General features: G+C 42.2%; 1 protein-coding gene across 5 annotated transcripts; it reads right to left on the bottom strand.

Annotated features, from left to right (window-relative positions):
* Positions 1–1947: 1947 nt before the first annotated feature.
* On the bottom strand, positions 1948–31663 carry SIAH1 (siah E3 ubiquitin protein ligase 1). 5 transcript variants are annotated; one of them, XM_082711002.1, is made up of 2 exons: positions 31279–31663; positions 1948–3948 (listed from the first exon to the last, which is right to left on the bottom strand). In XM_082711002.1, exon 2 carries the CDS (start codon positions 3944–3946, stop codon positions 3098–3100), a length of 849 nt encoding a protein of 282 aa, XP_082567128.1. In that variant the 5' UTR covers positions 3947–3948; positions 31279–31663; the 3' UTR covers positions 1948–3097. The 5 variants fall into 5 exon arrangements, with proteins under 5 accessions (XP_082567128.1, XP_082567126.1, XP_082567129.1 ...); XM_082711000.1 differs by lacking the exon at positions 31279–31663 and adding an exon at positions 30926–31269; XM_082711003.1 differs by lacking the exon at positions 31279–31663 and adding an exon at positions 28855–28979.
* Between the last annotated feature and the right edge of the window lie 29285 nt (positions 31664–60948).

The following is a 60948-nucleotide window of genomic DNA, read 5'->3' as shown; positions in this document are numbered from 1 at the left end:
GGGAGCACTAGGATTTTTGGTGAACCAAAGTATCTATACCCTCTCCCATACATGTAGTTTGCAGAAATATATGCATTTTTTAAAATTAAGCAATATTACAGTAAAAATCACTTAGATCAAAACAAAAACCTGTTCTCCATCAACATATTCAACTGGCTGGTGATTCAACAGGACAAATTCAAGTTTAAGAAGATAAATGCGAAAGTCCAAATTTAAAGAGTATCACCTACCCAACCCCTACATAATTCCCTGAAGAAAATACCAAGACACCAAAAAACAAGATAGGGCATTAACAGAAGAAAGTAGAATATTGATTGTAACAAGGATGATTTAAGATCTCAAGTGAACCAAGAAATGTGGCTATAGATCTCATCATCCCTACAGACCAAGAATACAAAGAGGACTTAAAATATAGTTAACAAAGATGAACTTATTAGATGTCGAACACAAAATTTACTATCTTAATTTGCACAAATTAGCAAAACATGAGGTTACAATGTAAGGGAAAATCCTTCACACCACTACTCTAAGTGTCCACTGGAACCTCTCCAGAAAGCGGATAAAAGTATCAAGGCCTTAAAAGAATAAAAGAATCCCAAGAATATAATGAGAAATATTCGCAGGTTATAAATAGCCAGAAAAGATTTACATGGACAACCTGGACAAAGCGGTATCTAACATCAGGAAAACTGGCTAAAATTCTAGTCAATCCTCATCACTAAGTTTTCCCAAAACCGTGTCTCTCCAAGATTATTAAAGTTACATGTGAGGGCATGGGGTGGGGCATGGGGGCAGTTCACAAAATTACATGATTTCAAGATAAATGTGTAAGCAGAAGTAAATATTACAAAGGACTCGAAAAATAAAAATGTTCCCGTTCATCTCTGAGTAGATGAGTTCCAGAGATCTCATGTGTGCTCTTTTCTAACTTCCAGACCCTACACTGAGCATATACTACTATCATAATCCAAGAAACACTTTAAAATATTGTAAAAACAAAATGATGTACCTCTACAGAAGTATTCAATACATCAAATGCTTTTCTAAACACACATGCTAACAGGAAGAGACCAAAATATACATTTGTGGTTGAGGTATTCCCTTTCACCACAAAAATGGCTACACGAGCATGTGATAACCAATTCAAAAATAATGGTTAGCTAGGGAAAGAGACTACACAAATCTTCATTCTGAAAATGGTTAACGGAAGTAAATTCTGTTATCCAAAACTGCTGGTGGGTTAAGGGGGTAGTCCAAATTAATTTTAACTGACTTTCTAATAAGTTTAGTGTACCCATAAAAGACACAAAATAAAATGATCTTTGGTCATTCAGAAGGCAGTTTCAGAATCTTGTTAGGGCCTCAGTGTAATTAGCAACAGTTAACAGTCTGGTGCTAGTTAAAAGCTTAATAATAGCAGCTAACATTTGTTGGGTGCTTATTACTGCAAAGCAGCACTGTTCTAGGTAACTTACTGGTATCCCATCTAACCCCTTGGGGAGCTACCATAATTAACCCTATTTTACACATTAGGAAACAGGGGCCCAAGGTCCCATACCTGAGAAGTGGGCTAGAGCTACAACTGGCACATAGGTCCCTGGAAGGCTGCTTTAAGGCCCAGGCTATTAAATATTAGGCTATGAAATACTAACTCTTACTGTTGGTTTGGGGGTTTTTTGTGTTTTTTTTTTTTTAAATAGGAAGAAAAGAGGTCAGCATTTTAACTTACATTAGTCTCCTATCAGAATTGTGAGGATAAAAATGTCAGCAAGGGAGAAGAAATCAAGACTCCGTATACCCAGAGACCATATACTCATTCTTTGTTTAGAATAAATCTATCAACTTCAAAATACAGCATACTGTTTTTGGTTTATAAAATACAGAATTGAACAGGAAAATAACTTTGGACATTAAAAATCAAACAGAGCTAAAGCAGACACACAAAAGTTTTTAATTTGCCAGATATTCTTTTAATGAGAATTATAAAAGACCAAAAACATTTTTTGCAAACTGCTTTTAAACAAATGATTTGCTTTTGATTACAAATACTGTGTAAGACGATGCCTTCTTCTGCAAAACCAATAAATACAAGAACAAATTTTAAACATGTGATTTGTCCAAGATATTTGGAGGGGAAAAAAAAAAAGGCTGATTTTTTTTTTCAGTATTAAAAAAAAAAAATCAGTATTCCCTAACCTTTCAAAGAATAAGTTCAAAAGCATGACTCAGCTGGAAAAAAGAGAGAGACAGAGACCATCTTACAACTGCTTTAAATAGCTTCTGATAATTCTGCTGTTACCTTTCCTTTCTGGAACTCCTATCTTCTCAAAAGAGTTGAATGTAAAATACTTCTAATGAACTGATTAATGGGGGAAAAGAAAATACGTATTGAACACTTATGTATAAACTTTACCATAAACAATTATGCATATCAAAAAGACACTAACTTTAAAAAGATACAAAAAAAGTGAGGAAAAACCTGAATTACAGAAAAGAAAGTCAAATTTATTTAATGAAAAACTAGAATTAATAAAAATTAGCAAATACACACACAAAAAAAATATACACACACAGCAGCACTATGTATTGACTCACAAAGGGGAAAAGCAGTGGTCCAAGACCACTCAACATGGCTTGTCGGTTAAAGGAGAAAAAAAAAACAAAAACAACCCCCCCCACACACACACACACATACGGGCGCACGCACACACACACGCACGCACACACGCACGCACACACACACCCAGCTCGCAGCACACACACAAAACAAAAACCCAGTATTTTTCAACAGTACAGTCAATCTACAACACAAATTCAGAATTATTTTACAATGCTTCCTTTCTTAATACAAAAGATGCCCATCTTGGGTGTATATATATTTTTTTTTCAGTGGTTTACTGCTGACTTATTTTTAAATATATTAGTGTTACTACATGCAACTGTTTCCTGTATTTAACAGCCTTTCCTTTTATTTACCTTCATGTGTCTAGCTTCCACCTACCAAAAGTTTCAGGTTGACAGGCAGATGGTGCCTTATTCTCTGTGAAATTGAATGCAATGGTTTTAAACACTGGCCAGAAAATATTTGATTACCATTTCAACACATGGAAATAGTTACATTGATGCCTAAATTGCCATTTTCTGCAAAAAGCTGTGCAATGCTGGTGTCAAAGACTAGGCAGTCACTATTCATAATGGCTGTGGCAATTCCCTCATGAATAGAGCGTGGAGTCGCTTCCCAAGTCAATCGCCGCCTATGACCATTTAGCTCAAGTCGATAAGCAAAATTTTCAGCTTGCTTGCGTGTTCCTATCAGCTGTACAATTGCAAAGAACTGCTGGTGACCATCGTACTTTTCCTGTTTCTCCAAGACTAACATGAAGTGAAAGCCAAAACAGGACTGCATCATCACCCAGTCAACAGCACCAGGAAGATTAATGTCTGTAGCAAGGAAAACTATATCCTCTCCCTGTAGGGTCGTAATGGACTTATGCTGATGCATCAGATGGGGCATTACAGCATCCAGAGAGCCTTGCCATTTACAGGAAGCACCAGGGCACGGACACGAATAAGGCCTAAACTCACAGAGCTCTTCATGGTCTGCTTTTTCTGTGTGTGGCAAAGTTATTTCACATCCAGAAGAGGCATATTTACAAGGGAAAAGTACAGAATTGGCCACTTTCTCCATAGCCAAGTTGCGAATGGATCCCAGAGGGCCCCGGCAGGTTGGACAACATGTGAGCTTCGGGCGACAGTTGCTACAAACAAGATGGCCGCTCTGACACTGAAGAATGGGTGGTAACACATAGTCAAAGCAGACCGGACACTCAAAAAGACTCGCCAAGTCATTGTTGGATGCAGTTGTGCCAGTAAGGGCAGGCACCCTCTGGGACGGTGTACACTTTGAGGTTCCAGTAGGTAATGCTGTTGCAGTCTGGCGGCTCATTTCTGTAACCAAAACATAAATAAAAATAAAAGGAGGCAAGAGAAAAAGAATTACAACCATCACTTGTTTTATAAATAATGCTGACATGCCAGAAATACTTCAGTTTCATGCAAAATGTACTGTGAGCAAAAGACTAAAGAATTTAAAAAACCATAAATTACACAAATTATGCATTTTGATTATAAGGAGTTATACGCCAGATAAAATCTCTTTTATCAAAATGTCCCAGGACACATGTAGAACTCCCTTTCTTTTAAAAAAAAAAATATATATATAAAAAATCTGCTTGGATGAACTAGACAACATGGAATAAATGCTGAAACAGAAACCGGACCATCAACAACTGAAGAAACTGTGTGTTAAGTAGCTTAAGTTCAATGAAATCCATTTTTACTGAACTTTCCCTTCCCACTCTGTGTTCAATTCCCCTGCTCAATCTATTTCTATCCCATTCTGGGTCAGCTCCCAACAGTTACAGGGAGTCACAAGTAATCCAAAGGGTCAGCAAGACATTAGTTTGATTAACTCCATGTAATGGTAAACAGAAATCTGCTTTAGATGTAGATTTAGGGAATGGGAGAAGGGTCTGCTGCCATCCTATCATCCATTTTTATCTAGTAAGTCTTCCCTAGAATATTAACATCAGCGATGCATTAATCTTATTTCGTACTGATCAGTAACCCCCACCTCAAAAGTGTGACGAAGAGAAGAGAAATGGAAGGCCATCTTCAAAAGTTCTTAGTCTGGCACTTACAGAAAGTACATCTCTCTACTCTACTTCCATTCCACAATACAAATCAGATATACATTGCAATGGGAAAGAGCCAGAAAATAAGGTAAATAAAGATAAAAGCACCAGAGAGAGACACACAACACTGGGGACAGTATAGTGAACAGGTTAAGAATTCCTTGTACCCTAGGGTTCACCAGTGTTGAAGCATTCATCAGCACAGTAATAAATATTATTTAAGACATAAATGTCACCTAGAAGAAATGACAAGGTAACTAACCTGTCAGGCTAAATGAAGATAAAGCAAACATCTTCCCCAGGAAACTACCTTTGCTAGGATATGACAGGTCATATTTGTCTCAGAGATAAAGATCACTCTACTAATGTCCTAAGAGTGTATTCCCAATAACTATATAAGCCATATTTCTAATAATATTAAACAATATTAAAATTTAATGCTTCAAATTTAATGGTTTCTCAATTATAATTGTTATTCTGGTGCAAAGAATGTGACTTTGAAAAAACAATGTGCCTGAGTTCTAGATTACTTGAAGACATTCCTCAAGTGAGGGTTGAAGCTGCACCCCCCTCCAAAAAAACAGATTAATTCCACTGTCAACTAAAGTTAATATTCTACAATTGAGGAGTTTACAAAAGTACAGAATCCCATCATAATGTGGCTTACCACATGGATTTAGGGACAACAGGAATCAACTTTCATCATCTGAAATAATGTAAAACCCAGGTGTTAGATTCTTTGTGCTGATGATCCTCACTTTCCATCACCTGGAAACAAAGGGCATAGCACTGCCAAAATGCCCATGTCTATGCTGTATGCCTGTTTCATGGTCCATTTTATATCCTTCACTAAGAAGCAACATGAGAATTAGAAAGTGGTTCCCTGAGCAGGAAACAGTCTAAACCACCAATGCCTTTTCAAATCACTAAACCAAAACAAGCTAATCACATTAAGGGGCAGTAAACTCAGTTTGTATTTAACATACTAGAACCAGGAAAATGCAAGCAAGAAAAACATTGTCATTTCATTTCTTAACCTAACAAATAGCTGTACATTGATCATCAATCATGTTATGTTAAACACGTTTATGTTAACATGCTTATGTTAAAATGTATATTTTTTTCCAAAGACTGTAGAGAGCACAATTTAAATCCCTATCTAAAGACTGAAAACAAGTGAAATGAGGCCGGTATTTCTTGTGAAAGGAGGTACTAGAGGACAGCAGCTACTAAAACCTCCCAAAGCTCCAAAGGTAGAACCCAGCTCCATCTTCAACCAAAAAGAACCCGAACCACACAACAGCCCTGCAGTAGGAACCAAGGACTCAAGTGTCTTTAGACAACCCTGCAGGAGTGATGACAGAACCTGAAGCTTAGTTTAAACAGAAAAATACAGCAGATCAAAAAACAAAACAAAACACTGCCGCAAATTCGAGCTCAATTACATTGCAGCCACTCCCTGATCCAGATTTCACTGGCTTGCAACAACTTTCCCGTTTCATAGTTTAAGCAACCCAGTCTTTTAATGTCAATACCTTTTCTCTTCCTTGTCCCAGCTGCTGGTAAACATGTGAGCAAGACACCCCTCCAAGAGTACAGAAAAGGTAAGGGTGACTTCCCGGTCATGAAAAGTCAGGTAGCTCATAGCCTTTCCCCAGAAGCAAATACGGATTTTTAACAGAGTCTCCTCCTGGACACCTTCTGTTCCTAATCATGTCCGAGTTCAAGTTTTCAAGACGCGAAGTTTTAAGTGTCCTGCCCTATAACACACTCCATTCACTCCGAGGCACCGGCTACCGCAGCAGCAGAGAAAGGAAGGCTCTCCCGTCCCAACAGGAGTCGACCACACCTCCCTGCGAGCTCAAATTCGCCTGCGTTTCCAAAAATGGGCGCCATCACTGAGCTGTCCTCCGCTGGGCCCTACACCGTCTGTCTTGGAAGTTTGTCTTCCCCACATTCGTTAGCTAGCCAGGTTGGGTGAAGGACGGGGTGTAAGGTACGAGGAGGCTGGAGTAAGAGCTCCCTCGGAGCCAGCTTTGGAGCCACTACAGGGTCCGGCCCGCCAGGAGAGACGCGAGGAGCCCACGGCTGGGGCCTGGCCGCCGCTGGGAAAGCCTGCTCCAGCCCGCAGCGCCAGCCAGCCAGCCCCAGGCTCGCCAGCCAGCCAGCCCCAGGCTCGCTGCACCCAGCCGCAGCTAACGTGGGGCGGGGCTGGCTGGGCGGGGTCCACAGGGGAGGGGCTGACGCCGTGGGCACGCCCGCAAGCTCCGCCCTCCCAGCCCAGGCGGCTCCCAGGCACCGCACTGCGTGGCCGCAACTCCAACCTTACCCTCGACCCCCAGCGACACTGGGACCTCAGCATTAACACATGCTTATATTTAGGTCGAAACATTACTTTCCGTGGAACAAAACAGATACTGGCAATTTTGTATTATTTCAATCTAAGACCTACACAGAGTATATGGAACATATATGGCCAAACAAGTGCTCTTCTCCTGGTTAACCGTGTGAACAGAGTTCTCTGCACTTCATTTGCTATTTACCGGGAGTCGACTATCATATTTCCTCAATTCTAACTCACTCCTCCACTTCTACTCCCGTTGGCACCATACTTCAAACTCCTCTCCCTTCGAAGCAAAGACTGAAGGGAGAGAAGTAAACAGTAAATCATAACCATATCAAACTCCAACCTCCAAACCGAGATTACATTCTCCTCCCACTCTGGGAAAACCATCTTAAACAGCCTCATTAAACACAGAAGCTTGTTTTGTTTTTAAAGAAGCATTAACCGTGCCCCAATAAAGTCTCGGGCCTCAGATTTGCACTGCGTCAGGAAGTACTCTTGGGGGTTTAACCTGTCATTACATCATGCTTACAGGGCAGCTTTTAAACACAGCAGGAGCTGGTAGTGGGAATGAAACCCTGGGCATAAGTTATAGATTACCCACTTTCCCCATCAAATTTTAATTCTAATAACTTCCCAACCCTATTAATAGTGTGTTCAAACACTTCAGCCTCATTTTAGTATTAGGCTACACAAAACACCTTCAGGGATAGAAATATCACTGAAATTAGATAAAGTCTGTTCACTGACAAATATAAATTATTTTAAGTGTCATTTTTATTTTCTAATACATATTCATTCTACAGAGGTTTCAGGTTTCTAGGGCAGGAGACTTTAAATGGTTTAGGTAGGGAAACTCTTGCCAAACAGTTAAAACTGAACCCAAATGAGTAAAACAAGTCAAAGGGAAGGAATGATTCCAGGGGAAAAAAAAAAATCATTTTCCCCAAACTTCCAAAGGATCTGTTACAGAGCCTTAGAGCACCATCTGAAAACCATTAACCTACAGACAAACTTCTTAACAAGTGAGTCAGGACAATAAAAGTGGAAGCATTCTGGAGGCACCTACACACAGCTGGATTCAAACCCAGTCTTCACCACCTGTTCAGCCATAAAACTGGGACAGTATTTCCAGCCTCACGTAGCTTTTGTCTGGATTAAGGGAGTTGGGTAATTTATGTATATCATAGGTGGTACATACCCCAAAATATGTATTCACTTAACACCTCCAGAACTTTCTTGCCCTGCCTGCTTGAGGTCATCTATTAGTTAAAAGACCTAGAATGTGTAGGTTCCAAAAGATACTGAGTTTCTAAAGGTTATCAAACATGTCTGCCAAAGATCAACTGCCACTTAACTAATGTTTAGCATAATAAAGCCTAGCGAATTTCTCGACTAAGCAGAACATTTACAATGGATTTACAAAGAGCTTAAAATTTCATAAAAATTACCTTACACTTTGGATTTTTGTTAACTTCGTATTTTATGGGCTTGTCTTAGTGTAAATGACAAGCCCATAAAATACAAAGTTAACAAAAATCCAAAATTTATGAAGAGTGCCCTATTACCTAAGCTTTCTAAAGTCTGTATCTCAAGCCCAGTTTGGTATTTAGTTTCCTAAGTAGACTTTAATCTGCATCAAAACATTTTATAATCAGCCTTTAATGCTCTCAGTAATTTCAGAGCATTTAATTATTGTTTTGTCACATTAGCATACTTAAGTAAAAGTGGATGGACTTAAACTTTTATTCTTGATTTCACGTGGGAACCTTCGTTTCTTTTTATAAAGGGCTGATGAACAATTTCTCAGATTAGTCATACCTCATGCCTAGTAATATACAACAACTATTTTTTGAAGTTTACTATGGCAGGCAAATAATGCCCCCCCCAAGATGTCTGCATCCTTAAGGCCTGCCACTGAATCTATGACAATGTTATGTTACAGTGGCAACAGGAAGCTAATAGTTACTTACAAAATAAAGGTTTAAAATGGAGAAATGTAGTCACACATACAAAAAGGATCACAGTGTATTGCAAAGCAAGCTACAAACAACATACACAGAGTGTACACACTCACACATGATACATATGTGAAATTTTTAGCAATTTTTTTCTTCAAAGGGGACAATAAAAAAACTGCTTTATCAAGATTAGTCTGATTTAGTTGTGAAAACTATCAATAAGAAGTGAAATTTGCATTTTAATTTAGTAAAAAAAAATGCAAATATCACCAGCCCTCTTTTATTTTTCCAAAAATTATTCCTAAAAATGATAAAATATTCACTGTACAATAAAGTACAGGTTCAGATTATGAATTTGTTCTATTAGGAATCAAGGGGTTAAATAAAACTCCATTCAAAACATTTAAGGGCTTTCATCCTTTAACTCTTTTTTGCAAAAGAGGTACTTTCTACATTTGACATTGTGGAGGGTATTATGCAGAAAATGTTATCATTTCTATTTTTAAGATTCATTTCTATTTTAAGATTTACTTCTCACACACTGAAGAAATTAAAATTTAATGCAAGTCTTAAAAATTTAACAGCTTAGGGAGGCCTGGGTGGCTCAGTGGGTTAAAGCCTCTGCCTTCAGCTCAAGTCATGATCCCAGGGTCCTGCGATCGAGCCCCACATTGGGCTCTCTGCTCAGCAGGGAGCCTGCTTCCTCTCTCTCTAGAGGCCTGCTTCTCTGCCTATTTGTGATCTGTCTGTCAAATAAATAAATAAAATCTTTTAAAAAAATTTTAACAGCTTAAAATGCCTAAAGTTAAAAAAAAAAATCAAAGTTCATTATAAAACAATAATGCCAGGAAAAAAATTAGTTTCCAAAACTGTAGCAAAGTAACATGAGGAATTTAAATTGTACATATTTTCCTAAAAATAATTCTGAAAACTCCGCTGCTATAGAAGAGTGAGTGAGTGAGTGAGTTAGTTACTAGGAAGGCTGGTGATATGAAATGGGGAAAGCCCAGGACAATAATCTGGTAAAATATCTGCTATATAAAAAGTGTGAAAAAAGGTAACAGCCCAGTAAATGAAGAGGAAAGTGCAAACCCCAATTCAAATGTGTAAAGCAATATACATTTGCCTTTTTGCTGCAGAAATCACTCTACTTTGAGACTTCCACCCCAGTAAAAAAACAGCATATACTGACTCAGAACCCACTATGCACTATGGTAGATACTGCAGGGTAGTAGCAGATGAAATGCTAAGTGGGAGTGAGATGCCTGTGAGAGGTCTACGCAGAACAGCAGTAGATGTACAACAGTTCAGAGTGCAGATGAGGAGGCGTTAACACACAATACCATCTGAAATCACAGGGAAGAGGAACATGCCTAAAATAAGAAAAACCCCAACATTAAGACTGACGAGTTCACTGATGGGAGGCACTGGCCCTAGACTGCAACAGTTCTCAAACTTTACAGTGCCTACTAATCATCTAGGCATCTTATTAAAATGCAGGTTCTGTTTTAGAATCAGAATTATTCTGAACCTGGGCCTGAGATTCTGCATTTTTTGAAAGATATTTTTTATTTATTTGACAGAAAGAGAGAGAGGTCACACGTAGTCAGAGAGGCAGGCAGAGAGAGAGGAGGAAGCAGGCTCCCTGCTGAGCGGAGCCCGATGCCGGCTCGATCCCAGGTCCTGGAGATCATGACCTGAGCCGAAGGCAGAGGCTTTAACTCACTAAGCCACCCAGGTGCCTCTGAGATTCTGCATTTTTAACCCTGGGTTTGGCCAAATGCCATGGTGAGGCTCGTGTGAGTAGCAAAAACCTGAATAACCGAGAAGGAAAACAAAGATGAGAGAAAAGCAGGAGAGGGTGGTGTCTCAGAAGTCAAGGGAAGGTACAGACTTAAGATCTATAAACATTCACATGTATAAATATTAGAGTAAATTATGCTTTATTATATACTTATAGGGAACTTGTACTCTATCTGTAACCAGAAAAAAATTAAAAGGCAACAAGCAGAACTGCACGAACATGCAAGAATTCATGGAATATATAGCATCCATGAACCCTTCTTACTTAATTAAAAATAAGCAATGGATCAAAGTAAGTAATTCAGAAATGGTGATCTTGTAAAAGGTGCAAATAAATACAAAAATTACAAAAAATATATTATGGTAAGAAGCATTAAAAATAATGGCACAGTCAACCAGGTGGAATCTGCTGAGAGGTCAAGTATGATCATGGTTAACAGGTGTTCATGGGTTGGCATTATAGAAGTTACTGGTGACCTCTGCAAAAGCAACCTTGGGGATATGGTGTGCAAATCAGACCAAAGGAGACTGAACAAGATGCTGTGTTAACAAAAAGCATGGCTGTGGAGTGGAGAGGCAAGTTAGAGAATGGCTGAAAGCCCAGAGAAATTGTCCACACAGTTCCTCTTTTTCTTTTTTAAATGGGAGAGACCAGAATATAGTTAATACTGACAGAGTCCAGAAAAGAGGGTAGTAATCCCAAGAAATGGAGCAATGTGATAAAATAAAATTCTTGGTGATGGGGGATTCAAAACTCAAGACTCAAACTCAAGAGTGACTAGACTTTTTCAGAAGAGGTATTTTCTCCATAGTAAGCACAGAGAAGACAGAAGATGTCTAGCTCAGGAAGTTGGAGGTTAAGAAAATTTCAGTCTGAGAGTTTCCATTTTCTTAGCAAAGTCTCTACACCATCATCCTCTTTTGGTGGGGGGTTGGGGGGACGGATAAAGAAGATGGTATCAGCACCAAGCCACGGCAGAGTGTTCTTTATGAACTGGTTGGGTCTTGTTGGTAGGACATTGAGGATACAAACATGTATAAGTATGTGTTAAGTTATCACCTTAGGTCCCAAGAAATCTCAACTGCCTTTCTTGAACCAAAGGAGAAATAATTTGCCATTAACATTAAGATGTTCTCCAAATTTCTGGATCAGAACTCTAAAACTAGCTAGAATGGCCAAACTTAACACACAGTACCAAGCACTGATAAGCACAGAGGACTACAACTCTCAAACTTTGCTGGTGGGAATACAAAACAGTGTAACAATGTCTTCCTCACAGCAGAAAGCTTTGTTGGACAGCATGGTTCTATATACCAAATCTATTTTTACTATTACATGGTATTTTTATTTCACATCTAATCTAGAATTTATTAACATCAAGAATAAAAGTACTAACATCTCCCAAAACAAGGCAAGCCCAATTTTAACATGCTAATAGTAAAATTTTCCCTTTCTCACCTGCCAAGATAAAGATTCTATTAAATGTCAAAACTGTGTCAAAACAATCATTGAAACCTAACTGCAACCATTCTGATTTCATTTCTCACAATTATGTCACAAAAAAATACCCATGCTTGGGGATTAGGAGCACACATGTTACGATGAGCCCCAGGAACTGCTGAATCACTATATTGTACACCTGAAACAAAACACTGTATGTTAACTATACTGGAATTACAACAAAAACTTGGGAAAAAAAAAAGACGAATACCCTTTTTTCCCCTTGAATCCTTAATTATGGTTCATATTCTTGGCACAACCACCATACCTCAAGAAGTTTTCAGAAAGGACATATAAGAGTCTCAATCTTGGCAGTCCGAAGCTCTTACAGAAACTGCACAGGTTTGCAATTCCAGTCACACCCCTTTCCCCTGAGAACTATATAAATTCTGCCCATGATATTTGTAATGATATAGATGAAAAATCTAATGCTGTTTTTATTCTTATTCCTTTGCAGATAACATTCTCCCCCTGGCTTGTCAGACTCTTTCAAAGAAATTTTCACCAGGGCATCTGGCTGGCAGTTGGTGGAACAGGCAACTCCTGATCTCAGGGTTGTGAATTCAGGCCCTGCCTATTTTATTTAAAAATAAAATTTAAAAAAAAATGTTTCTTCACCAAAACATCTAAGTAAATGCCATCAGCACTTGCTGAACAAAACACTAGCTGAGTATTTTCAATCCAAAAATTCAAGTCTTTCACCTTTGTGGACTTCTCTCCTAATTATTCTTTGATCCTTCCCATCTACTCGTTTCTTTTCTGTACATAATTCTGATACTGACCCTGTTGTCACATATAATTTCCTCACAATTTCAATCTTTGTTTTGCATATGCATTCCAAAAGAAATCAAGTTTGTTTTTTTTTTTTTTTTTTGAAGATTTTATTTATTCGACAGACAAGGATCACAAGTAGGCAAAGAGGCAGGCAGAGACAGAGAGCGGGGAAGCAGGCTCCCTGTTGAGCAGAGAGCCTGATGCGGGGCTCAATCCCAGGACCCTGAGATCATGACCTGAGCCGAAGGCAGCGGCTTAACCCACTGAGCCACCCAGGCGCCCCAGAAATCAAGTTCTATCTCATGAATTTGGGTTGATAAAATTACCTCATGACTTCTTGATATAGTAAGGCATTTTTTATTTGTGTAGATACCCTCAATCTCCTACAAGAGAATCAAGATTTTCGTAGCAGGAATGACTGTTTCCCTGTCCTTTCCCTGAAACTGGAATGGCTACAACCGCTCTTGTACTTCCTTAACCCCTCATATGAGAACAGGAGTTTTCATATTTTAATTGCCACGCCTCTCACTGGACCTTGCCCGTTTGTCGTTGCTTTTGTTCTTGCTGCTATAGTCTTACCAGGTTGCAGGGTCAGCAAGCTAAATAAAAAGGCAAAATAGAGACCTTCCTCCAATTTCATTAAAACAGCTGCCCCAAATATTTACTAAACACCTAGTATATACCAAGTATTCGCCCTCAGAAGTTTACATATGCTGTGATTTCATTTCACCATTTCAGTGAGCTTCCAGGTCAGGCATCTATACCCTACCACATGGGTGAGAAAATAAATTTATAAAACTTATGTTTCAGATAATAGAACTAGTAAATAATGGAAGTTGGAGCTTATCTGATCAGGGAAGACTCAGAAGAAATGGGCAGAGGGGGGCAAATGGCATCCTAGGCAAAGCAAACAAATAGACCAAAAATTTTAAACTTGGAAGAAATCTTAACCAATTCTCATGTTCAGAAAAGAAAAATGATACAAATTACTTACTAAATGTCATGTAACTTAGGTCAATGTTCTAACCTAGGCTGTATAATTTCTTCTATCTATATATCTATCTATCTATTCATCTATCTAAATCCAACATGGGGCTTGACCTCACAACTCTTAAGAACAACATCTGAGCTGAGATCAAGAGTTGGACACTTAACTGTTGAGCCAGAGCCACTCAAGGGGCCCTTCCTCAATCCTTTTAAGCCAATATGCTTTGGATATTTTTTAATGCAACTTGAAAAATTAATCTTTTCTGAATTTAAATCTAATAACCTTCAAAGTAAAAATAAAAATTTAATTAAACTACCTTTTCCCTCCCAATGCAAGAGGGATCTCTAATGTAGCCAGGGAAGATCAAAACAGAAAGATGACACCTAGTTAAATCCTGAACATGTAACCAGTTAATGGAAGTCAGCTCCTTTAAGGTACTTCTCCTGATCACTTTATCTAAAGGCCAGATGACCCTTCTAATTATCCTTACAGTATCTGTCACCATTTACAATTCTGACTATTAATTGTCTATTTTCTCCCCTATTCTCTCCCGACTACAACACCAACTTTTTACTCATAACTCAAGTGCTCAGGCTTTTTTGGTACCAGGTACATTTTACATCAGCGGTTTGTAAACTACATCCACAGCCAGCTGCCAGTTTCTAGAAGTAGTTTTATTGGAACATAGTTATACCCTCTCATTTACAAATTGTCTACTGACTGCCTTCGAGTTGAACAGCTGATCCTTTGACTTCTAAACCCTTTAAACCTATCTGGCCATGGGTGGGGGAAACCAAACTTACTCTTTACTGCTTTGTACTTTTAAAAAATTACTGAGGAATCCAAAAGAGCTTTCTGTCCATGTGGCTTATATGTACTGATAGTTACTATATTAGAAATTCAATCTAATAAATTTTTAAAGTATTTCTTTATTTTAAAATTACCATCACAATCTCATTAATATGTGCAATTTGAGAAAGAAGGCAGAGGACCACAGGGGAAGAGAAGAAAAAAAGAAACAAGACGAAACCAGAGACGGAGACAAACAATAAGAGACTCTTAATCTCTGAGGGTTGCTGGAGGGGAGGTGGGAAGGAAGGATGGGGTGGCTGGGTAATGGACATTGGCAAGGGTATGTTCTACAGTGAGCACTGGGAATTGTGTAAGACTGATGGGATCACAGACCTGTATGCCTGAAACAAATAATACATATGTTAATTTTAAAAATATAAAAAGGATAAAAAATAAATAAAACTACTATTACATTTACATTACATGTAAAAAAAAATCCATGACATTTTAAATGTTTATGAAAAATAGCTTTTCCATAATAGGGAGAAAAATGTGTTTCACATTTTTGCACATCTTTTTAATGTCTGATGCAATACAATGCAATTGGACATTCATTACCTGCTTTTGCATTTAATCTATTAAGATGCCACATGCCATGTAGCCTCTGGGAAACTCCAGTGTACTCTCCTGTCTCATTACTGTGAAAAACAGTTTTGACCCTCAAAGGGTCTTGAGAAGTCCCAGGATCTCTGAACCATTAAACTTTTGGTCCTGAACTTCTGCACTGAGAAACTCTGAGACTAGACCCTGTTTGTTTTGCTCACTCTTGTGTCTCCAGCACCTAGGACAGTACCCAGCCCAGACCAGGTACTCAAGTTATTTCTGGAAGGAATGACTAAATAAAGTAAACAGCATGAAGGACTCCAAGGAGAAGGAACAGAGTATGTATTCAAGCAGAACTCACTTATCCCTGATGCCCCTGCAAGTAGAATGAATTTACTGTTGATAAACACCTTAAAGAGAATTCACAACTGAAATTTAGAATTCACTTTAAAATAACTATAATCAGTGCTGATCTTTGACAAAGGAACAAAAGCAAAAGAGAAAAGACAGACTTTTCAATGAATTATCCTGGAACAACTCGATATCCACATACAAAAAAGATTAGAGACAGATCTCACACCCTTCACGAAAAAATTAGCTCAAAAGGAATCACTGACCTCAGTGTAAAATCCCAGAAGATAATGGGAGAAAATCTAGATGACCCTGGGTTTAGCAAGGACTTTTCAAAAACACCACCAAACACCTGAACCAGGAAAGAAACAACTGATAAGTTGGACTTGATTAAAATTAAAAATGTCTGCCCTGCAAAAGATACAGTCATGAGAATGAGAAGGCAAACCACAGACTGGGAGAAAATATTTGCAAAAGACTTATCTGATAATGGACTGTTATCCAAAATATACAAAGAACTCTTGAAATTCAACAATAAAACTAACAACCCAACTTACACCTCAACAGACACCAGCCAAAGATATACAGACAACAAATGAGCATATGAAAAGGTGCTCCACAAATCTGTCATCAGGGAAATGCAAATTAAAACAAGATACCACTACACATCTTTTAGAATGACCAAAATCCAGAACACTGACACCACCAAATGCTGGTGGGCATGTGGAGCAACAGGAACGGTCACTCATTGCTGGTGGAAATGCAAAACGCTACAGTCACTATAAAAGACAGCCAGGCAGTTTCTTACAAAACCAAACATACTCTTACCATTAGATCTAGCAATCATGCTGCTCAGTATTTACCCAAAGGAGTTGAAAACATGTCCACACAAAAACCTAGATAGGTGTTTTTAAGCAGCTTCATTTGTAATTGCCAAAATTTGGAAGCAACTGAGATGCTGTCCTCTGGTAGGTAAGTGGATAAATAAATTGGTACAACCAGACAGTGAGTATTTAGTGCTAAAAAGAATTGAGCTACCAAGCCATGAAAAGACACGGAAGAACCTTCAATGAATATTACTAAGTGAAAGAAGCCAATCTGAAAGGGCTACATGCTATATGATTCCAATCATATGACATTCTGGAACAGGCAAAACTATGGAGACAGTAAAAAGATCAGAGCTTGCCCCCAGACGTTTGGGGAAGGGAGGAATGAATAGATGAAGTACAGAGGACTTCCGGGGCAATGAAGCTGTTCTTCTGTACACTGTAATGGTGGATACATAACGTTCATCTTTCATTTGTCAGAACTCCTAACCCTAACCCTAACCCTAACACCAAGACTGAACCATAATGTAAAGCGTGGACTCTGGGTGATAACGAAGTGCCAATGCAGGTACATCAAACTGTAACAAACAATGTGTCAATGCAGGTACAAACTGTAACAAACGTATGACTCTGATGGACAACTACTGACAATGGGGGAGCTATGCATGACCGGGTGGGGCCAGGGTGAATATGGGAAATCTCTGTACCTTCTGTTCAATTCTGCTACTGAATCTACAACTGCTCTAAAAAATAAATTCACCTAAGAAAAGAAGAAAACACTACATGGTGAAGTGAATCATTTGATTATCATAAACACAGTCTTGGGGAAGAAAAAAAAAAACAGATGTACTTCCTACCAATTCTCTAAGTTTTCAAAATGTTTACGTTTATAACATCAGAGTTCCATAACTCACCAATTCCTAAACAGTAATTCAATTTTTAGTGATGCACTATTGACAACATACCTGGAGAATGTGGCTATATACAGTGAAAAGAATTTGACTGGAATGAGAAGCTCAAACCTGAATTCCTACTTCAGCTCTTATTAAGTATTTTGATATTGAGCAAAATTACAATATCCTGGGCCTCAAATTTCTCATTTGTATGGGGCCCTAGGTGGCTCATTTGGTTAAGCAGCAATGATCTCAGTCTGCCTGTCCCTCTCCCTCTGCTCCTCTCCCTGCTGGTGCGCATAGGCCCTCTCTCTCAAGTAAGTAAATAAAATCCTTAAAAAAAAATTTCTAAAACTACCACAACACTGGACATCAATTAGCTGAGATCATATACATGGAAACATTTGATATATTAGTAACCACACAATCACCTGGTGATGTTTACAGAGTCATACTAGGAACCCCACAATTTATCACTAAATAAAAAAGACCTGGACTATACAGGATTTTACTGAAAACTGTTGTTTCAACCTACTGTGTTCATTTTCATGACCTCAATTTGGGATTCTGTCTGAAGTCTGACAAAGATCAGAGTTTGCTGTGACTGAAGCTCCATAAACTGGGCACCTACCGACCTATAAAGAACTGTGCCAGCAGCTTCATACACACCATTTATGTAAGCCTCAGAAATTAGGCTGTAGCTCCACACTACAGATGAGGAAACTAAAGATCAAAAAAATTAAGAATAAGCACAGAGCCTGATTCCAGATTGTCTGCTTTGTCCCGAAGTCTCATTTCTTTCCAATAACCCTCACAAACAGTATAATCTCCTATTGGCACTGAATATTTAACTTCTCATCCAGCATATCTTTTCAAATTATATACAAGTTGACCAAAAAGAAAATAAAACAAATAAAAAGAAAGAAAAGAAAAAAGAATTACCCTAAATTCTTTAAATTAAATCTTTGGCCCTAGCAAGTAGTTGCTTTTTGAATTTTTTTGTATCAAAGTGGCAGAATCTGATAGTCTGAGTTTGTCATTAAATCATCAGACATTAAATCAAAGCATCAAGCAGTGAAGAGCAGAGAAATACGAGTAAAAGAAGAGGATCAAGCAGGCTTTCTCAATCTTCTTATTTTACACCACACATTACTAAATAATGGAATTACTGGTAACACACTTGAACTTATCAAAACTTTATCACAATCATGATTACAACACAATCACTGCTGCAATATAACCAAATCTCAGTGTGTCCAATATTCACTTATTTGTATCCAAGTCTGAATACAATGGTTTATTACCAGGATTATGTTTTGTATTCTCTCAGGATGTAAAACTGTCACACAGTCCAGAAGATGTTTCCTCTTCTGCTCTATCTTGGCATTAAGCTATACTACCCAGTTCTATCTATGCTGTAACATACAATCCATTCAATTCCACATTCCATCTGAAAAATATAGCAGATACACACACACACACACACAGGCCATAAATTTTTAATCAGATCAAAACTGGCAGTAACCCATGAAGAGTTGGTGACATTGCTTAGGAGACAGAACAAATTAATGAGGTAAAAAGTCATAATGCATTATATGGTAGGTAGCTCTTTTACTAGTAAAAGAGTAGAAAAATAATGGAATTTATGAAAAAGAAATGCCATATTAAAAATTCATGGAGCCTTTTCAAATTAAGTATTTCATTGAAAATTATAATTTGTGTCTTCATAAGCATTATATTTGAAATTCCAGCCAAATCATTTCCAATATTTCAAATAAGGATGTAACACATGAACTAACTTAATACTCAAATTTTCCTCAAACTTAAAACAAAAAATAGAAGATTTTTCTCAAACTAAGATTCTGTTCTCCGGGGGGGGTAACCACATTTTTCTACAAAAATTGAATGTTTTATTTTCCTATGTTTAATAATCTAAAAACCAGTAGTGGCACTTTCTGAGTCATGTGACTCCATCTGGTAGCCAAATAATTGAATGCTCCCATTCGCATTTATGGTCACACTGTCTCCTCCCAAGTCAGTACTACAGTACTCTAATCATGAAGGACTAAGGACAAAAGCAGAAGGCCACCTCAAATGCAAATGATGCACTGGTATAAAGCAAAGCCCTAATGGCATCATGGTTTTCACTGAAGCATTTATACACTGGTAAGAAAATACAACATGTACGGTGACCATACCATACCGGCCAATTCTGGTATGTTTAACTCAAAAAGAAGAGCATAACAACAGACCACTGCATAACTCCATGTTGTTTCTCAAGACTTCAATTTAGCAGATAGTATCCAGTGCTTTAGTAAATCAGTATAATTCGAATTTCACCCTGATTCTGCAGTTTTGATTGTATTTAATGTGCAAGTTATGAACTGTCACCAACATCTAACAGAACTGACTCCTGTCTAATAAACTCCATTCGCTGTCCCCACACAGTTTTCCTAGCTCACCAGCTACTCCTCAGTTTCCTTTATGGATTGCTGCTCTTCTCCCCAACCTCTTGACACTGGGAGTTGTCCATGGTCCTCACTCCTTTGATCTCATTCAGTCTTAGTTTTTAAATTCCACCAACATCTCCAGCCCAGATTAAAAAAACAAACCAAAAAAAACCCTCCAGATTTCTCTTAAACCCAAGATTTGTACATCCAACTTCCCAGGTATCCCGGGGGTGCAGGGATGGGGTCGGGGGTAGAGGCGAGCTGCTGAACAAAGCTGAACTCCTGGTCTTCTCCCATACTACTCAACCCCACCACCTTCCCTTCTCTTGATGGCCACTCCATCCCTCCAGTTACTCCGTTCAAAAGCCTTCGAAGTCATCCTTCTTTTTTTCATCCTTCTTTTTTCATAACTAAAACCACCAGGAAATCTTACTCTATCACCTTTAAACATATATCTAGAATCCAGCCGCCGCTCACACCACCTCTCTAAAGACAATCAACATAGTTCAAGCCACCATTATCTCTCACCAACATTATTACAACAGCTTCTAAACAGCACCCCCTCCACTCCACTTCCATCCTTGTCTCCCAACCCCTACTCCAGTATGTTCTGAGCACAGCAGTCAAAAAATCCAGTTAAAATTTATATCAGGTCATGTCACTCCTCTGCTCAATACCCTTCCTAGGCAACCCATATACAAGTAACAGATACAATCTTGAATAACCTATATGGCCCTACACAAAATAATTACTCTCTGACTTCAGCTCCCACTTCTTTCCCTCTTACTCACTGCACTATCCTCCTGGTTCCCTAAGACTAAAATGTTCCTTTGGACCTCTGCTTTAACATACTTTCCTCCTGAATGTCCTAATAACTAATTCTCTCACCTTTTTCTAATCTTTGCATGTATGCTACCTTCTCCATGATGCCCACCCTGCTCCCTCTATTTAAAAGTGACCAGCACTTTGCCCACTGACGCCACCATCATGCACTGCTAATCCTTATCCATTCCACTACCCACTCTGTCTTCCCTTCTCCTCCCTCATTTCTGCTCTATTTTTTCCCCACAGAATGTATTACCTTCTATCAGGCTACACAATTTAATTATTATGCTTGCTGTTGTAGCAGCACTCCTCCTCCTCAACCTGGAAGGCAGGAATTTTTGTCAGGTTCAATGATGTATCCCAAATACTTAAAAATGCCTAGCACACACACAGGCTCAATAAATTATTTGTTGGGTGAACAAATAAATCAGAAAGGAAAAGAACTTTAGAGCAATAACATCCAAAGCTAGGTAAAACAGAGTGATGCTTTTTAAAATCCTCAAAGAGAAAGATTACTATTCTAGAATTCTAAGTGCAATCGAAATTACCTAAAAATATTGAGGGCAGAATAATGATGCAAAGTCTCAAAACATTACTTCCCCTGGATATGTTTCAGGAAGCTCCTGGAGGAAAACCCTTCAAACATAATGGAACAAACCAAGAAAAAAGGCAACATGGGCTACAATTAAGTAAGAGTTAACCCACAAGAAAGGTAAAAGGAACACTGACAATGACAATTTTACACTAGTGGCAGAAGGCGACATGAAGCATCAAAGCACGGTGAACACGCAGACAAGTGTTAAGGAATGTGGGGTGGAATTAGCGGTAAGCACAGGGAACACAAAGCAAGACAAGCATTAACGTCAAGGAAAATTATACAAATTCCAATTAAACAGTACAAGGAAAAAAGTAACAACAGCTTACTATATGGCTCAAATTGTGAATAACTTTTACAATTATAATAATGCAAATACAAAATCATGACGTTACTAAATTAAGAAAGTATATAAATGGGAAGGTTAGTATATGTGATGGAGACAGAAAGACAAGTTAAATCCACAAAAAGGAATTCAACAGATAAGGCCTAAAATTGAAATCTGTATTTAATAATAAGAGCATGTTAGAGACAAAGACGGTAAATACAAAAATAATCAACTCAGTAAAAACAGTTGCTGCTGGCAAAGGATACCTGGAGAGGACTAGAGGCTGGAGTTTTTCTTCAAAAACACCAACGTAATAGAGTATTTTATTTTGAATTAAATGTGCATGTAAAACTCTAGAGAAAAAGGAAAAAGCAGTTCAAAAACTTGGTATAAGAAATCACAAACTGCATGTATTGCTTAAGAAAGGACAGAAAATGGGGCGCCTGGGTGGCTCAGTGGGTTAAGCCGCTGCCTTCAGCTCAGGTCATGATCTGAGTCCTGGGAGGAGTCCTGCATTGGGCTCTCTGCTCAGCAGGGAGCCTGCTTCCTCCTCTCTGCCTGCTTGTGATCTCTCTCTGTCAAATAAATAAATAAAATCTTAAAAAAAAAAAAAAAGACAGAAAGAAAGAAAGAAAGGACAGAAATTTCTTTTCAAAGATTGGATTCGAAGTATTGGCAAAGATGTGGGGAAAGAGACTTTCCTACACTGTTGGAAATGTCCAATGTAGAAGCTTCTAAGATTTGGCAGTTTGTTTCAAATTTTAAAGTGTGTATACTCTATGACCCAGCAATTTCTTCCAAGTCCCGCTTCTAACTTACAGTTGGCAAAGGTTTATGTATCCGGATGCCTACAGCAATCCTGTTTATCACAGCAAATAAACTGAAAATTCAAGTCCTATCTTAAGAGAGTGACTAAAATATATGGTCCATACAACAGAACACTATTCTGTCTTTATTTAAAAATAAGATGGGCTCATATATACTAATATAAGAATCAACCTTTTTAAATGAGTGGGTTAAAAAATAAAACCACATGATATCATAACCCTACTTACTTTAAAAGAAAAAAAACTGTTAAGTAAATACACCCCCTGATATGGCTGTTGTATGTTTGTATGTACCGTATAATGACAGAAAAGAAACTGTAAAGGCATACAAACTGCTGAATACGGTTTTTAAGGACTTAAAGCAAGGGATCAAAGAAGGAGAGAGGCGACTCAAATTTGGAACCAAAAATCACAGAGATCAGAGATGGGACCACTGAACTATAAGCACACAACGTATCAAAACTGCAGGATACAGACTATAAGCACAAACGTCATCATTTAGAATTACACAGTTCAGGGGCTCCTGGGTAGCTCAGTCAGTTAAGCATCTGCCTTCAGCTCTGGTCATGATCCCAAGATCCTAGGATTGAGCTCCACATCAGGTTCTCTGCCTAGCAAGGAGCCTGCTTCTCCCTCTCTCCCACTGCTCGTGTTTTTCTTGCTTGCACTCTCAAAAAACAGAATCTTTTAAAAAAAAAGGAATTACACAGTTCAAATACGTAGTTAGTGGCAAGTGGTAATCATTTAACAGGCAAATACCTACAAGGATTTATATCAGATCAAAGAAATTTAAAGTCAGTCTTTAAAAAAAATAAACACACATACACATAGACTAGAAACTATGCCAAAATGTCCACAATGGTTACTCTCCAATCATCAGATTATGAACAATCATGGGGAAAATAAGGTTGCATTTCTGTATGCATTCCTCAAATGTTCCATAAAACATACATATTATTTTGGTAATAAAAAAGGATTAGATTTCAGGACGTATTTTGTGTCACCATACTCTCCTGCTAATGAGCTGCTGGAGACTTCATACAAAAATTGAAACACTGAGAAATCAAGAGCTGATTTTCTCTACCTGCCTTGATGCTTTTTCTCTCAGATTTTTTTTTTTTTTTTTTTTTTGCTTAAAATGCCTCAAATATATGGGTACTAATAGGGGAAAAAATTTGAGACCACCCATTCATGTACAAATATCCATATATCTCATATACATATTTTAGTTTATACTTTAAAAAATCATAAATTTAGCATTTTCAAAGTTAACTGTAAGACAAGATCACCTCGCCAAACAAAATCAAAAGAATACAGTCTACAGAGATCAATTCACAACTATCTGTTTTAAGACAACTGAAGATGTCCCTAACAAAGCTAAATCAGGGTTTTTCACATACACACACACACACACACACCTGAATTTTAACCAAACTCAAAGGGGCAGAAAGTAAAACACAAAGGAGAAAATAAAATATCAAGAATTTTGAGAAGTTAGATTATTCCATTTACTTAAATCAATTATTGAAGTAATCTTTCCAAGGTAGAGTCTTTGAAAGAAGCTAGTATACACTAAATTTCTTTTTTTAAGATTTTATTTATTTATTGAGAAAGTACAAGCAGGAGTGGCAGAGAGAGGGAGAAGCAGGCTCCCACTGAGCAGAGACCCTGGCATGGGACTCAAACCCAGGACCCTGGGATCATGACCTGAGCAGAAGGCAGATGCTTAACCTCTGCTTTACAGACTGAGCCACCCAGGCACCCCTACACTAAATTTTACTGCAGCTAAGTCTGTCAGAATGACAATAATAAATAACAGGACAGTGTAACACTTCCTATAAAATTCATGACTGCCACTAAAATTCTTCTAACTTTTTAAGAAAATACTTCTCTCTGGCAATATCTACTTTTAAAATAAAGATTATATGTCCAAAGCTTTTCCCTCAAACTTTCTCTTTCTCCTCCCCCGTGCTCCCCACACCCTCTGCTATTAAAAACAATCAGGGGATGCCTGGGTGGCTCAGTCAGTTAAGAGTCTGAGTCTGACCTCGGCTCAGGTCTTGACCTCAGGGTCCTGGGTTGGAGCCCTCCCTTGGTCCAGCTAGGTGCTCAATGGGAAGTCTACCTATCTCCCTCTCCCTCCGCCCCTCCCCCTGCTTGTGACCTTTCTCCCTGGTCTCTCAAATAAATAAATAAAATCTTAAAAACAAACAAAAACCACAAGTAAGTTCAACACGACTGGGCAATCTCAAACCTAATGAGAGGTCTTTGTCAGTTACCATCCTGGTCGCTTTGGCTCAAGCTTAGGAGAATAAACTGAACCAAAACAGATAATTTTATCTAATAATAATTCAGCTTAGAGTGCCTGAAGATTTACTAAAACAAAGCAAAAAACTAAAAGTAATTGGGACACATAGAAGCTGGTCACAATGGTGTGTTCTCTTCGTGAAAATTTATCAAGCTGTATGTTTACCTTTGAGCATTTTTTTCTATTTATGCTATACTTCAACAAAAAAATTTACATTTAGAAAGAAAAATACTATTGCTCTAGATAGTCTCCAAAATCTCCTGGAACAGTATCAGGCTTCCTCATTGGCTAATACATCACAACACCTCTCCCCCTCCTCTGCTCAGTTTCTTAATGTGTCTATTACATCTTTAACCAACCACAGTCTAGTATTCACTAACTATAAATACTTTCAACTGGTGGCTTCACCCATGCTTCCTTTAGAAAATACCACAAAAGGCATCAAATGCAGATTTACCACCTCCTTCCCTCCCTTCAGAATGAAGAAGGGACCGGCACTTACGGCTCTCTTCTCGCCTACTCACACTTCACAACCCTTCTATTATATTATCCCTCTTTCTTACATAAATCCCTCCCTTTTTCTACCAGACCATCCCTCTAATAACCAAACATGCTTTAGTATTGTCCATCTGGCTTCTGGGAGACCACATCCCCTCTGTCTGGGAGACCACATCCTACCTCACTATCTCATTCTGGATGTCCCACAGATATCTCAAATCCAACATACCAGAACTTTCCATTTTACTGCTATCCTTCTGTCCCGATTCCCTCCTTCAGTCTTTCCCACTTTAGTAAACAGCACTATACTCCACACAGCTGCTCAAGCCAAAAACCACCTAATTCCTTCCTTCCTCACCTCTCACATCTAATCCACCAACAAGTCCTGTTAATTCTATCTCCAAAATATATCTTAAACCCATCCACTTTTCTTCATCTTCCCTGCCACCACCTTAATCCAGGTCATAATCCACTACTGCCTAATCAAAGAAATGGTCTTCTGACCAATCAATTCTCCAAACAAAAGCTAAAGCTATCTTAAAAGTTAAAAGTGAATTATGCTACTCCTTTAATTAAAACCTTCTGATGGCTTCTCAGTACCCTTAAAATAAAATTTACATTTCTTACATTGACTTCAGGATCTGATCCCTGGCTATCTCTCCCCATCACCCATTTATTCCAACAACACACTCTTCCCTTAACTTTTAGAACAGTAAGTACATGCTCATTCAAGCCTCAGGGCCTTCACCTCTGCTTCTCATTCACTCTGAAAGGTTCTCCCTTCACTCCTTCAAAGGGCTAGCTCTTTATCCTTTTATCATAGCTTAAAAGACAGTCCTTCTGACAGCAGGTCTCCACCCCACCTCCATTATTCCTTACTTCAGCACTTTTAACTCCTTTATAGCACAGATGGTTCCCAAGTTACATTGGCTTCACTTGTGATTTTTCCCTTTATGACAGTGCAAAAGCGATATGCTTTACTTTGAATTCTGAATTGTGAATTCGGAATTCTCAATCTTTTCCCAGGCCATCAATGCACAGTATGATACTCTCTCCCAATGCTGAGCAGCGGCAGCAAGCTACAACTCCCAGTCAGCCAGGCAATTCAGAGAGAAAACAACCAATACACTAATAATCACTGTTTTTCACTTTCAGTACAGTATTCAAGAAACTGCGTGAAATAGTCAACACTTATTATAAAATTGGCTTTGTGTTAGATGATTTTGCCCAACTGTAGGCTAATGTGTTTTTAGCATGTTTAAGGTAGGCTAGGCTAAGCTATGATGTTGAGTAGATTAGCTGTACTAATGCATTTTCAAACTACGATATTTTCAATTTACAAGAATTTACAAAGAAACACAACCCCACAGTAAGTGGAGGAAGATCTGTATATATCACAATAGCTAATTCTGTTTATTTCCCTCACTAGAATGTAAATGGTAATATTTACAGAAATTAAGAAACTTAACTCTTTTTTTTAAATTATTTAAGCACTTTCTATGGATAGGAAAATGTGCTTTTAAAATACAAACAGTGTTCCACAAACATAATAAATAGTAAGTGACAGAGCAAAGAGACACCTTCAGGTCTAATTCTTCAGAGTTCTGTCCCCTTCACCCCTGAACAATAATACTGCTACTCTAGCATTAGAATATGGGGAATGGGGCCAGCTGCAGCCTCAAGAACTAATGAAAACTAAGGCTTGGAGAGTTTAAATAATCTGCCCAAAGTAGCACAAATAGACATTTGAGAGACTGAAGTACAATCATGAGCAAAGGCACATTAGGTACAGAGACTATTCAAGAAACAAAAAAGCCAGCTTGACTAGGCAGGACAAGAAAAAACGTTGGAGGATAAGGCTGGAGAACCACATTTTAAGGATAGTGTGAGGGTTATTAGTTTGTCAGTCATTCAATAAACATTTACTGAGCACCAAGTACATACCAGAAACAAAGCTAAACTCTAGACCAACAAGGGTGATTAAGACAAAGTCCTCATAAAGACTGTAGTCACAGAGATTGCCTCCCTAGTAAGGGGGGCAAAGCAGTACAGAAAAAATACAGTTCAGAGGGATACCTGTTAAGAGTGGGGTCCAGTGTGCTATAGGAATACAGAGATGACACCCAATTCAAGATGGGAAGTCCATCTTAGTGTCTCAGCTAAATGATGTCTAGGCTGAGATTATAGAGCTAAACTGAAAGAAAGAAAATATGGTGCACAGAGGCACTTGCAAGTACCTAACTGAAAATGCCTGTGTTCTTACTCTCCATACCAAGGAACTCTGTACTTCATACTGAAGTTCTTGTAAATTGCCTACATTAGGAAGCTCCCTTCAACTACAATAGGAAGAACTGAAGGGAGGAGGCAGAGACCACAGTAGACCACTTAGAAGGCAGAAGACTTGAATGTAAATATGAAAATGACTGAGAGAGAAGCAATACAAGATTTGAGACAACCAGATGGCAACAATATCAGGACCCGATGACCAACTGAAAATAGGGTCTAAGAGCCTTGCACAGTTGGAAATAATAAAGGTTTTAGTTTTTGACATGTGACTCTTTAATACCTTGGTATATAAAATACCTTTACCTGAAGGAAAAGACACTGTCAAGAGAATGAGAAGACAAACCACAGACTTGGAGAAAATATTTGTAAAAGACTTATCTGATAAAGGACTCTTATCCAAAATATACAAATAACTCTTGAAACTCAACAATAAAACTAACAAACCAACTTAAACCTTAACAGACACCCAGTAGGTCAGGAAACAAGTATGTACTGAGTGTTAGACACTGAGGATATAGGAATACAAAACACAATTCTTGCCCTCATGCATTAGATACTCTAATAATTATAGCCATGGAAAACCAAGTAATTTTGAGTGCTTTAGAAAAAACCACTATTTAAAAGAAATGATTAAGGATCTTACTATTATAAAAGTGGAAAATTTATCCCCAGTTGCTTCTTGGAGGAAGGGAGCCAGGGAGAGTTGGGAAGTCTGAGGTTTTCATGTATTGGTTTTGTTTGTAGGGAGGATATATACCAAAAGTATTCAGAATTTAAACATTTACACAGTGTGTATGGAAATTCCTCAATTACAGCCAAAAGGCTGTAACATCTCTTTAAGCAAATAAAGAAAAACCTACAATCTTTGGAGACTGAATAAATCAACAGCTTTGAAACACAATTTAAGGGGTCACTTTGCAGTGTTACTAAACTTACTATTGCTCTCATTATGTAAGACTTGTTTTCAAAACTCTGTATATACAGAAAATGAAGTCCTAGTCTTCACATTATGTCATTGCTGTCATAGCTAGATATCTTCTTTATGACTCCAATTAGTTTAAGCCTAATTATAATAGTCTTTATATTACAGATATTAAAGAATACTGCTCTACATCAATTTTATAAGAACTTTGCAAAGCTCAGAAAGAACAGATATTAGGCTAAAGTGAATTAAATTTCTGAATTTGTAGTCTGTGGAATACTTACCATGAAAAGTTCCGTATCTATTAATTATACCATACTTCAGTTTAAAATATTAATAAGTGTTGCTAAATTATGCTGGAAAGATGCCAACAGGTGGCATTTGAACCAATTCTATACCTTAAAGGAAAGATTTTGGCAAAGCAAACTTTAAGGCTGCAACTAACCATTTCAGATCACAAGTTTCTGTAATTTCCAGAATGAAAAATTACACAATTTGTATAATCCACTTTAAGTCTCAAAGTCTACTTGTCATCAACCTCTCCTCAAATCAATACCCTCTCCTCCACAATTTTAGCCAGTATCTCCCTGATAAAATTACCAGGCCATTACATTTATCACACTACACTTTGCTCTATCCTTATATGTCCAAAAGAGGTGGTAACACCACAGACACCTAACACTCAAAGGGATTCATGGTTCAACTTTTCCAGGTTAGTTAACGCCAAGTGCTTGGAAGCTAATTGATCCATAAATGTAAAAGTGCTAAAAGGAAACTTCATTTAATCACTTTGGTTTTTAAATTCCAGACCAAACAAAACCTATTCAAATCCTTTACTATATAAATTTCCAAATGCCATGATCTCAAAAGTGCCTGTTCGTTTATCATCTAAACCTCTTATTTTCATTCTGTACAACTAACAAAATGCAGTAAAAGAAAAACCCAAGCACTAACGACGTACCACGTGATTTCACATATTCTGGTCTATGAACTTCCAACGTATCCATCATGCCAAGATAAACTCCTACCATGTTTCTTAATAATAACAGTCCTAGCAGCAAACATTTATTAAGCCCTTACACGGGCCTGCCACTGCTCCAAGTCCTTCATCTATTATCATCTCATCAGTTCTCCCAACAATCCTAGGAAGTAGGGACTGTGATTACACCCATTTTGCAGATAAGGAAAATGAAGCACTGAGAGTTTAAGCATCTTGCCCAAGGTCACAAGCCGGTGTGGCAGGAGGGACTTCAGAGTCCGGCTCCCAACATTCAACTGCTGAAAGAGTTAACAATTTACCCTTGACAGCCGCTTATCTGGAAATGGTAAATGTTCAACTGCTAGAACTGGCAGTCGAATCGCTGCCCTATATCCAAGCTCACGGCTTCTGTGACTTTGACAAATCGGCTACACAATGTGATCTTTCCCAACACACAAACTGGGACTTCTTTCGATGTCAGAACAAACAAATTCTGAATCTTTCCAGGAATGGGGAAAGAAAAACCTACGCAGCACTGTGGTCCAGGTTACCCACATTCCTAAGTTCTATCTCAGAGACTCGAAAAGGCCCCCAAACTACCTGACAAATGACGCCTAGGAAAACCAAGGTTTACAATAAAAAGCTGGGGCTTCCCTGGCAAGCCGTGCACGCGATCTCCTCGCTAACGACATAAACAAGGGAGGAGGCTGATTCTTCCCACGGCACAATGAAGGCTCAGGCCGGGAGCGGGAGCAGGAACGCAGCGCCATCAGAGACCGCCGCTCCCGGGGTCGCGGGCAGGCAGAGGAGGCCAAGGACGGCCAAGTCGCCCCGGCCGGGGCCCCGGGCCCCGGGCGGCGCGGGGAAGGGCTGGAGCGAAGGGCCGGCCACTGCCCGCACTCAGCTGACCTCCGCCATGTTGGCCGCACTCCCCGGGACCCTTCACAACAAAGGCCGGCACCCGGGCTCGGGGAGCGCCCAACGCCTCACTCGGCCGGGCCAGCCTCCCGGGCGCGCGGGGGCCGGGCCGGGCGGCCAGGAGGCCCTTCCCCGCCCTCGCCCGGCTGCGCGGGGCCGACCCCCGCCGCCGGCCTGCCGGGCCCGGGGCGCCGGGGGCGGGGGCGAAGGCGAGCCGGCTCGCGACGGCGGGCAGGGCTGAGCAGGGGAGGGGAGGGGCGGGGGGCGGCGCTCGGCCGGGCGGCCGAGCTCCGGCCGAGACAAAGGCGCCCGGCGCCGGGGGCTGCCCGCGCCCCCGCCCGGGCGGCGCGACCCGGCTCCGCCGCCCTTCCCGCCCGCCGCCATTACCGGGCCTGAGCGTCCTCCTCCCGGAGAGCCCCTCGCGGCCGGCTCCTCCCTCCAGGCCGGGTCCCACTTACCTGTAGGCGGAGAGCGCGCCTCGGACCCCGGTCCTGGCTCAAACGCGCTCCGTCGCCGCCGCCAACCCCCGCCACTGCGGGCAGCGCCACCGCCTCTTGCCCGTGCCGGCACCGACAGTATACCCTGGGCCGCCGCCGCCGCCGCTCGAGAGCGCGCCCCGCAACGGCCGCCCCGGCTCCCCCCTGGCCGCCGCCGCCGCCGCCGCCGTCGTTTCGCGCGTCCTCGAGCCCGCCGCGCGCCCCCGCTAAATACCACACACTGCGGCGGCCGCCATGAGGAGGCGCGGCCCCGCGCGCCGGCAGCCAGAAGGGGGCGGGGCTTCCCGCGGGTGCGCAAGCGCAGAGTCGCTCACCCGGTTGGCCGCGACCCGCGCGGGCATCGCGGTGCGGGTGTCCGGGGGTGGCGGTTGGGGCTTGGGTTCCTCGGTTACGGTTGCTGCGACTAACAGCTTGCGCCCAACAAACGCGAGCACGTCACGTTCTTGCCCGCAACCGTCCCCGCCCGGGAGAAACTGGCGCTTCCTGCCGCGTCATAGAACTGTGGTCGCGCGCCCCCCGCGGGGCATTGTTCCGCCGCCCAAGGGGGTCGTCCTGTGCCCCCGCCTTCTATTTACGGCGGGTCAGGTCTGATTTGCTGGTTTCACACGGCGCCTCCACCGGCCCTTCCCAACTACACTCTTTCCCAAAGGGAAAGAAACCGGCTGCGGCGGCCGCCGACCGGGACCCCACCCCTAAATGAGAAGTGCAAGCCCCTCCCTGAGGTTTGAGCCGCTCTTCAGCGAAAGTGGGACGAGTTTCAACGGCTTATTTTAGCTGACAAGTGGGTAGTAGGAAAAGCACGCCTTTACCCCCTGTGTCCTCACTCGTCTGGAAGTCTCACGCATGGGATTCTGCGTTTCTTTTCAATAAAAAATAAAAGTATCATTCATAGCTCTTTGATGGGTGAAACGTCTGTATCTGAGCAAAGGCCAGTGTCTGAGGCGTTTACAAACTGGATTTCCATGTAAAAGCCTCCGTAAAAATACTACTCTCTGTAAAAACTTGAAAGGTACTTTTTACATAAGATATTAGAAATCATCCTGGGAGTAGTCTTTCCATTATCTCAAAACTATTCACCAATAGGAACGTCTTTTGGCTAGTAAGTTTTTATGTAAGCACTCTACTGAGAACACACTCAAAAGTTTGAGCTCCAAAGCCAAAGAACCAAAGTTATTTTAGGCACTGATGCAAGCTGCTAATTTCTGGCTTCTCAACAAATTTGTGCGGTGTTGTGTGTTAATACTTCTACTTCTCAGCCTAATATTTTGCTGATTGTGGCTGCTGTCTTCCTCCGCAACCATTAGCACAATTCAGTGTTTCTTGAGATTGGGAAAGTAAAAGACCACACGTGTTCTTAACTGCAAGCTATACTACTAAGATACTAATAACAAGGTGGTCCCCAAAGCCCAAGTCAGAGGAACTTGGGTGAGTTATGTACAGTTGTTGGTGTTATCCATTCCTTCAACAGTAAATATTTACATAGAGATTCTAATATGTTCTGTTATACACTGCGCTTGGACATGCACACAGCTTTCCCACTCAGGGAGACATTCACTTACCTATTTTTCATTCCTTTCTCCAATGCCAGACATAGGAGACACTAATCCTGTATTCAGAGTAAAAGAAAAAAAAAGTAAAAAGAAAGATAAAGGTGCCTGATGCCAAGAAGGTATAAAACTGGCCAGATAAATAATAGAGGGTAGGTGACTGAGAAAGAACCAAAGTTTTAGAAGAAATTAACCAAGTTAATTTCTTACCTAAGTGGAAGACTTGAATGAAAGCGAAAACATTTCAGAGGAAAGCCTTGCACGGTAAGAAGGCTGCCCAGTTGTAGGAACTGAAAACCAATCTCTGCTGTAGGTTTTTTCTCTTGGGGGGAACAGGGAAGGGTCTGAGGGAGCACAAGGCATGGGAATGTGGTACTGACGATGATGAAGTCGAAGAGGTGCAGACAGAGGTGGGCTTTGTGGGCCAAGGTATCCAAATTATGTAATGGACAATACTTCTGGGGCTGGTGAGGCCAAGCAAGGATTCACTGGGGATAAAGTTGGAACTGTGCCTTGGCGTAGGGCTAAGAGTTGTCCAGAGGAAGATGGAAAGGCTTTTCAAGCTGTGGTATAACATACATGAAGTCACAATCACAAAAGAGAATCTCCGAGACTGAATGTGATAGGGAGGTAGGCTTGGCTAAGGAGATTGGCCAAAATGAGCAAAGGCTGACCAGGGAGAACACTTCTGATTAGGCAAGAAATGAAGGCCTGAACCAAAAGGAGGCAAAGAGCATGCTGAGGAGGGTTTTGGAGAGACAGTTGGATCTGGAGTGAAATCAGTTGGAATTAGGGAGGATAGGATATGAAGACAAGCAAAGAGCTGAGGAATCACGTCTTTCCAGGATTAGGTTCTAAACCCACCCATAAAGAAAAATTTAAGTGAATCAAAATAATCCTTAAAAATCCTTTGAATTGCCCATAATTGACAGTCAACATTATCTGTTTATACAATCCCATACCAGGTATGAACATATAAATACCCAACAGTACTTGCACAAAATATAATTTTGCAATATTCCTAATTACATTATTTAAACTGCAGTTTTCTCTTGCATATTTTTTGGTGGCTGGGGGTGTTATAAGGTCAACAAAGTTCAGTTTCTCTCCACTTCAGGGGTAACTTTTCCATTTTCATAGGTGATGCATTGGGAATAGTCAAGTGGCCTATACTGGGTTGTAAAGTCAACTTTCTCGCTCTAAGGGAGAAGAGCAACACTGGACTATTGCTCCCCAGAACTTCTGGGCCTCTACAAACAGTGCAACAGGCATTAGCAAAGAAAGCCTGCCAATATGACAAAGTTCCAAACACCCAGCTTTGCCAGAATCAGCCTTTTGGCTCCCTCACATCCCTGTCCCTTCTCTTATCCAGCAGCATTTGTCCATCTGAAAATAACAGAGTCTCACCTGGCCCACTGCTGACAGGAGGGAAGTCACCTTATTAGCTGGTGGATTCTTTTAAGCTGCAGGGCTTCCCAGGACAAAGTGTTCCCTGGAGACACCACATACCAATCTCCAAGTGTCGAAGGTTTTACGTCAGCCACTCAGAAGCAACTTCTGCCCCTGGAATTCTCACACTTGTCTTCCTTGGTGCTGGCTCTCAGCTAGCAGAGTCAAAATTACTTCTTCCTTCTCCTGCTTCCTGCTTATGCAAAACTAATCTCATTTGATTAATTTCATCTCCACTAATCTTAACCAGATTTAGGAAGGGTTCAATCTGATTAGTTCATTCCTATTGGAGGTATGAATGGAGGCTAACTGGAGCAGGCACATCACTACTATAAATGTTAAACATTTGAAGGAAAATAGCCTAGTTGTGAAGTAATTAGGCATCCGTTTCTGAATAGAAAGACAGCTCTACTTCCAGGACAGTTAATCTGTAGAAAAGCGTTTGTTAAACTGTAAAGCCAACCCCAATAGTGCTCTACGTGATGATATTTTGGGATGAGGGCTGGATATTTTCAGGCCATACAGGGAAAATATTTCAGGGTAGGGACCTTCCTATCACCCTGAAATCACATCAATGACAATTCCATCTACTCCAATGGGACATAAAGTGCTAGTCCTGTAGCTGACCCCTCCCTCGTGAGTGTTCTGGTAAAAGCAAGCAACTTGAATTTCCTCTTTCCTACTTAGGAATACAGCAGATACTGATGACACATCGGTACTTTGGGATCTTGTATGAACTCATAGAAACTTGATATTGAACATAGGTCAGATCCCAACTCACTTGCATCTCCTCAATGACAACTCGTCTTTTCGCCATGCCTGGTGAGATTCTGCCCAAGAGATGAAGTAGGAGCAGGTGGAGTAAGTAGAATGTGTTTTGACTCCCTGCATTGGTCCATGGTTTTTAACAATTGAATCACATTCAAAATTAGATATCATTATTTCCTTCACATGGGAATTCTCTAAAAATACACACATACACACACATTCCTCCTCACCGTACACTCTCTTATGTGGCTATTTTTAAACTGTTCCATGAATTAAAAGTACTCAGACACACCTGTCTAGCCAAATCTTTGGGCACAACAGTGTACTTAATTTAAGAAACATGAATTCAAGGGTGCCTGGGTGGCTCAGTCATTAAGCATCTGCCTTTGGAGGGGGTCATGATCTCAGCATCCTGGGATCTAGCCCTGAATCGGGCTCCCTACTCAGCAGGGAGCCTGCTTCTCCCTCTCCAGTTCCCCCATGGCTGTGTTCCCTCTCTCACTATCTTTCTCTGTCAAATAAATAAAATCTTAAAAAAAGAAAACGTGAATTCAGGGGCATCTGGGTAGCTCAGATGATTGAGTGACCGACTCTTGACTTTAGCTCAGGTTGTGATGTTGGGGTCGTTGGATCAAGCCCCGCTTCATGCTCTGTGCCCAGCATGGAGTCTGCTTGAGATTCTCTCTCTCTCACTCTCTCTGCCCCTCCCCCACACTCTAAAAAATAAAACTTTAAAAAATTAAAAAAAGTAAAACACAACATGAATTCAAGGGGTACCTGGGTGGCTCAGTTGGTTCAGTGTCACTTTTGATTTCAGCTCAAGTCATGATCTCAGGGTTGTGAGATTGAGCCCCACCCTTAAGACCACTTAAGATTCTCACTCTCCCTCTGCCCCTCCTCTCTCTCTCTCTTTCCCTCTCTAAAAAAGAAAGAAAAAGAAACAAAAAAGAAATACAAATTCAAATTATATATTCAACTTGCATATATTTTATATTGTTATATATTATATATATCAGATATACTCCATCTCATCCCTCCAGTACAATGTAAAGCTATAGCAACTTTCCAAACTTTCCAAATGCTTCCAGAAGCTCAAAGCTTTAGGCTCACTTAGCATAACCTTCCCTCTCCCCAGTCATCAGTCCCCTTTTCCCAAAACATAAATCCTGCCTTTGTTTAGTCCTTGTCCTGCTGCTGCTCTAATTAGTAGATTTCCGAATAGGTCTCTGCAATCCCTGAATTTTTGGAAGGCCCATATTTCAAATTTCTCTTCCATCAAGACTCTACTAGTTCACTGAGTCATTTGATGAATGTGTTAGTGCCACTCAAGGCACACACGCTGTCCTCTAAATAGTCAAAACAAATTGTCCTTTGCATGGAATATCCCAGATAACATTGTCAAAGTTGGCAAAACTAGCTTAAGATAGTAACGATGTTTTCAAGCGTCTAATGTCAATATCGTTGTTTTACAATACACCAGTTCACAAGACCAAACCTGTCACTCATGGATCACTGATGGGCTGTTTGTTTCCAGGTGATCATAGATATCTCCTGCCCAGGAAACTACTGCTAACCACTCTAATTGTAGACCATCAGTACTCATTTATCATTCGGCTTAGAGGGATACCTCTGAGGACATTAGCTTTTCCTTCCAAATCCGGCTCTAGTGCTATCCAAACGGAGAACCTTTCTTGGCTGGAAACTGGGAGGTACTCCCTCCCCAGATAGATTCCTATCAGCTTCGCAAAGGAAAGCACGTCCCCAACATGTCAGACATGCCTGAAAGAGAGCAGAAACAATGTTTTCTTTATCAGACACACCTGTTGCCAGTCATTCACTGTCTGGGGTTAGGGAATGTATTAAACAGCATCCAAGACAAATTCTGCCAAATACCATGGAGAAGAAATTGGAGACACAGAACGAACATCCAAAAAGGTGAGTGGGACTAACTGTAGGAAGTTCTCGAAAGCTGAAATAGTCAGAAAATGCATTAGCCCACAACTCTTTTCTCCTTGAATTTAATCTGTTTCGTCAGGAAGAAGATGACATGCTAGACACTAAATTTTGCAAGAAGCTAGAAAAATCATGTAGGCTTTGTATGCACCTGGTGGTCTGTGGGAGTAGGTGGTATGAACAACAATTACTTTCCAAATGTCAGCCTTAAATCAATGAAATGCCATTAGTAGTCTCAGTGCTTTGGGTCCAGTCCCTGCCCACCCTCGCTCCTTCTCCCCACCCTTCACAATACACACATTGTCATTTCTAAGAATCCAAATATTTCCTTTAGAATCATCAGGAAGTAGCCTTTTTAAAAAATTATATGTTGAGCTCCTGTTATGTGCTAAGGAGTACACTATGCCTTTGGAAGCCAGGGGCGTGACACCCCTGTGTCCCCATCAAGGTCTAGCACAGTGCCTGGCATAGAAAGAGCCCTCAAAATTTTTGTTAAGCAAATAAAGAAATATGAGACAAGGACGATGTCTAAAAAATGCTGGCTGCCGGGGCCTGGGTGGCTCAGTTAGTTGAGTGCCTGCCTTTGGCTCAGGTCATGATCCCAGGGTCCTGGGATGGATTCCTAAATCAGGCTTCCAGCTCAGCAGAGAGTCTGCTTCTCCCTCTCTGTCTACCCCTCCCTCTGCTCATGCTCTCTCTCACATAAATAAATAAAAGCTTTAAAAACAACAACAACAAAAACCTCTGGCTGCCTACAGAATCTATTTACTGTTTTTCTTGTCCATGTTTTCACTCATTGTTAGCAGACATCTTTTCCTTCTTTCTTGGAAGAACTAACATTTATTGAACTCCTGACATGCTAAAATGTACAGGTTACTTCATTTACAACTAAGAGTATGTATGAAGGGTACATTTTCAGGATGAGGAAACTGAAACTCAGGAGAAGGTAAGTAATTTTTCCCGGGGCACACTCTAATAAGCAGTGGGGTGAAAGTTAGCATCCAGGTCCTCAGGGCTCCAAAGCCTTTGGTCTGTGCCTGTGTGTTTCAACTGAGTTAGCTGATCTCTAGGGGTTTATACATGAATTCTTTTTAGATTCAGGATTCTCATTTAATAATTTTAGGGTTAATAAGAGTATATGTTATATTATCTAGACAACTACTTACAACTATCTATGTTAGTTAAAAAATTAAGGCCTGGGTGCACCTGGGTGGCTCAGTGGGTTAAAGCCTCTGCCTTCGGCTCGGCCCATGATCTCAGGGTTCTGGGATCGAGCCCCGCATGGGGCTCTCTGCTTGGCAGGGAGTCTGCTTCTTCCCTTCTCTCTCTGCCTGCCTCTCTGCCTACTTGTGATCACTGTCTGTCAAATAAATAAATAAAATCTTAAAAAAAAAAATTAAGGCCTATGTATAACATGTTGGGTATAGTGGTGACTACTAGAAACATTGAAATTGCAGAGGGCCACCACGAGAGGGGGATCCAAAGAAGATGGGGTGGAGGAGAGGGAGACTGGCTTTCATTTGAATTATTATTTTTTTAAAATATTTTATTTATTTGGGGTGGGGAGAGAGAGCACAAGCTGGAGGAGGAGCTGAGGAGGAGGGAGAGGGACAAGCAGAGTGCAGAGACCAATGCAGGACTCAATCTCAGAACCCTAAGATCACGACCTGAGCTGAAATCAAGAGTCGGATGCTCAACTGACTGAGCCATCCATACATCTCCTTTATTCACCTATGTTGTGTTGCTTTTATAATTAAAAGCAATAAAGACAATTAAAAGTCTTTAGGGACATAATCTGTGAGTTCTAGAGGCCACAAAGTTAGAAACCCTAGGCAAATAATTCAACCTTTCTGGTCTTAGTTTGCTCATCTATAATAAGAGACCTCTGTTCCAGGGTGATTGTGAAAATGAGTGAGATTCACTCAAAACATGAGTGAATCCATGGGAAACATTTAGGACAGCACCTGGCTGGGGTAGACAGAAAACAACAGAAAGGGGTTGGGGGATGGGCATGGAGGCAGACAGAATAACAGCTCCCCAAACACCCACAAGCTAATCTCCAGAACCCTGCCTGTGTCCCCTTTCGGACAAAAGGGACCCTGCAGGTAGGGGTTGAGTTGAGGATCTTGAGATGCAATTATCCTTGACTGTCCCAGTGGATCCAGTATCATCACAAGGGTCTTTACACAGGAAAGAGGCAAGCAGAAGAGTCAGAGAGAAGGACATATGAGGACAGAAACAGAGATCAGGGTGGTGCTGGGAAAGAGCCCGGAGCCAGGAAATGCCAGGTGGCCTCCAGAAAGCTGAAAAGGCAGTAGAACAGATTCTCCCCTGGAGCCTCCAGAAAGAACCAGCCCTGCCGACACCTTGGCGTGAGCCCAGTGAAACTGATTTTAGACTCTTGACCTCCAAAACGGGAAGAAGATCCATTTGTGTTGTTTGAAGCCATTGACTTTACAATCATTTGCTACAACAGCACTAGGAAGCTCGTACAGACACAAAAGGAAGTGTAAGCCCTCAGTCAATAAAGATGGAAAGAGAAGTGAGAGCCCACGGAGGATTGCGCCCTTTCAAACATCACAGAACATCTGGAAACAAAGCAAAAAATGTCCCTGGGCCAATCTGCCAACAAAGTGAAGGCAGAAGAATGTCTGCCTGGTTTAGTCATGTTGAAATGGAAGAGGCCATCAAAGCTGCGTGTTTGCATGCATAGCCTTTTTGGCCCTCGAGAAAGAGCGAATGCCTGTCTGCTAATATTTTAGTGAGACTGGCCCCACACATCCGAACAACTGATTCTTCGTAACTGTCTCTTTGGTGGTCAATAAGAAATAGCTTCTTGCAGTTCTCTTAATCAACAGAAACGCTGATAAACCCAGCTGACTTTCCAGCACGTGAGATGGTGCGTTCATAGACACATTTCTCCTCTTTCTCGTTCTTTCTTTTAATAAAAATGTGGCTCTCAAAGACACCCAGAGAAGAGCACCCAGGCTTACAACATCACCGCTTTAATGAGCCAAGAATTCTATTTTTTCCCTATTACACAGAACAATAATTCTTAACAGCTTAAACTTTCAAAGCACTTCACAAGCATTTAATTAATCCTCTCCACTGCCAAAGAGAAGGAAACTGATATTCATAGTATCTCATCCTGACACCCTTTAATTTGGCAAGACTTCCGCTGGCTTTGAAAAAGTGTCTGTACCACGAAGGTTATTTGGGCCACTGTTGCTTAATCGGTCCTTCTTACCTAATGAAACCTGCTAATCGGAGCGGTTTAAATTGCCATCTCATCAGGGCTAGATGGGGCAGGGGTGGGGGCTGCTCGGAACCTGGAGAGAAATGGCAGTGATTCCCTCAGAGAAATGACAAAGCTCATCTGTGCCGAACCTGCGAGATGGGGCTTGTGATTAAGGCCGATTGCCATTTGCTTCAGAGCCTGATTCACTCCGTGGAACTGGGGCACGATGTGTATCGTGAGGCCCTTCTCAGACCTCTCTTGAGGCCCAGAGGGAACCAGAGGCTGAATTTCACTGTGTTCTTTGCTCAGCCTCTGGGATGCATGGGAAGCCCCAGGAAGCCCTACTTTTCTCACTCTCTTAGGCCCGCTTCCTGCCAAAGGTGTCACGAATAGAGACCAGCCATGCCACCTCGCAGACCACACCAGACTCCGCCAGTTCCGGGCCCCCCAGGCCTTTCCCCTCCTCAGCCTCCCACCAGGCCTGCTCCATTTACTGCATTTTGGACTAGCTGATCTCTTGCACTCCATTACGTCAGTGATGCAGGGGCCAGAATAATGTCAAAACCTGTTTTCAATTCAAGGAAACAAAATTCAAGGGATGCTGAGTGCCTGCTGTGTGCCACGCATTGTGGGATCCTGGCTAGATAAGGTCCTAAGACCTTAAGAACCTTGATTTTAAGTAAAATAAATAGCCAAATAACTATAATACAATAATGGAGGTGCCAACAAGCCATTGCTGAGAGAAAAGGGCATGAAGAGATGGAATAGAGAAGGGGAAATAGCATTTGTGGGGATGGGGAAGAATCAGCATCATGTTTTTTTTTTTTTTTTAAAGATTTTATGTATTTATTTGACAGAGAGAAATCACAAGTAGATTGAGAGGCAGGCAGAGAGAGAGAGGGAAGCAGGCTCCCTGCTGAGCAGAGAGCCCGACGCGGGACTCAATCCCAGGACCCTGAGATCATGACCCGAGCCGAAGGCAGCGGCTTAACCCACTGAGCCACCCAGGCGCCCCAGCATCATGTTTTTGACAGGGCTGGTCTTTAATGTGGCCCTTCAAGGATGTGATTTTAATAAGCATAATGGGAAAGTATCATAAGATATAAATTTATCTATGGTCTTTGTCCCTGACAGAAGTGCCTGTGTTCCAGACCCTTCCATTCCTCACCCTATGTACCTCTCCATCTGGTTGTTCTTTTGTATCCTTTATAATATCCTTTATAATAAGCTGGGAACAGTAAGTACAGCACACTTTCCTGAGTTCTGTGAGCCATTTGAGTAAGTTGTTGAACCTGAAAAGAGGGGTTCTGGGAACCCCCTACTTTGCAACCAAGTCAGATAGAAGTGTGGGTACCTTGGCACCCATTTCTTACAACTGGTATCTGAATTGAGGGCATTCTTGTGGGACTGAGCCCTTAAACCTATGGAGTCTGATGCTGGCTCCAGGTACTTAGTGCCAGCATTGAATGAATTGTAGGACATTCAATCAGTGTCTTGAGAGTTGAACTGGTTGTGGTGTGGAAAAATCCCACACGTTTGGTGTCTGAAGTATTGTCAGTAAAAACAACTCAGAGGAGATATTCCAGACCAAGCGACTGGGAAATGTGCAGGGTGTGGGGTGGGGGTTGGGGAGAACAGAAGCCTACAGTTTGTCTGGGCCCTCAAAGAGGTACATCTGGACAGCAAGGCTGAACCAGAATGTTCAGGTTTATAGACAATAAACACCTATTGATGTGTTGCGCCAATTTATTCTCGTACCATTGTCAGAATATTCTCCAGATCCACGTAGCATCCGTATTCTTCTTTACTTCACATCATTCTTAAATCAATTCACCATTAACGTAAATTTTTTAAGATTTTATTTCTAATTAATGTCTATACCCAATATGGGGCTCAAACTCACAACCCCAAGTTCAAGAGTCACATGCTTTACTGACATTTACCTATGTAAATGTAATGAACACTCTGTATCAGGGGTCAGCAAGTGTCCCTACAGACCAGATCTATCCCATCATCTGTTTTTGTATAGCCCACCAGCTAAGAATAGTTTTTAAATTTTTAAAGTGTTAGGGGGAAAAAAATCAAAAGAAGAATATTACATGGCAAGTAAAAACTGTATGAAATCCAAATTTTAGTGCCCATTGATAAAGTTTTTCTTCAGACATAGCCATACCCATTTATTCACTTGTGGTGTACGGTTGCCTTTGTGCTATAATAGCTGAGTTGAATAGTTGTGACATAGACCATATGTGATTCCTTTAGTCTAAAATATTTACTATCTAGCCCTGTATGGAAAATGTTTGTCAACCTCAGATACAGAGTAAATGCATTAACATATATAGTTGGAAGTCTCGACTATAAATGAAAAGCAATGGGAACAAATCTTTTTTTTTTTTTTAAGATTGTATTTATTTATTTGACAGAGAGCACACGTAGGCAGAGCAGCAGGCAGAGGGAGAGGGAGAGGCAGGTTCTCCTCTGAGCAGGACTTGAGCCCGATGCAGGACTTGATCCCAGGACCCTGGGATTATGACCTGAGCCAAAGACAGTAGCTTAACTTACTGAGCCACCCAGGTGCCCCAGAACAAACTATTTTAAAATAAAAGTAACACCAGCAGTACACACTCAAGTAATGCCTTGGGAAAGCAGTGATTTGCTGAGCACCTGCTCTGAGACAGGCACTTTTAGCTAAGCACTTATATGGGCTGATAACAGCTACAATGCAGCCCATGATTTAAGATGAACCCAGCTAAGTACTTTACATGTACATATTATTTCATTTAATCATCAAGACACTTCAATGGAAACCGTGCTGTTTCCCTTTTGGAGATGAGAAAACAGGCTCCCAGAGGTGAAACAACTTTCCCAGGGTCACAGCCACAGTGACACATGCGAGATTTCATCTCTGGTCTTGGGATTTCAAGCCTATTACAGGTTTAACATCAAAGCCCATAACTTCACATACCGTGAGACCAGCAATGCTAAGCTGGAGAGTCCATTCTTTTGTAACCAAGAGGAGCCCTTGAAAGTTTCTGAGCAGGGAGGGTAAGATCTTCAGAGCCCTTGGCGTACTAGCATGGTCTGGCCATGCTGAGCAGGAAGGACTGGACTGGGTACCCCAGAGACAGATCAACTTGTAGGTTCTTATAGTCAGTTAGTGATGCTGCAGTGGGGGTAAAATCCAAAGGGCTTAGTGGCGAACTGGACATTTGAAATGAGAGAGAGGGAGAGGTCAGAGTACCCCAGGTTTTGACTATCAGGGATTGGGGGAGGATGAGCAGAGGACAGGAGAGGGCGCTAAATGTAGACAGGAGCTAAATGCAAGCTGAGTGGCCCGTGAGGTGTCCAGTTGGAGAAATGCAGCAAACAGGAGGAAATTTGGGGATGGAACCTGAGGGAGTAGTATGCTTGGGGTATCATCTTCCTAGAGGAGATGGTTAAAATCAGGGGGGCCAATGAGCTGATCAGGGCAAGAGGATAGATGTGTCTTTTCCAACAAAGGTGGAGGAAAGGCAGTTGGCTCAGTTGGTGAAGCGACCAATTCTTGGTTTGGGCTCAGGTCATGATCTCAGGGGTGTGAGATCGAGTCCTGCATCAGGTTCCACAGTCAGCATGGAGTCTGTTTGACATTCTCTCTTTCTCTCCCCCTCTGCCTCCTTCCTCCATTCTCTCTCTTAAACAAATAAATCTTTTAAAAAGAAAAGGCGTTTGTTTTCCTTCCTGTCCTCTTTTTTGGATCACTTGCTCTAGGGGCTCCAGTCACTCTGGCATGAGAACACTCAAGTGGCCCTCTGGAGAAGTCCACCTGCTGAGCAGTCAAGGCCTATCCCCAACAGCCAGCAAGGAATGGGCACCTCCAGCCAACAGCTTTGTGAGTGAGCCGTCAGAGGACGGCAGCCCAGGACTACAGGCTGACGGCAACTTCACAAGAGATCCTGAATCAGAACCACCCAGCTAAGCCACTCCCAGATTCCTGACCCACAAAAACTGGTTAATAAACCAGGTGTGATGTTCCAAGGTGCTAAGTTTGGGGTAACTTGAGAGACATCCATAGATAATTAATAAAGCAAGCAATTGGAGCCTCTTGGCCAGGAATCACCAGGGTTTCCCCCTTTCCTAGAGTATCTTAGAAATGTAAAACCTCAAGAGGCCTCAGGGACTCCTATCCCAGTTCTCCGGAGTGGAGGGGGGAAGGCTTGGTGGCAGAGCTTACACAAAGACCCGTGCTTCCAACTTCCCCACGCAAAGTGAAACATCTCTGCCCAGCTGCAGGGCTCTACCTCCTCAGTGCCTCTGCCCATCTGCTCATCCAACAAATATTAAGCACCTACTTCATCTGGGCGCTGGCTAAACAACATTGAGCAAGACAGACCTGTTCTCTGGAGTTTACATTTTAATGGGGAAAGGCGGTGATGATACAAGCAAGCACATAAATAATGGCCGACAGCATTAGGCGCTCTGGAGAAAATAAAACAAGGTGACGGGGAGACTCCTGGGATGGGGGGCAGGGCGTGAGTACGGATCGGGAGTCAACAATAGGCCTGCCCCCGTCGTGGTAGGAGCCAGACTGAGAGCACAGATGGAGGCCCCAGACATATGCCTAAGTACCTAGAAGTATAAATCAAGCTAACAGATTATGGGTCCAAATATGTTCTACTATCCTATGTAAAAAATATGCCCTCGTAAAGACCTGGAATACCAGTTCTGAATTTAAAATCTGCAGACGTCCCAGGGTCCCACATTGGGGCAAAGCAGCCCAGAGCCGGCCAGCTCGACCTTTAGCACTTCTCCTGACTTCCTTCTCTCCTCACCCATCCCCCACCCCACTCTGCCTCACATCAAGGGGCCTTCCGTGGGCCTATGAGGACACTGTAGCCCAGAATCCCAGCTCTGCCTGTCCTCTCCCCGCAAATACTTGCCTGAGCTGGTGTTCACTCCAGTGTCTGTCTACCCACAAGAGGGCAGGAAGGGGGAGGAGGAGGACAAAGCCTTAGGACTAGTCCCAGGGCTGTTGAACAGGGATTCCAAGGTTCCATTTGTTGAAGTATGGTCCCGAAGGGGGCCCTAGGTGGGCACCCTTTCATGGCCCCGAAGACGCCCCACATCTGAGGGGCATGGCCAGAGAAGGGGCCAAAGCCTACTACAGGTAGTGCATCATTTTCTTCCTGCTGCTGAAACAACCACAAACTTAGTGGCTGAAAACAGCACAAATTTATTGTCTCGAGGTTCTGTAGGTCAGAAGTCAGGTAGGATCTCACAGGATTAAAATTAAGGTGCTAGGGGTCCCTGGGTGGCTCAGTGGGTTAAGCCTCTGCCTTCTGCTCAGGTCATGATTCCAGGGTCCTGGGATCGAGCCCCGCATCGGGCTCTCTGCTCAGCAGGGAGACTGTTTCCCCCTCCCCCTCTGCCTGCCTCTCTGCCTACTTGTGATCTTTCTCTCTGTCAATAAATAAATAAAACTTAAAAAAAATCAAGGTGCTGGCAGGCTACATACCTTTCTGGAGGTTCTAGGAGAAAATCCATTTCCTTGCGCATTCAAGTTGTTGGCAGAATTCACTCCCGTGCCATTATAGAACTGAGATCCTCACTTCCTTGCTGTCTGGCAGCTGAGGTTCATTCCTACCTTCTCTGTATTCCTGACCCATCACAGAATCATAGGCTAGTCAGATTGTTAGCATTGGCAGATGACTTTAAGGACCCTGGGCCTCACTGCCCCCTAAATAGAGACCCTACTTTAACAGCTTAGAAACACCCAAGTGCTCCTAACTCCCAGTTGATATTTCTTTCCCCTATACCTCGTCACATTCCGTATCAGAAAGGCCACCTCTCTGCCAATCCACCTCCTCACATCTTTCAAGTGCCAATCCAAAGAGTGCCCTTTCTGGAAGCCCTTCCCAGCTGTGTGGTGACCGGCCTTATGCTATGTCCCCTTTAGGCAGGCAGTGAGGACACAATTTGGCCAGCATCCCCTCATTTGTGTTCTCTGTTAGATGTTTGCATGTCTTATTCCCATCACTAAACTATGCATACATTGTGACTTCTCTGGGTTCCCCCGCCGGAGACAGCAGAGGTGACTGGAACACTTTCCGTGAAGGAATGCTACAAGGCAGGTATGTTGGAAAACGGAAGGAGATAGGCCCTCACTTCAGAGTTCTGATGGTAATTTCAGATTGGTACTGTGCCTGTCCCTGCATGGTCCATGCAGGGTTGTGAGGAGGTCACCTATGTGCCCAGGACTATGCCAGGATGCAAACTTTCTGGCACCTTCACATATAACTTTGGAGGACATTTCCAGCATCTTCATTTTGTTTTGGGCAACTCTGTAAGAATGTCTCCATTTTCGGTTCCCTCTGAACTCACACTTTCTTAGACTCTCTGAAGGGAAATTACAGAGTGAAAACAGACTGTGAATATAAAATCAGAGATCATTGTATTAGAGTTATCTTTAAGATTCTTCCAGAATTTAAAAGGCTCCAATTTGTAGATAATTCCTGGAGCCCCTCTTGCTAGCTACACATGCCAACCAAAATCATTTTCTAAACATAGAAAGAAAAAAATATTGGGTTCCTCTACCCAGTTTAGTTCCCTCCTCTAAGTAATAATGCAAACTTTTCCTGCCCTCCCCCCAACCTGATAGAATAAGTTAGTGGAAAGCACAAAATATTTACATGAAAATTTTGGGGGGGTATTCATTCCCGCATGAGTTGTTAAATTTGGGACCCAGGAAAGTGAGGTATTCAATACGTGAGGAATTGAGCTCTTGCGACGGAACTTGGATACTTGGTACTGGGTGGGGAGGGGAGACAGGGAGAATTGTCAGGTTTCCAGATGTCTTTTGCCAGCCTGATTAAGTATTGTAAGACCTAAAGGGAGCAGCCAGGCTGAGACATGAAGCAAAAGGCCAGGAGGAGGGGCGCCTGGGTGGCTCAGTGGGTTAAAGCCTCTGCCTTCGGCTCAGGTCATGATCCCGGGGTCCTGGGATGGAGCCCTGCGTTGGGTTCTCGGCTCCGCAGGGAGCCTGCTTCCTCCCCTCTCTCACTCTGCCTGCCTCTCTGCCTACTTGTGATCTCTCTCTCTCTCTCTTTCTCTGTCAAATAAATAAAATCTTAAAAAAAAGAAAAATAATAAAGGCCAGGATGAGTAAATACCTCGCTCAGTGGCTTCCAAATACTACTTTTGAGATTTTTTTTTTTTAATATTTCTTTCCTTTCTTTTTTTTAAAAAGTAATCGCTACACTCCATGTGGGGCTTGAACTTAGAACTCCGAGATCAAGAGTCACACGCTCCTCAGACTGAGTCAGCCAGGTGCCCCAATTTTTTGTGATTGTTTAAAAAACTATTTTAACTACCGTGTTGTGTTTTTTTTTTTTTTCTTTTCTTTTCTTTGGAGAAAGTATAAGATCTGAGTGGTCACATTTTTTTGCCCCTGGGCATAAAGGAACAAGGCAGGACATAATCCATCCGGCATCCTTCAAGGCTTCATTGTTACAGCAACAGGGATGGGCAAGCATAGATTTCTGAACACGGACGGCCTCAGATTCAATGTAAGGATGAGCATTTGTGAAGCCCAGGTAGTGAAAGGAGAGAGCAAATAAATACTGTCCGCTCCTGCACCCTGGCCGGGCCTGCACAAAGGAGTCCATTAAACCAATTGACGCAGGCCCTGCTGGAGAGCTGACAGAGCTCTCGGCGGAATTAGGTTTCCCCTCTGACTGGGGATCTCAGATAGCCTCCCTTCCCTCAGGGGCCCCATGGAGGTGCAACAGCAAAGTAAAGGCCAGGAGGCTGGGAAAGACCCTGCAGCCCGGCCCCCTGCGACTTCAGGTCTCCCCATCTGTGAAGCGAAGGTGTTGGTCTAGAAACTTCTGCAGCTCTAATTCTGTGTGTAGAGGCAAATCATTGCCCCCCCCCCCAAAAAAAAACAAAAAAAAGCGCTCAGAAGACTTAATATGTATTGGATAGCTTACCCTGTATCAGCTGCTTCTTATTAACTTGCTGAATCCTCACAACTCAAGTAGAATTTGTCCATTTTATCCACTGTCTCTCCCATTGTATAAATGAGGAAATGAGGTCTGGGAAATGTAACTTGCCTAACTGGGGTCGCTAGAGTTAGGCAGGGATACACCAGCCTTCACTCTGAGTTCTGTCTGGGTCCAAAATCCATTTCTTTACACCACTCTGCTCCCTATCACCTTTTATTTCTTTACTACTTTCTATTATGTGGCACCAGGCCTGGCAAACCTGCTAGAACTCACAGGTGAAGCCATTCTGCCCTCCCGGGAGGCCCTCAGAGTCTGGGCTTTGTTCTTCTGCAGACTTTGCTCTCCAACAACCTTGATCTCTGGGCCACTGCATCTTTTGACCTTCCTGAAAATATGGGTTGAACCCTACGTTGGGCCAGACACTGCTAAACTGTTCACATGCTGCCTTGACCCTTGTTACAACCCAGTGATAGAGGTGTCATGATCACCCCCACTTTGCAGAACACAGACCTAGAGAGGTTAAGTAACTGGTCAGGTGGAGATAGGAACCTGATGATCTCATCTATTAGGCTACAGAGCTGCCCTTTGATGAAACAAAAGGGTCAGGCTCCTAGTGCTGTGCATGTGCCATAACCCAGATAAGATCAGTTATTCGAAAGCCCACAGTCCAGGAGTGGAGAATTTGATGTCAGTTCAACTCCTTCTGTTCTAGCTATTTTCTGAATGCCCATTCTGCAAGCACAAGGGACACCATCTGCTTTCAGGCAGAGACCACAGCTTTCTATCAATCCATGAAGACTCACTGGATACTAGGTTTTTTTGTTTTTGTCTACATGGGCTCCATGCCCACTCACAACCCTGAGATCAAGACCTGAGCTGAGATCAAGAGTCAGACACTTAACCAACTGAGCCACCAGGGAGCCCTGGAAACTAGGTTTTTTAACTGACTTTGACTGAAGGTTCCCATTACTCACATGGATGATCCAGAGTCTTGAGATCTAGAATGAGGAGATGTCCCTTTGAACAGCTATATTTCCAGGTGGCTTCTCATCACTCTAGAATCAAATCCAAACACCTGCCCTGTGTGATCTGGTTCTTGCTTACCTCTCTTTCCCTTGGCTTTCACATGACTGAATAAACGGGGCATCAGCTTTTCTCATGCCTTCAAAGAGCCCTTTTATTTATTGGTTAATTTATTTTATGACCACCCTAGACTTCCCTATCAAGGAGCACCCAGTAAATATATTGATTTATTTGCATTTGCTGCCACTTATTGGTTCTGATTCTTGTTGATTTACCTAAAGCATCAGCAGAAGTAGAACCCAACTTTTTGGAGACAATTTTTCGCAGATCTTTTAAATAGAACAGTGCCATGTTTGCCTTTGCTCTGGACTGTTTTCAAGGATGTTGTTGGTGTAGTAAACAATAGCCTTTGAAGATAGAGACAGTACAAAAAGCACATCTGCTTTGGAGAGCACACAGACTTGGAAGATAGGAATAATGGCTCCCTCTGAAGACAGAGGTAATAGGCTTGTGCCTATTATAAAAGATGTGGGTTCCCATACATGCAGCAGTGCAACCTGCTGTGAATGCATGGGCCACCTGGTCCTCTCCACATCACCCCCTGGGAACAGGGCTCAGGGAACAGATACAGAAACTGCTTATACAAGAGCCACTGCTGTTGCTGTGAGGAATAAAGTCCTTTGTCTCTGACCCAGGATCTCATGTCTGCTGCCAACATTCATAAAACCCAGGCAGGCTAACTCATTGGCTCGAAGGAAGGGAAAGACCCAAAACTTTCCCGGGTCTTGACACCCACAGCCAAGTTTGCTTCTGGTGATGCGGCTTTGCTGCACTTATGCTTCAGCCCAGCACAGAATTCCAGTGCCCTGAAGTCAATGATATTTCTGGGGTATAAAATTGCCAAAGAGTTTATATAGAAGCTATTTATTTAGACATGTATTTATAACACTCTAAGGGAACCTTATAAGCACTGTGGTGTTTATAAGCTTTGCAGTATCAAAATGTTGCCACTTTTGCAACATCATCAGAATGAAGGAGGGAAAAACATGAAGCTTATTGTGTGCCTTACATGATCTTTTTGTGACTTTGTGTTGGCTGGCCTCACTACTCTCTGTTCCATGATCCTGAGTAACCTGAGGTAGGGCGGGGGAACTTTGCCACATTGCATACTTGCATATTGTTATAATTTCTTACAATTAGCTATATGACTTTATAATTTAAAAGATTTTAGATACTAAAAATAAAATACAATTCATTATAATGGTAAAAGTAAGTTCTAGCATCAAATAAAAAGCAAGAAAAATTTCAGAGCCTGTCATTTTGGATATTAGTCCTCTTTCATCCCTATTTTATTTTATTTATTTTCTAAAGATTTACCTATTTATTTGAGAGAGTGAGTGAGCATGAGCAGGAGGGACAGAGGGAGAGAGAGAATCTTAAGCAGACTCTGCTCCGAGCATATGGCCCAGTGTGGGGCCGATCCCATGACCCTGAGATCACCACCCTAAGATCACCACCCTAAGATTATGACAGAGCTAAAACCAAGAGTCAGGCACCTACCCAACTCTACCAACCAGGTGCCCCCTCCCTTATTATATAAAGAGATTATTTTCTTTGTTTTGTGTAGGGGAGGCATGAGAGGAGGGCAATAATCAGACTGAAATAGAGCAAAGAGAAGTTCTCCAAAACTTAATTCTTAAAACTTAAAAAGTTTTTAAAATATATATATATATATATATATACATACACACACACACACACACACACACACACACATATAGTTTTCCTACCTGAACTTAGCTCAGTGTTGAGTAGAAAAATGTATGAGCTCCTGTTCCCTACCTTAAAGGAATTTACCATGTTATGAGGGAGCTACCTCATGCACAAGTAATGTAAATAAAAGCAAAGATGAGGCATGCCTAGAAGAGACAGGAATGCAGGGTAGGGGGCACACCTCCACAAAAACAGCAACATTAAACATGGAGCGAGAAGCTGGGAGTGGAGACAAGCCCCTGGAGGGTCCACATATGCTTGAGGGGCACATCGGGTGGGTGCTGGGCAGTGAGTCTGGAAAGGAAGGGAGCTGCCTCTGGACGCATACATTGGAGTCCGATTGAGTTTGAATACCCAAGAAATGTGGACTGTATTTATTATTGGTCCACATTTGTGTGTTGGATCAGGTTGGTGAACAGAGAAGGCCATCCAAGGGTGACAAGTGGAAGAATAGGGACATTGGAGAGTTGAGAGTCATGATGAAGGAAAAGGCAAATAGAGAAGACAGGGGAGAGGGCCGACTGGAGGCCAGGGCATCTAGAAAGAGGCTCCACCTCAGAAAGCCTGCCCTTCTTGCCCGAGTCTCACAGAGCAGGTAGTGGGAGGGGCGTGTTTACGGAAGGCAGGATTAACAGAAGTCCATCACCTGCATTCTTATTGCAGGGGATCAATTCAATGAAGGTACAGATTCAGTATTTTAATTGGAGTGAACTCTTCAGTCATAGTTTTGGTGTGTCGGCTTCATTCAACTCTGCGGACACCCATCTCTGGGAACCGTGGAATTGTCAAACGTGACAGCTGGACAAACTTCTACACTTTGGATCTCATTTCCACAAACCCTTATTTACTATGTAATTTTAAAAAACTGAACTTGAGGTCCTTGAAGACTGAGCAACAATGCTTACAAACCAAAAGATAAAAAAATAAGACCTCCCGCCTCCCCCTCCATACAACCAAATCGACAAACCTGTTTATTAGGTGGAATTTATGAGGACCGTCTCAGAAGAGACCTTCCTGATGGCCTGAAATACTCTAAATTGACTCCACATACCATTCTTCCCAAAGTAGATTCAGATCTGCACCTTCCTGCAAAGAGAGGGTTTATCAGTCACTTTTAGTGAGTCAGCTGGGCTGCTCCAGGTACTAATTACTGAACGTGTAAGAACACATCAGAAATAGGCCAGGGGTCATGGTGCAAACACTTGAGTAATGCTTGAAAAAAGGCTGCAAAGGAGCTGAGTGCATTCCCCTCCCCTGAGCCCTATCGCAACTCAGCGCTCCTACATTGTGAAGGCTGAAGAGCCAGTGAGGCAGTTTCCTTAAGGTCCTTCAAAGATGAAGGCTGGGCAACATCCAGGACCTGGGTCTGCCCTTGGAACTTCAGGTCGGGCCAGAAGTCTCCTCTATCTGACCTGCCTCTTCTTGGCACACACACAGGAAGTTTGTGACATCCCTCTGCACCTCCCAAACGTCCATCATGGGCATGTGCCTACACATGACTCTCAACAAGGTGTATGACAGCCTGTGCCGATGGAAATGCCTTTGCTACAAACACAGGCAGTCGGGGCAGGGACACCATTGCACAACTCCCACCTCACCCAATTTTTCCACTAAAAGCAAATTGTTCCTTAGTCACCAAAGCAAGGTAGCCTCCGTTCAGATTACCTACCCCAAGCAATGCATCAGAACCTTCAGCAACCCCAGTCTTGTCCACCAGTATTCATATGTGCATCCGTTAGAATACAACAGTGCATGTGTTTGTTGAAAACAACAACTATGCAAGCTTTGGGTTAGAGCATAAACAGCTGAAAATATATTTGTGGTTAAAGAAGTTAGCTGCTCAGAGAAGGTAGGTGGTAGATGGAATGCTCTGAGGGTTAGTTAACTAGCATTAGTATTTTCTGGGCCCTACATACTTCTCATTGTGAGCACCCTAGGCCAGATGAGTAGATGAATCAGGGGAGAAACCTCCTGCGGGGCTCAGCATGGGCTTTCACAGTAGGGGTGTTGTGGCCATGACATGAGGAAGAGCGAATCAGGCTGCCTTCACGCTTCACCAATGCACCCCACTCCACATGGCACTGTTTCCCAGATGCTTTCTAAGAGCTGTCAAATGATATCCACCAACTTGGTTGAGTTCTGAACTTAATTTAAAAAAAAAAAAAAAAGCCCCCCATTCCACATGGCAATGTTTCCCAGATCCCTTCTAAAAGCTGTCAAATGATATCCACCAACGTGGTTGAGTTCTGAACTTAATTTAAAAAAAAAAAAAAAAAAAGCCAGCGAGGTGACTCACCAAGTGTAAGTGGACCTAATCAGTTGGTCAGTGAGAAGGGGAGGGTTTGGTGAGGAAATTAAAGGTTGATTTATTTTATTATTATTATTATTTGCTAGTAAGTATAGATAGGGTTGGGTAGATAAAACTTTGGGAGAAGTTTGGGGAGAGCAAAGGAGCTGAGTTCTGTGAAGAAATCCAGATCCCAGGAGAATAAGACATGCCAAGACACTTAGTTGCATGAAAAACCATGAAACTGCCAATAAAAGTCTATGTGGAGATGGAGAGTGGAATGCATGTGGGGAAATAGTACAGGTGCGTTTGGGGACCATGCTGGTGATGGTCCTGCCGGTCATGTCACACCGTTTCTATTTTACCTCATGTGTGTCGGGGAGCCATGGGAGCATTTAGGCAAGTGAGTAACTGGATCTGATTTGTGTCTGAGGAAGAGCATTCTGGCAGCTAAGAGGGAGGGAGAGGGGCAGGAGGGGAGTCAGGGGACCAATGAGGGGCCGCAACAGTGACCCGGGGGTGGGGGGGTTGGGGCTTGAGTGTAGAGAGAAGAGGCTGAATGGGAAATACTTTCTGGAGAGGAAGTCCAAAAGACTAGCTACTGGGAGGGGAGGGAAAAAAAATAAACATATCTAAGTGTCCCACTTGAGCACCAGGTGAATTTATTAATTTATTAGGATGGTAAAGACTGAGAGGGTAGGAGGTGGCACTCAGCATGAATGGGAAAAATCAAAGTTTGGAATGCTTATAAGAAATTTACAAGAGGCTCACAATATGCCTGGGGCAAGCTTTAGAGAACAATTCAAGAACATGGCGCGAAGGCACTGTAATCTCCCGCTTAAAACCCTCTGTGGTCCCAGCTCGCCTAAAGCCTTGGTTTTAACTTGACTGTGCTTCTGAATCTCTGGTGAGCCCTCTGGATGCAGGCGGCTTCCTACTCATCTTTAGGGCTGGGGCCTCTCCCCCAGGACACAGAACCGGCCCTCAGCAGACAGGCTATGTCCACAGGTTTATCAGGCACTGTATATACCTTCAAATTTTTCTCTTTGCCAAAGTAATACATACACACTGTGGAGACTCAGATAATAGGGGAAGTTTTAGGTATAATTTTAAAAAGAAAGGAGAAAAACCCTAAAAGCGCTAGAAAGTGAGAGTCCCTCCTAATCCCTAAATTTCCATCTGGGCACTTAACCAAGATGGCCTAACTGGCCAGATCTGGGATCTGAAAGTGGTATACCCTTCCCTAAAATGCCCAGGGTTGCCAGCAAACAGGCAGGTCCTGGGAAACACCCTCTGTGAGTCACTGGGGAGAAAGCTGAGACAGCCTGCCGTTCTGAGAAGGTGTAGGAACTGCAGTGTGAGGAGGGGGAGGCCGTGCAGGTGTGCCGTCCAGGCAGCCAACCCCCTCACTGCGCTCAGGGCCAGCAGCCAGGGCCACCTCCTCACAGGCTCCGAGGGCAGCAGCCCTGAGTTAGGGAATGTGCGGGTATTATGACTACATACTTTTATTTGTAAAATCAATATTTTAGTTATTTTTCAATACACGATACATGTCCATAGTAAAACAAGACAAAACAAAAGAAAACCCACTAAAATTCCAACATTTCCAAAGGAACTTTTTTCCCCCCATTTCAAAGGAAAAAGGAATACTTTCACTCCTGTTCTGCAGTCTTCCAGGGCAGAGGCCGTCCTCTTTGTTTCTGGGAACCGAGCCCGTGTGGAGGTAGCAGGCCCTTCCTTTACACACCTGTGGTGCCATGTGACCCACTATCCTCACCTCCTCACCTGGGGTTGAGTCAAAAGCCCATGCTCCACCTACTGCAAGGGGACATAACCCCCTGTTTGCCCCGGGCCCTGGCAGTGTTGACTGAGAGCTTGGATGGAATGGCTGTTGGAGTGGTTGTGATATTGGAGGTGAGGGCCGGTGGTTTTGACCAGTTCCAAAAACGTACACATTTAATACAACAAATTCTTGGCGATTTATGGGAGTGGAGGAAAGCAGGTATATAGGTGCCACTGATTGACTGACTCCCGCTCTCTCTATGTCTCTTCTTTTCGTCTCCCTCCTGCCCTATTCCCAATACATAGATCTTACAAGTAGCCTGAAAATGTGATTTGAGTTTTGACTTTTGCTGAGATGTTTGTTGCCAAATTTGTTCACCCCACAAATACGTACGAAGCCCCGAGTTTGGGTCAGGCCACGTGTCAGAGCAAGAACATCATTCACGCAACAGGCACGTTGCTTGGCTTCACAGAACCTTCAGCTGGGTGGGAAGGCAGGCTTGTAAACAGCTATGGCGGCAAAGCGCATGGAGAAGATCAGAGATGGGAGTGATAACTGAGCAGCAAATAGACCAGGGGATCAGGGAAGGCTTCCCAGAGGAGGTGGTATTTTAGCTGAGCTCTAATGAAGGAGAAGAATTAGTCAAGATGGACAGTGAATTAGTAAAAGGGAAGTGTGCAAGTACGAAGATTGGAAGGCAGAGAGAGGATGGCCCACTGGAAAAAATGAAAAGAAACGGCATCTGCAAGAAATGACAAACATGCTGGTAAAGCCTTTATGCTTTCTCAAGTTAGATGGCCTGAGTTCAAATTCCAACTCTACCACTCAAGGCTGTGTGACCCTAGGCAAGTTAATTAACCTCTCTCTGTGCTCAGTTTCCTTGTCTATAAAGCAGGACTGATGATTGCACCTGCTTCTTGGGATATAAATGAGACAGTATGGGTGAAATTGCTTAGAACAGCACATGGTAAGCACTGAATAAGTCTTAGCTATTATTTTATAGTTCTGTTGGGCTGGCTGGAGACCTGTGATGAGGGGCTTAAGCAGAGACAGAAGGAAGATGATGTCAATGGTGAGGGGAAACACAGGACAGTTCTTGAAAGACCTTTTTTTAAAAATTTTTATTTATTTGACAGACAGCGATCACAAGTAGGCAGAGAGGCAGGCGGGGGGGAGGGGGAAGCAGGGGAAGCAGGCTCCCCGCCGAGCAGAGACCCCCGATGCGGGTCTCGATTCCAGGACCCTGCGATCATGACCCGAGCCGAAGGCAGAGGCTTTAACCCACCGAGCCACACAGGCGCCGCTTGAAAGACCTTCTAATTCATGTTGGGAGGATTGGACTCTTCGGGCAACTAGAGAGAAACCGAGAGCAACAAAGGCATATGAAAGCAAGGACTTGGTAATTTCCCTGAGCCTATGGGAGACAGAAAGGCCCAGGCTGTGGGACAGTGAGGCCAGGGCCGGCCGGTTGCAGGTGCATGATGGACCCATAAGGATGAGCAGCCTCACCCCCTCTGAGTCTGTGCCCTCAGTGAAATCAGTTTCCTTGGGCACCAAATGAGACAAGGGAGGCCAGGGCCCCCCTTTGCATGGTACTCAGCACAAAAGTATGGGCTGATGCCTTTCCCCTGCATTCCACAAATAGTTGGTGAGTGTAACAGCTTCAAAGTTATTACTCTACCCCCTTCTCCAAACTAGCCCAGGCTTCCTCTTCACAAAGATCTCCGTGATTTCGCCAGACAGACCTCTCGACATTAACCTACCCTAGTTGGAAGCACGTTCCAGCAGCTTGACTCTCAGCCCTGTGCAGCCTGGGCGATCTCCAGTCTCTCCAACATCCCACATGAGCCGCAGTGGTATTAACTGGATTCAGTGAAATACGCCAGGTAGTGCTTCTTTGGGAGAAGAGAGGCTCGAATCACACACATGATGCGTGTGTGTGACTGTTTTGAGAAGTCAAAAACAATGGAGGTGGAATTTTGCATGCATGCTTCTATCATTTTTATGAGTTATCTAAATCCTGAACTATTCGGTGTTTTATGAGTACACCCTCAACGTCGAGGAAAGATTTCACTCACTGCAGTGGCACAGACATGTACTGAGGTCCTTCTCTGTGCCAGGCCCTGGCTACCCTCTGAGGACACAAAGGTGAGTGAGACACACAGAGCCAGCCTCAGGTTTTGGGACACAGGGTCTGTAGGAGAAGAAAACCAAGTATTACACCACACAATGGGTGTTAGAGTTGAGGCATAAAACCAGCTCAAGGGAAGCCTGAGGACAGGGCTGTTGGAGCACATCCATACAGGTTGTGCACTGCGTAACTCTAGGCGCCATTCACTTAGACCAGGGTTTGGTAAACTTTTGCGGAAAGGGCCAAAGAGTAAATATTTTATCCTTTGAGGACCACACAGTTTCTGTTGCAATTCCTCAACTCTGCTAGTGTAGCGCTAGGTAGCTGCAGACAACATGTCAACACATAAGTATGGCTTACTCATTTAGGAGCACTGAAATTGAGTCATGAACTATTCTACTTTTCATTTATTTTCAACCATCCCAAAGCATAAAACCCTTCTTAGTTCATGCACTCTACCAAAACAGGTGGTAGCCTGGGCTCGGCCCAGGTGCTATGCTTTGCTGACCCCTGCCATAGATCACAAGGAATGTAGCATCCTTTTGAGTTGTGCAGTAGCCTGAGGGCCCTGTCCGGCTTCACTCAGAAGATTCTAGTTGAACTAAGTTGTAAAGGATAAGCAAGTGCTGTCAAGGTGGACACTTCAGGGAAGGGATGCCCAGCAGAGGGAACAGAATGGGCAAAGGCATTGTACAGCGGCACTGGAGAAAACAGAGAGAGAGGGCAATGGGACACAGAAAGATGGTTGGGAGAGAGACAGTGGAGTGCCTTGCACACCACACTTAACAGTGTGGGCTCTGTTCCGTGGGCAACTGGCAATCATTCACCATTTTAGGCAGAAAGCAATAGGGTCTGTGATTGCATTTTAGGACGTGGAATGCAAGATGGAGAGGCCAGTTAGGAGGCATGCAAACCAGTCAGGGAAGAGAAGGCAAGTGCCTAAACAGGCAGGGGGCGGGGAGTTAGGAGAAAACATTCGAATGTCAACCAGACACATGAAAAGATGCTCAGCATCAAAACCAGTGAGATACCATTTAGCTATTAGAGGAAAAGAAAGAAAGTGTTGACGGGGCGCCCGGCTGGTTCCGGTGGTGGAGAATGGACTCTTGATCTCAAGGTTGTGAGTCCCAGCCCCATACTGGGGGCAGAGATTACATAAAGCTAAAATCTTAAAAAATAATAGTAAGTGTTGACCAGAATATGGAGACATCAGAACCCTCCCACACTGCTGGTGGGGAGGCAAAATTATGCAGCCGCTTTGGAAAACAGTCTGGCAGCACCAAAAAAGCAAGTGAGCTATGACCCAGCAATTCCACTCCTACATATATAGCAGGGGGGTGGGGAATAAACCTATGTGCATCCAAAAACTTGTACACGAATGTGCACAGAAGCATTATTCATCCTGGCCACAGGGTAGAAATAACCGAGACATCTATCAACGGACATGGATAAATAAAATGTACTATATCCGTACAGTGAAGTATTATCCATCAACGAAAAGAAACAAAGAAGTATGAGCTGAGAAGTCCAGAAGAGGCTAATATATAAGACAGAAAGATTAGTGGTGGCCTAGGGTTAGGGATGAGCTGGGGGACTGAGGCATGATTTCTGAAGGGCACAGGGTTTCTTTTTGGGGGTCAGATATTCTGAAATGGATTGTGATGGTAGTTGTATAACTATGAATAGACAAAAACCACTGAATTGTACGCTTTAAGTGGGTGACGTGTATAGCATGTGAATTGTATCTCAAATAAAGCTATAAAAAACCATTACCTTGATGTAACTCAGAAAAGATAATTTTCTCTCTGCATCTTGAAGTAAATTATCTATCAAATGCAATTTAAACCCCTCATCATTCATTTTAAAATACAGTCAGTTTTTTGGCTTTTATTTATTTATTTATTTATTTTTATTTTTTTTTTTGTAATTTAGGTTTTTGGCTCTGTTCCATTCAATGGCTGTGTTTTCATCCTAGGAATGATATGTTAATAACCACTTTTTAGAACTAGAACACTATAATCCATAGGGAATTATATGTGAAATGGAGCAGACTCAGAATTACCCTCGGACATCTGCCTTTCCCTGAGTCCTCACAGCCAGTCATCCAAGATCTCTTCAGTTTGTTTATTTATGTAACAGTCTTTCTGAGATATTATTCATATACCGTACAACTCACCTATATCAAGTGTACGATCCGGTGGTTTTCAGGATATTCACAGAATTGTCCAAAGAACACCAATCTATTTTTTTAACTTTTAAAATTTTAATTAAGTAATTGAGGGAGAGAGAGAGCAGGAGGGGCAGAGAGAGAGAGAGAGTTGTAAGCAGACTCACCGCTCAGTGCAGAGCTCAACACAGGGCTCAATCTCACGACCCTGAGAACATGACCTGAGACAAAATCAAGAGTCAGACGCCTAACTGATTGAGCCACCCATATACCCCCACAATCTGCTTTTTAAAACATTTTTATTATCACCAAAAGAAACTCCACACCCAGTAATAGTCACCTCTTATTCCCCCATTCTTCTAACAGGCAACCATTAATCTACCTTCCGTCTCTCTAGATCCACCTGTACTGGACATGTTACACGAACAGAATCACACTGTATATGTTCTTTTGTGGTTGGCTTCATTCACCTAGCATATGTTTTGGTTCATGAACATTGTCGCATGGATCAGCACTTCATTCCTTTTCATCGATGAGCAATATTCCACAGTGTGAGCTAAACCACATTTTGTTTATCCATTCACTCGTTGATGGATATTTGGTTGTTGCTGCTTTTTGGCTAAAATGAATAATGCTGCTATGAATATGTACAGGTTTTTGTACAGGTGTACCTTTCCTTTCTCTTTGGTACATAATTAGGATTAGAATTGTCAGGTCAGGGGCGCCTGGGTGGGTCAGTGGGTTAAAGCCTCTACCTTCGGCTTGGGACATGATCCCAGGGTCCTGGGATCGAGCCCCCCATTGGGCTCTCTGCTCTCTGCTCGGCGGGGAGCCTGCTCCCCCCTCTCTCTGCCTGCCTCTCTGCCTACTTGTGGTCTCTCTGTCTGTCAAATGAATAAATAAAATTATTAAAAAAAAAAGAATTGTCAGGTCAAACCTCATCATTTTATAGGAACATAGCAATGGTATTAGTTTCAACATTTGGTAGACATGGATCTCATCATGTTTTAACTCCAGGTGTCAGTTCAAAGAGAGATAAACACATAACAGCCTCCACACGTCTTAAAGGAGAACCCTACCATGCACTCACCCCCCCCCCAGACATTTCAATTACATTACATGATAATTACAGTATGATATTTACCACCCCACAGGAGATGAGAGAGGGTACAGATAACAATATGCCTTTTGCTCTTTTGCCTTATCCTCACACTCCTTTTTCTTTACCTTTTTTCCTCACAAAAGAAGCAAGTAGGGTTAATGTTACAGTCATGTCAGCAATCCTGGCTCTCATGTGTAGGGGTTCAGTGCAGTTCTGCCCAAAATAGGGGTAAGAATTCTTATCCAACATCCTCATGATTCTTTTCTTGTGTGTGTGGTTAAAAAATATATAACATAAAAGATATTGACATAAAAGATACTGATTGACTGAGTGGCTCAGTCAGTTTAGCGCCCAGCTCTTGGTTTCAGCTCAGGTCGTGATCAGGATTGTGAAATTGAGCCCCCCGTTGGGCTCCAAGCTCAGCGCAGAGTCTGCTTGAGATTCTCTCTCTCTCTCTCCTTCTCTTCCCCTCCCCCTACTCTCTTTCTCTCCAATAAATAAAATATTTAACATAAAAGATGCTATTTTAAATTAGAATTAATTTTTTTAAGTGGCATTAATTCCATTTGTGATATTGTGCAACCATCAGCATTATCCATTTCTAAAATTTTCTGCATTATTCCAAACAAACTCTGTAAACTGTGAGGAAAAAAACCGATTCTCCTCATTCTCTGCCTCTGGTAACTTCTAATGTACTTTCTGACTCTATGAGTCTGCCCATTCTAGATATTTCTTGTAAGTGGAATCATATATTTGTCCTTTTGCATTGGACTTATTTCAC

Source organism: Mustela nivalis, assembly GCF_964662115.1.
Source record: "Mustela nivalis genome assembly, chromosome: 18".
In the NCBI taxonomy this organism is placed as follows: Eukaryota; Metazoa; Chordata; class Mammalia; order Carnivora; family Mustelidae; genus Mustela; species Mustela nivalis.
Note: the sequence above shows the minus strand (reverse complement) of the source record. Positions and strands in the feature narration are given on the sequence as shown.

Coding starts and splice junctions, on each gene's coding strand:
- SIAH1 (XM_082710999.1), bottom strand. CDS start 6,320: ATGACCGGGAAGTCACCCTTACCTTTTCTGTACTCTTGGAGGGGTGTC. Junction 3,949..6,229: donor TGGGACAAGGAAGAGAAAAG/GTATTGACATTA, acceptor TTTTGGTTACAG/AAATGAGCCGCCAGACTGCA.